Raw genomic sequence first — 70,794 nt, forward strand, 5'->3', positions numbered from 1 at the left:
GAGCTGCTCACAACAATCAGCTGTATTTATAATCTACAGACGCTCTGGTCAGCAGACGGATCATTACAGAGACAGTAATCTGCTCCGACGCTGCTTCTAATCAGGACACTGAAGGAAAACACAAACTGAAAATGAAACTGAATGAAGACCCTAAAGTCGTGTTTTTATTTAGTCGGTCTGAGTTACTGATGGACAGACTGAAGGACAAACATAGTTTTATTAATGTCAAAAATTAAAAGGAGAAGCTGAACGTCAAATCTGAGCAGCTGTTGTCGCTTTGTTGTTTTGTTTGTCATTTTGTGCCTCGATGTGAGAATTTTGCTTCCTTTTTGTCATTTTAATGATCTTTTGCGGTCATTTTGTGTCCCGTTGTGATAATTTTACATCCCTTTGTGCCATTTTGCATCCTTTTATATTGTTTTGTGCCTCCTTATTGTCATTTTGCCTCCCCTTTGTTGTCATTTTGCATCAAAGTGATAATTTTGCAGCCCCTTTTGGTGATTTTGCAACTATTTTCTGATCATTTTGTGGTCATTTGGTGTAAATTTGAGACAATTTCACGTCAATTTTTGGTTATTTTGTGACCATTTTACATCACTTTGTGATCATTTTGCTTCCCGTAGTTGTCATATTATTTTTAACCCCTTAGTTGTTATTTTGCATGTCTTTATGCGTCACCATTGCTGTTTTGTTTGTCCTTGTGTGCCCCAGTGTGATAATTTTGCTTCCTTTTAGGCCATTTTGTGTCACTTTGCATTCTGTCTGCATGCCTGGATATTTTTTCATGCCTCTTTAGTGTCATTGTGAATCTTTTTGTAGTCATTTTGCATCACTTTCTTGTCATTTTAATGTCCTTTTTTAGTTGTTTTGTGTCCCACTATGATAATTTTGCTTCCCTGTATGTCATTTTCCATCCTTTAATATCCTTTTGTGCCTTCCTATTGTCAATTTGCCTCCCTTTTGTCATCATTTGTGTCACTGTGGTCTTTCTGCATCCTTTTTCTTGTTATTTTAATGTCCCTCTTGTTCTCATTTTGGTTACTGTTGCTTTACATTTTGCATCCTTTTGTTTGTGGTCATTTGCAATAATTTTCTGGTCGTTTTGTGTTTTCTGTGGTCATCTGGAGTCAATTTGAGATAATTTTACATCCATTTTTGGCTATTTTGCATCAATGTGTTTCTTTTTTTGCGTCTTTTGGTTGCTATTTTGTGTCCCAAAGTGATCATTTTGCATCCCTGTTTGATGATTTTACTAACATTTTGTGTCACTTTGTTTCAGAGGAGCTTCAGTTTCCATCATCAGTATTGATAATAATATTGATCATCATCTATCTGACAGGTAGTTCGTTATGTCACATGTGATCAGCAGGACGAGACTCTGCTGAGCCGATAATCTGCTCTGAGGATGACTCAGCAGTCTGAGTGCTGACAGCAGCAGCTTAACACCTGAAGATACAATACACACCTGAACACACACATGAATACAAAACACACACCTGAATACAAAGCACACACCTGTAGCTGTACACTGGGGGCTAAACAGGTAAACTGGCCTCTGGTTTAGTTCTGATCAGAAACAGACTCACCTACATCACCTGTTCAGTTCTTCCAGGTGAGTCAGCTACAGCTTCAGGTGTCACTCTGAGGATCTTTGTCACATTAAAACACATTTTTCTAAAACTAAACTATATCTTATTGGTTTCAAAACATTCTCAGACTGTGTGAATTAATAAAAACTGGAACTGACCATCAGCCAATCAGTGCAGAGCTTCATTCATGAATCATCAGCAGCAGCTTAGCTCCGCCCCCTCTGGTCTCGGACTCTTGCTGTGAAAACCTCTGCAGAAAACCGAGGAACTAATTTATCAGTGTACAGCCTCCTTCCTTCCTTCATTCTCTACATCTTTGCAAAACTAAGGCACAAATTAACCTTTTTAAATCAAATTTTTTTGAACAACTTACCGTTGACAAGGGACCAGATTGCTGACGAGGTCTGACCTTACAACAACCGACTGGCAGATGTTTGAGGAAGCAGCTGAAGGTGAAATCAGTGAGTAAACAGCCTCAGTGATTGGTTATATCAGTAAGACCTCCATTTGTACTGACCCCAATCAAAAACCAAAAACTAGACCAGAGTGAACCTCTGCCTTCAACTCATTGGACGTTTAGGTTTACAAAGCAACCAAGTATGACTCTGAAAACCCATCAGAGGTACCAAGAGAGACTACAGGGAAAAGGTGGAGTCCACATCCCACAGTCACAGATTACACTGGTGAAGTGAAGCTGTGCACTTCATCACTTCCGGACGACTTGAACACTTTCTACGCCCAGTTTGATGCCAACAACAACAAACCGGCCACCAGACTATATGTGGACAAAGATGAACTCATACTCACCCTAGAGTGAGTCGTAGTCAGATAGGCCTTCAAGAAAGTAAACTCCGAAAAAGTACCAGGTCCTGATGGCGAATGCTGACCAACTACTCACCCTAGGGTGAGTATCCCACCTAGTAGTCAGACGGACCTTCAAGTAAACACCGACAAAGCACCAGGTCCTGAAGACATGTCTTAACAAACTTCCTGGGGTGTTTACCAACATCTTCAACATCTCTCTGAGCGGATCCACAGTCCATCTTTGAATCCTCCATCAGTGTTCCAGTCCCAAAGACAGCAGCAGTCTCCAGCCTTAATGACCTTCACCCTGTAGCACCGATATCAGTCATCATGAAGTCAGAACCGACATTTGTGCCTCCTTCCCTGATATTGAAGCTCAATAATCTGGGTCTGGAGAATTCAATCTGCTGCTGGATTTAAGGCTTCCTGACCAACCACTGCTCCTCTACGTTGTTCCTCGACACAAAGACGCCTCAAAGTTTATGTCCACAGGATCCGTCTATATCGTGCATCCCATTCAATGTCTATGTGAAACACACCACGTTGCATTCTGGTTGCGTTGCGGTGCAATGTAGACTTGACCTGGTATATTTGGTGCGGGGAGCGGAGGTCTAACGCATCGTGAAACTTTCAGAAGATGTCTAAATTAGCCGTCATTGAAGTAAAACGAAAACAGATTCAGCAGTTTATTTCTCGCCTCGAATGTTTTCAGAAATATTTTTTGTTGAACAGTGTTTGCAATAAAAGAGAAAGTTTGCGACTGAGGTGCCATGTCAGTCCGACTCCTCTACAAGATTTGAGGTCTGAAGGTCAGTCATTTGACCTCCTAGTGGCCGATTGGGGGCGATTTTCAGATGTGGTGGGTTTCCAGGCGAGCAAAAACACCCCGGTAGATACGTGTCTACCATGATGGTAAACACATACCATTATGGTACGTGCCTACCATCATGATATGTATCTACCAGGGTGTTTTTTCTCGTAGACCTTAAGTCCGTTCGCAAACTTTCTCTTTAATTACGAAAACAGTTCAGCAAAAAGTATTTCTGAAAGCATTCAGGGTGAGAAATAAGCTGCTGAATCTGTCCTCGTTTTAGTTCGACGGCTAGTTTAGACGTTTTCCGAAAGTTTCACGATGTGTCGGACCGCCACTCCCCACACCGAATTTAGTCAAGTCTACTTCATGCAAATGAGTTGCGGGGCGACGCAACCAGCATGCAAGACGGAGTGTATACCTGAATGAGAGAGTTCAGGTAGTTAGGAGCTGTTTTCATTCTGTTTTGAAGGGAAATGTCACTTTACCTCAATAAAACTTCTAATACAGCACAGTAAAACAACCCCATTATAAGCAAAAGTACTGCTTAAGTACAGAGCAGTAAAATGTAGCTCTACATGGTAATGTCAAGTACAACATAACTGTACCTGATCCTCTTCAGTCGTTCATCCATGGTCCACTGCAACATTAAAGACTTTTATTTTGGAAATATGATGTTCCTTGCGTCTTCCAGAAGGCTCTTATTGTGAAAATTATTATTATTTCAGTGGATCTTGTGCTGAAATAAAAGCTGCAGATTTTAGGTATTATTTTCAGTTCATGTTTACAGCAGCAGCACAAATACTCCATCTGCTGGAGGAATTGTGGTACTACCCAACAGACAACAAATACACAACAGATACACAACTCACCATCAGTCACAAACGCAATCAGCTCATATCCTCAACATGAACACACAGTGAAAATAAATGGTGTTTGTTTCATTTTTGAGTAATTTTGTGTCAACTTGTGATCAATTTATATCGATTTTTGGTCATTTTGCGTTTTTTGTAGTTATTTTTGTCTCACTGTTGTCATTTTGCATCAATTTTCTGGTTATTTTGTGGTCATTTTGCATCACTGTCACTTTGTATTTGTTTTTTGTAATTTTGCACCTTTCTGGGATCATTTTGTGATAATTGTACATCCAGTTTGGGTTGTTTTCTATGTGGTCATTGTGTGAATTGTCATTTTGCGTCACTTTGCGGTTTTTTTTGGTCATTTTGTGGGTGTTTTGATCATTTTGCACTAATTTTCTGGTCATTTGGTGTCAACTTGAGATTATTTTGCATCCAGTTGTGGTCATTTTGCATTTTTTGTGGTCATTTTGCATCACTGTTGTCACTTTGTGTTTGTGTTTTGCGATTCTATGTACCTTTGTGATAATTTTGTCTGTCATTGTGCATTTTTGTGGTCATTTTGTGTCAACTTATGATCAATTTACATCCGTTTGTTGTCATACTGCATCACTGTTGTCACTGTACATTTCTTTGTGGTCACTTTGTGGATTTTAATTTTGTGTCACTCTTGACAGTTTGTGTTTCTTTGTGATCATTCTGTGGGTCTTTGTGGTCATTTTGTGTCTATTTTGTGGTCATTTGTTGTAAATTTTAGATCATTTTACATCTATTTGTGGTCATTTTGTGTTTCTTTTTGGTGATTTTATTTTTTTTAATTTTGTGTACCTTTGTGGTCTTTTTGTGTCTCTATGTGGTCATTGTGTGAATTGTAATTTTGCATCTCTTTGTAGTCACTGTGTTTGTTTTTGGTCATTTTGGTTTTTTTTGTCATCATTTTGCATACTGTTGTCAATTTGTGTTTCTTTTAATTCTGTGTACCTTTGTGATAATTTTGTGTGTCACTGTTTTTTGCGGTCATTTTGTGTCAACTTGTGATCAATTTACATCCATTTGTCGTCATACTGCATCACTGCTGTCACTTTACATTTCTTTGTGGTCATGTTGTGTATTTTAATTTTGCATTGTGTCATTATTGACATCTGTGTATCTGTGTGATCATTCTGCGGGTCTTGATGGTTACTTTGCAGCATTTTTTGGATCATTTTGTGTTTTTTGTGGTCGATTGCCATCAACTTCAGATCATTTTACATCCATTTTTGGTTATTTTGTGTTTCTTTTTGGTCATCTTGTTTCTTTTTTGTACTTTGGTGTACCTTTGTGGTCTTGTTGTGTGTCTTTTTGGTCATCGTGTGTCAACTTTTATAAAATAATAATAATAATAATAATAATAATAATAATAATAATAATAAAAAATATAATTATTTTACTTTTGTCAAATTTTACATCCAGTTTTGATTGTTTTGTGTCTCTGGGTGGTCATTATGCGAATCGTAATTTTGCATTTTGAGTCACTGATGTCTTTCTTTTTGGTCATTTTGCATCATTTTCTCATCATTGTGTGTGTCTGTGTTCATTTGGTGTCATTTTTTGCTGTTTTGTGTCTCTGTATTGTCATATTAAGTCGTCATTTGTGTTGTTTTGCATCTTTTTGTCGTCTCTTTGTGGTCGTTTATCTCTCCAACAGCCATATTAACAATTTTTTTCAGCAGAGGTTTCTGTTCCCAGTCTTTCCCTCCAATAATCCAAACTATTAAGTCAAACTTCGTCCACATTCAGCCTGTAGTTTCACAGACGGACTCAGAATTAGTTTGTTTTTTGTTTTTTTTGGGTAACAGTCCATCTTTAATATTCACCAACAGAGTTACACAACAAACTGTCAACATTCAGACTTCGTCCTGCTGTAAGGCGTCCACATGTCCATCTGGAAGCACCACCGACGTCTGAGCTAATGTTAGCATGTTAGCATCCAGCAGGTCTGCTCAGATCACCGGTGGACGCTAACGATGCTAACGAGGCGCTCGGCAACGTCGACAGATTCATTTAATGTTTTTAAAAAGAAAAAAAAAAAAAAAATTAAATTATGTTCCTGCCACCATCAGCTGCGTCTCCGTGACGACAGCCGCTCACTTCACACCTGTGTGACCTTTCAGGTGGCACCGCCCACCCCGCAACACGTCGCACTGCAATTGGTGAAGTCTGAAACTCTAATGTCTCCTGAATGTTAGCAAGTTTTTCTACCAATTAGACAGCGAAGGCATCAGTTTTTAGATGAGATAATCGTTTTTAAAAACTTGAAATGCTGCTTTGACCTGCAGGGAGAACGAGACGACGTGTGAATCCGCTCACTTAGCGCTTGTTAACCGTTTAAAATGATCCAGTGAGCTGCTGGACCGTCCCTCGAGTTCGCATTTTTCACTGTAAGTATAAAATGGTTACCAAAAATACAAACGTGCTGTAGGAATGAGGAAAGCCTGGAGGGTAGAAGATGATTCTGACTGAGCCAAGAGAAAACATCGATAAGAACAGATAACTGGATGTTGTTACTTCTAAATTCTGCTTATTTTCCTGGTATTATGGAGTTTTGAAACGGTTTCTAACCTGCTGTAAAACTACGACGGACTTCCTTCCTTTCAGGCGGTTCGCTGGTTTCAGTTTGTCTCTTATTTATTTAAGAGGAGAGTCGGTTAATTCAAAGTTTTCTTCACCGCAGAGAATTCAGTCAACTTTTGTGTCCCAACGATTAACCATCAACAGCCGTTAATAATTCAACCGAGAAGAAGGCTGTGTATGTTGGTAAATGTAGATCAGCTGTAGCACCTGGTTGTTCCACCAGGCGGAACCTCTACCTGTTTAACAGGAAGTTCATGTTGATGAGCAGAGACTGTGGTGGGAGTTTATCTGGTAAAGGGGTACCACGACAAAGACTTCTGGGGTCGTTAATGGACACTAGACAAGGCAGAAGATGGCAAAACATGAGACTAAACTACACAAACAAAACAAAAACAACACAAGATAAAAACAAGACAACAAAAAAGAGACACAAAACATCGGAAAGGAGACGCAAATAAGACTTAAAATGAGACAAAAAAAAACAACAAAACGGACACAAAATCGAAAAATGTAAGGAAAAAGAAGGTTGTGCATGTCAGTAAATGTAGATCAGCTGTTGTTTCTGGTTGTTCCACCAGGTGGAGCCTCTCACTGTTTAATATTGTAGAGACCAGAGGAGGCATCACTGAGACTACAGTTCATGTTAAAGCAGAGATCACTGTGGGAGCTTAGCTAATAAAGGGGCACCATGACAAAGACTCATGATGATTTCTGACCTCCAACTGGAAATAATGTATTTAAGACAAACTGGAACTGATTAAAACTTTGCTTTCTGTTATCAGTCATGGATTATTTAGCCAACATTTAGTTTAGCTGTTAAAGGGGCACCATGACAAAGACTTCTGTGGTGTTTAATGAATTCAAGAAGGTTTGAAGTCTGTGATTGAAAACCGGCTGTGTCCGCCTCTGACGTGACTTAAATCCTGTCATTAGTTAATCTGTTCTTGACAATGCTGCCGATCATTTGTTGAGAAAGTTACTTAAAATTTGCCATGATTCTGATCTCACTTCCTGCGCCGCCCTGAAAAAAAAAAAGCAAACAAAAGGTTGTTTCTGACTGCAGGAATTTGCAGGCTCAACTTTTATTCATGTTCCCACTGCAAGAACTGTCCCAGCAGAAACTCAAAGAAAGTTCCTAGTCCAGAGTAGGAACTTCTGTGATTGGTTAAACTTTTCTCTTTGATGTCACCAACAACGTAAAATCCATCACATGATCCAACATAACAAACCTCCACTGTTGTACTGTTAGATCCTGGAAAGTCCTGAACCTGCAGTGGAAAAAACGCCTAATAAGGATTTAAAAAAAAAAAAAAAAAAGCTAAAACTCAAGACTTAAAGCTTTAGATCTGTCGGAAGCTGGAGGTCTTTAAAATATCAAAATGCTGAGAAAAAAAAACGATTAAGTGGCGACTTTGCTGGCAAAAGTTCCTGCAGTGGAAACAACTAAAACGACTAACAACCTTTATCTAACTGACCGTTTAAGGATCGAACTGAAACCAACGAACCGAGTGAAACTATGAACCCCACCAGTATCTGAACCAAACTGAGATGTCGTTGTGTGTCCAGAGAGTTATTTGGTTTTCTTGTCTGCTGCCAGAGTGTCGTGCAGTTTGGAAACCGACTTCTCAAACTGGTCCATGGACAGCGTCCCGTTCTCGTCGAAGAACGCCGACACTGACTTGGTGAACTCGGCCTCCCTCGAGTTCCTCGACTTCCCGTCGGTGAAAGACACTCTGAGAGTGTACTGGTCGTCGAACCTGGAGATCGGAAGAGTCACTGTTAGCACAACTATCATTATCCTCATTAGCATAAGCATTATCAAAAACAACCAACAGGTTACTGTTCTGTACAACGACTATCCCTTAATATGCATTGAGATTATTTTTAAAATACTTTAGAACATACAAGAAGTCCTCCGTTTACGACATCCTCGACCTACAGCGTTTCGTCGTTACGTGGAACTAGTTGGAGAATGGATGAATACGTCGTCACACAGCGCTATAAGACGGCTTTGTTTACATTCTCCGGTTGTACGCCACCTTGGACTGTGCTACATTCGCTAACTTTCTGCCCTTCATTATGGCTCCCAAGTGTGATCAAGTTGTAAAAACAGTGCAACAAATTCTGTTATCTTCTTGTAAGATGACTCACACATGCATGAAAGTTGTTGGTATTCATGACTTTTATGAAGAACTGATCGATATAGTTATGCACGTAATGGCTTTGTTTACATGTTCATTGGAGTTTCGACATGTGGCAAAAATCAACTTACGTCTGGTCGTAGAAACGAAACTCCGATGTTAGTCGAGGACCCCCTGTACTTTATAATATACAGGAGGTCCTCAGTTTACGACGTCCTCGACCTACGGTGTTTCATCGTTTTGTCAGAACTGGTTACGTGGAACTAGTTAACGAGCGAAGCGGATGAACACGTCGTCATGCGGCGCTAAAAGATGGATTTGTTTCCATTCTCCGATTGTACGCCACCTTGGATTGTGCTACATTCACTAAATTTTAACTTGTAAAATGACTCAAACATGCATGAAAGTCGTTGGTTTTCATGACTTTTATGAAGAACTGATCAATATCGTGATGCACGTAACGGCTTTGTTTATGCCGAACTTCCGACTTAAGGAAAAAAGCGACTAATGTCGATCCGTAGAAACAGAATTCCGACTTAAGTTTAGGACCAGCTGTATTTTTAAGATTTTATTATTAATTTTTCAATGATTTTGAATAGTTGTATAACATATTTTCTTTTTGATTTAAAAATATATATATATTTTTGGGTTAATTTACTTTTTTTATTTGGTAATTTACTTATTTTAAATATTTCCACAAACAAATATTTAATGAATATTTTTTAATAGATTTTATTGACATATTTTTTGTTATTTGATTATTTTTAGTTTAATTTTTGTCTCATATTTAGATTTTATTTTTGCAAGAGCTTAAAGATTTTTGGAGTTCGTTTACTATTTCTTGTTGAATATTTTTTTAAATAATATGTACAAATATTCTGCACATTAATTCAAAAGCATTTAGTCGGATATTTATTATGTTTTAGAGATTTTGCAATTAGGATTTTAGAAACATCCCCTTTTAGGTACATTAAATACAATTTTTTACATGTAAATATTTGTTAGGAATTAAAAAGCTACATTTCTGTTAATTTTAGATATTTTGTTGGTACTATTTAATTTTTTCTTTTATATTTAGGCAGATAATTTACAATTCCTTGGTCATAAAATCTCTAAAATATATCAGTAAAATGGCAAATATTTTGACAAGCTTCATAAATATTTGGTAAATTTTACTAAGATTATATTTTAGACATTTTATTTGATCATTTTTCCATTAGTACAAGTTTTGTTGGACATCTTGTTCATATATTTCTTGTGAGATTTTTTTTTTGGCCAAATTCTGAAAAAGTCAAAGATGAAGATATTTTCTATTTGCAGTCCTGATGTTTTGTTTTGTAAAATGTCAGAAATTAAAAAAAACGAGTCTCTTCAAACATCTCAAAACTCTGAAACCATCAAAATACAGATATTTTTAATAACTAATCAGTAATGTGTCTGTGACTGACCGTTTGAGGGAAGAGGACAGCTGCCAGATGTGGTCCGGATCCATCCCAGCTGGATCTTTCTGCAGCGCCACCAGGAAAATGTTCTTCTCCTTGTAGGACGTGTAGAGAGTCAGGATGCCCATCATGATGAAGTACGTGAGGAGGACGAGTCAAGGAGCACAAACAGACTCTAGGAAACTTTTACTGTCTTCAGGCTTCATATCTAGTTTAGGAACATTATTTATACTTTATTAGATTATTTATTTACATTTATTTGTTCAGGAAAACCGGTGAAGGAATGTAGAAGCTAAAGAAATGACGCTAAAACTGATTTTTCATATTTTTATCAGTAAACATTTAACATCAACTGGAGAAATTTATAATATAAATGAGATTTTATTGATGTTTTTCTTTTATTTCCTGTAAACTTGGATTGTACGAGAATTTATTTTAGAAATTTTAAATATCTTTCATATTCCTGTCTGACCATTATTATTATTATTATACAAATATTTTAGCTTTTTTTGTTGGACATTTTAATACTACTTTACATGTTGTTCAGGAGGCAACTTATTATTTTTGTTGCACATTTTAATTATATTTGTAGCAGAAAATAACAAAAATAGTAGGGCTGAAACGATTTCTCAAGTTATTGGAGTAATTCGATTACTAAAATTCCTCGAGGCAAATTTCTCTGAATCGAGGCTTCGTTGAATCAACTACATGCTCGACCTCAGATCACATAATGGCAGACCGCGGTCTGAGGCCAGACCCAGACTTCATTCGATACAAACCGGGTCCTTAAATGTGACGGGACGCTTCTATTTTAACCAGCGCAGCTTTTCTCTTGTTTATGGCAGGAGTGACCAACCAGTCCGTGGTCTAAACGTCGTCTAAACTAGCCGTCAGTGAACTAAAACCAGGACAGATTCAGCTGCTGCACAGATTATTTCTGGCCTCAAATGCTTTCAGAAATACTTTTCCCTGAAGTGTTTTTGAAATAAAAAGAAAGTTTGCAGCCGAGCTGCTGTGTTTGTCAACCTGACAGCTCGGTCACGTGACCACGTAGCGGTCCGCTGAAGCTCAGCGCTGTCATGTGACCATGTTGTGGTCCACTAGTGACCGCCCACCATGCGTGTGATTTTCAGATGCGGCGCATTTACATGTGGGAAAAACACATCTAGTGGACACGTACATTCACTGTATGTTTTCTGTAAGTATTCAGGCACCGTGCCGGAATTCCAGCGTGCGGCGCTGGTGTTTGGCTTGGAAAAAAAAATATAGGACTACACTGCCAATCGAGTTCGTCTACCAGTGGAATGAGGGGAACGCAGCTTTTGCTCTCAACCAAACTAATATCACGAGCCAATGAGAAGTAGAGTGGGGGCGGGGCTTAGAAAGACATTGAGATCTAGTTGCATTTGAGTTCATACCAGCAGCAGACAGCGCAGTATTCAGCCACTGCTCCTCAGTCCTTGTATAACTTCTAACTATATATATACAATACACCTGTACTATACTATATATGTACAATACACCTGTACTATACTATATATGTACAATACACCTGTACTATACTATATATGTACAATACACCTGTACTATACTATATATGTACAATACACCTATACTATACTATATATGTACAATACACCTGTACTATACTATATATGTACAATACACCTGTACTATACTATATATGTACAATACACCTATACTATACTATATATGTACAATACACCTGTACTATACTATATATGTACAATACACCTGTACTATACTATATATGTACAATACACCTGTACTATACTATATATGTACAATACACCTGTACTATACTATATATGTACAATACACCTGTACTATACTATATATGTACAATACACCTGTACTATACTATATATGTACAATACACCTGTACTATACTATATATGTACAATACACCTGTACTATACTATATATGTACAATACACCTATACTATACTATATATGTACAATACACCTGTACTATACTATATATGTACAATACACCTGTACTATACTATATATGTACAATACACCTGTACTATACTATATATGTACAATACACCTATACTACACTGTATATGTACAATACACCTGTACTATACTATATATGTGTCCAGGATGGTTATTTCTGTTGCACAGCGCGCTCACTTCCGCTTTTGATGCTGTAACGTGCATGCCTAATGCAGAATCCGATTACTCGATTAATCGCCAGAATAATCTATAGAATACTCGACTACTAAATTAATCGATAGCTGCAGCCTTGCAGATTTGCTTTCATAATTTATTCTGTTTGTTTTAGATTCATGAGAATTTACTGTAGTCATTTTAAACATTTTCAGAGATTTAAATATCTTCTAATATCTTTCTTACTCTCGTTATTATTATATAAATATTTATTAGAGTTAACTCTTTTGTTGGAAACAATATTTTACACATTGTTCAGGAGGTAAGTCACATTTTAATTATACTTTTAGGAGATAATGATAATATTTTAAATGCAAGTTATTTTAAAAACATCTTTCAGAGATTTTATAGTTTTTTTAAATAAAATATTCTAACAATGTCTAGATTTTATTTATCTATTTTCTGTATTGATATTGTTAGTATTTGAAAACATCCTTCAGATAGTTTTCATTTTTTTTACAATGTATTTTTTAATATTTAAATTTTTATTTTCATAATAAAATTATATAAATGTAAATTTTTTAAAGAAAGGTACATTTTTTGGAGATTATAATAATATTTTTTTGTTATCATCCGTAACCGTGTATTTTAGGAAAATTTTACAGGTATTTTCACAAATTGTTTTATATAATTTTTTAAAGCTCCTTTAAATATTTCCAGAAGCGTAAATATTTTAAATATTTTTAGAGATTTTACATTTTTCTTTAATATTTTGATATTTTTTGGATTTTATTTATCTATTTTTTTGTACTTACATTGTTAGGGTTTAAAAAATGTCTTTCAGATAGTTTTCAAATTTTTATTTTTTTTAAAAAAATATTTAAATTTTTATTTTTATAATAATAAAAATATCTCAAATTTTTTTTAAAGAAAGGGATTTTTTTGTAATATTTTCTTTTGTTAGCCTCATATTTTAGGGAAATTTGACTTTTTTTTTCTTAAACAAATGTTTTATTATTTTTTTAATATTTCCAGAAGTCTAAACATTTTAAATACTTTCAGAGATTTATTCTTCATACTAAACTGTTTTTGTTAGATATTATAATCCAGTAAAATATGAGTTGCGCTATTCTAAACAGGTGAGTTCAGACCAGGTGAGTCGTGCAGGTGGGAGGATATGAGATGACGCAGCAGGCCAGGACCGGTCTGGACTCAGGGAACGGGTGCAGATAATCCCAGACCAGAGCCAACATGGCGAACAGACAGGAGACGGTGCAGATCAGCAGACGGCCGTCGACCAGCTGGAAGTTCTCCACGTAGCCGTACTTCTCCAGCAGCACCTGGAGGGGGCAGAATGAGACAACAACACACCTGGAGGCTTCACCTGGGGTCCGTTTCACGAAGCAGGTTTAGTGAAAACTCTGAGTTTGTTAACCCTGAAATGAGGGAAACTCAGAGTTTTCCATTTCACAAAGGGAGGTAACTCAAACCAGAGACAGAGGGGTAACTCTACCCTGTTTCACAAAGAGGGGTAACTTAAACTCTCAGTCAGTTACCATAGTAACAGACTCTATGAATCTAACCTGGTCGGGACCAGGTTTTTCTCAGTAAACCTCGAGTTTCTCTCAGTCTCCGCCCTCTTTCAGTCACACACTATTTCATTTCCTCATTCATTCAGTCAGCTGGTGAGTTTTGGCGAAGTCTAATTCTGCCGTGTCTCAAAATGACGTCCTTTTATTAACGATCCAGTGGATGAAGGAGCAGAATTACTGCACAGAGATTTAAATATTCATCAGGAGATTGTTATCAGCGCATAGATGTTCTCGCATTTCTCGACAAGTATCTTTTAGAGCGGTACCGTTTCACGTCACAGTCCATAATCTACATCCAACCTAATCCATCCTTACATTTACAACATGACCAACCTCAGTCATGCTCTAACATCCCAGCAGATATTGTGTGTTGTGCTGTGGTTCTTTGCAAATGGAAGTTTTTTTTATATAATGTAGGAGATGCAGAGCACTTCAGTAAGACAACTGTATGCAGGACGGTCAGAAAAGTGTGTCTGGATCTGAAATGACTTTTACCATCTTTGTGGTTTTCCCTGGAAATAAACCTGTCAGAGCCATCAAGGCTCTGTGTGTGTGTGTACATATATATATATATATATATATATATATATATATATATATATATATATATATATATATATATATATATATATATATATATAGTTGGCTGAGTAGAAGTCTGTCAGTTTAAATAGGCTTAACTGTTTAACAGAACATGATATGGATGCAGACATTTAGGCTGTGTGGGATAAAACCACTGCACAGTCAAACAGCCACTTAATATTTAGGCTACTTTACAATGTAAAACATGATCAAAATGAGGAAGCTCCATGAGATTATGCCGACTTCTTACCAGTTTTAAAAATGTATTTATATTTCATCTTCAGCTTCTGCCACATGCTCTTCTCCCCTGCAGGATTGCACCTAAATGAAATAACTTAATAATCTACTATTCAAACAGTTTTCCTGTAATATTATTGTGATTTAAACTTACGCATTGACCCAGGCAGCAATGTTCTCCCACACCGTCTCCCTCTCTTTTGCAGCTGCAGGTGTTGCACTTCTTTCTAAAAACGTGCTCAAACTCGCTATATAAACGCATTAAGATTTCCAATTCAAACGGTGTAGTCCTCCGCTTCCCCGTTGCCATGGTGACTCTTCGAATCGGCGCTCCATTGATACTGGCTTTTCAGAGTTGTGGTGCACGCGCTTAACTCCGGGTGAAACTGCTCCGAGTTGATTAAACCAACTCAAATGAGCCGTTGTGAAACCAGAAACTCAGAGTTTTCTATCTCAGAGTAGATCAACTCAGAGTTCAGGGTTAAACTCAGAGTTTGTTGAACCTGCTTCGTGAAACGGACCCCAGGGATTCAAGTCGAGATTATACTGAAGAAAAAGGAGTTCGGGGTGATTTTTAAAATAATTTCTTCACATTTTATCAATGAAATGATTCACTGATTAAGTAAAAAACATCTTATATGTTGACTCAACAATTAAATAATTTCTGTTCTGAACAATGAAACTGTCAAAACTGAGATTGGAGATAATCAAAGAGAACAATTTAACTATTAAACTGATTATTTAGCTTCAGATATAAATAAAAATGTGAAAATATCTAAAAGAAAAACAGCTGCTTGCATTATAAATAAATCTCATTTACAGAATAGTTTTTTTTCCTAATGATTTTAATCAATACAGAGAATTAAAATAAACACAATCAAACATTTTTTAAATACATTTCATTAACAACATTAACAGTTTATTATTTTTCTCAGACATTTTACTGATGTTTTTTGAGAGTTGAAAGACTTTTGGGGTTATTTTAGAATTTTTTGTTGAATATTTAAACAACACAGTAATATTTTACACATTAATTGGTGAATATTTGGAGATTCTGCTATTACTGTTGTCTTTTTAGGAGCTTTAAATATTTGTAAAAATGGAAATATTTTTGCTTTATTTATATTTCTGTTAATTTTAAAAGGATTTAGTTGTTAATATTTTACTTATACATATTTTATATTAATAATAATAATTATTATCATTATTTACAGTGTTTTTTTTTTTAAAGATAATTTACTGATATTTTATATTCCTAATATTGATTATTTTTTATGAACATACAATATGACAATATTTTACTAATACATTTCTAAGATTTTTTTAAATTCTAAATTAGAATTTTTTTATTGGACAATTTACTTTTCAAATTTAATTATTTGGGAAATTTTAAACATTTACAGATATAATTATTTTCTAAATATTTTTGGAACTTTTTTTTATTTTTCTGGTTAATTTTACAGATTTGTTGGGGGGGATAATTTACAGACATTTGGGCTTATTTTAGAATTTTTTGTTGAATAATCTAACAATATTTATAATTATTGTACACATTAATTGGTGAATATTTGGAGATTCTGCTGTAATTCTACTGTTACACCTCTTTTTAGGAGTTTTAAATATTTATAAAAATGGAAATACTTTTGTTTTATTCATTTTTCTGTTAATTTTTTAAGGATTTAGTTAATATTTTACTGATACACATTTACATTTTTTGTAAAGATATTTGAGATTTTATTGATATTCTTGACAAGCATTAAAAAAAATTGTAAATTAAAATAAACAGGATAAACATTAAACCGACCTTCTTTGCGGCGTCATCCAGAGAATTCTTCACAGCGGCTCCATCCCATTTATCGATCTTCACCGGTTTCTCATCGATCCGCCACTGAAATACAAACAAACCGATCAGGATCATTCATTCAATCAATCAATCAATCAATCAATCAATCAATCAATCAATCAATCAATCAATCAATCAATCACCAATTGGCTCATGATGAAGATGAAATTGATTCATGGTGCATTCAAAGACAGCAGCTCACGGTGGGAATCTGAAGCTTCTTAACGTCTAAATTAAGTAAAGCTGGACTAACGACAGAGCTGCGATTATTGATTATTTCCTTTGCTAATTGATCTATTGATTGTTTTCTGGGTGAAACGATCAGTTGTTCGGATAATAAAATCTAAGAAAATAGTTTTTAAAAAATGTAGTTTTGTCCACAAACCAAAAAATATTCAATTTACTGATACAGAGGAGCAAAGAAAGCAGGAATATTCACATTTAAGAAGCTGCAGAAAACTGATTAATCGATTAAATAATTACTAAAATTAAAGTTAATTTAATCAAATGAAAAGAAAAGCAATAAAAGCTTTGCAGAATTGAAGTTAAAACATCAACTGACATCTATTTTGATAATAAATTTCCAAATATTCTTTACATTTCAGCATTTCAGAGGACAATATTTGCTGCTTTTCCTTTTAAAAACTAATTAAACTGAATATTTGTGAAGTTCAAAGATGATTTATTTGAATATTTAAAGATGTTAAAGACATTTTTAAGAATTTTTTCATGTTTCATGCTCAAAATGCAACACTGGAGATTAATTTAATTTACATTCGTAACAATTAATACTTGCATCACTGATATAAATAGACGGACGACACATGAATTAAAAATAAAGTGATTAAAAAATATATCAAAATACAAACTATAAAACACAGAATGAATTTTAAAAAAACTCTATTATAGTAATTATAGAAATTATGAAAACAAACTACCAAAATATAATAGATAAAAAAGATTAAAAATAAAGAACAGAAACAGAAAATTGTAATATCAAGAAACAAAGATAAAGAAAATTATAAATAAAAAAATTTCAAAAAGACAGTATCAAGATAAATAAAATTATAATTAAGAAAATATTTTAAAAATTAATTATAAATTAATGTGGATTTAAAACATAAACTTTTAATATCAAGAAATATAGATATACAAAAAAATCTAAAAAGAAAACTCTAAATTAAAAAAAATCCATAAAATACACTACAAAAAGATAATATCAAGAAAACTAAAATTATAATCAAGAAACTGTTTTAAAAATTAAGATATAAATCAGCTCCATAAACAGCTGAAAGCACATGCCTCTAATGTTGCTTTAGAAGCTGAATCAGTGTAAAAGTATTTTTCTACATTTATTAAAATCAGTATTTAAAGAAATTTAAATATGTTGAATCAATAATATTTAAAATCTTAAACTGAACCAGAGTTCTGACTGCCACGTTTCAGTAAAAAAACGAAACAAACTTCCTTCACTGACACGTCTGTTGGTTACCTCAGAGTCTGTAAATATAAAAATCACCTGATCCTCTGCATCAACTCTCATTTAACTCTAATATTAGAATAAAACTGAGAAGCTTCAAAACGTAAACAGTTTAAATTAGCTGCTTTTTAATGCAGATGTTTCAGTTTTAACAGCTGGAAGCAGAGAAACAAACAAATCGCTGCAATTTAAACTAAAACTGACTGATTCTCTCTGCAGGAAAGAAACTCTCAGCTCCACTGATCATTAATTGTTTCTATTTCCATTTTATTTCTAAATAATCTAAACTAGCCGTTAGCACTAGCTTAGCTTAGCCGCTAACTCCGGATGCGCGTTTTAAATCTCCGTCCACGCAGAGAACTAAAGCCTGTGAAGCTTCGGTCTGAGCTCAAAGACAAATTAAAACCTCACAGTTTGGTTTGAAGTCACCAGAAGATGTTTAAAAACGGATTCTTACTTTCTCCAGCAGTCCGCTCTTCCCGTTCCGAGAAGCGGCCATCTTCGCTACAAAATACGGCACCATGACCTGGAGGAAGCTGATTGGCTCGCTGCGAAAATTTAAACGAGCGACGTCACGGCGCCGGAGTGCCCGAAGCGGCGGCGTGCGCGTTCGCGTGTAAAGTAAAAATAAAGCTTGACAGGAAATAATGTTAATTTAAAAAAATATATGTAGAAGCTCAGATATAAAATTTTAAAAGATAAAGAAATAATTTTAAAAAAATGAAGTCAAGAATTACGGAAATTAACATATAAATATAGTAACAAAATCAAAATAACAAAATAAGAAAGACTAATTACAATGTAAATAAAATATTAAATATAGAAATATATTAGCAAAAATAAAGACCAAAATATATTTTTTGAAACAACTGATGCTATTAAAGCACAAAATAAAATTTAAGACATAAATTAAAAATAAGACATGTATAAATGTTTCAATCAAGTTATATGTATATATATATATATATATATATATATATATATATATATATATATATATATATATATAAATTAAAAAATATGATACAAATGTCATCACACACAAAAAACATGAAATAAAATTTTAAACATAAATTAAAAAGAAGATACATAAAAATGTTTCAAGTATTGAAAAGAAAATTTAAACACAAATAATAAAAAAACAGAATAAAAATACAAATGTCATCACACAAAAAAAATGAATAAAATAAAAAGAAAATAATTAAGTCTAAAATCAGGAAATATTGAAAGTATAAATAAAATATAAAATTAATATATAAAGATTTAAAATTCAGTGAAGAAATAAAATATGCAAATAAAATACATGTTTAAAAAAATCTAAATTACAAAAAAAGGCTTAAAAACACAAAAACAAACAATATACACAGAATAAAAACACTAATACATCAATATGGTAAAATAAATAAATTAAAACAATTAAAATGCAAAATATAGATAAAATAATTAAAATAGGTTTGAAAAATATTATGCTATCAATGTAGAATATGAAAAAAAACTAAATAGTAAGAGAAATGTAGCATAAAATTAAAAATTAAGTTTAAAATATAATAGAGGTATTTCAAATGTTAAACTGTTTGGTTGTTTTTTGCCCAGAGTCATGTCTCTCAGGATTGTCTGCAGTCTGTCAGGTGACACTCGGGGATTAGTTCACCTGGTTCTGCTTCGTCCAGGTGAGTCTCTTCGCTTCCTGTTGATGAATAAAAACAGAGAAGAGACGACAGAGAAGAGACGACAGGACACTGACTATTTGAACTCCTTTAGTTTCTCTTCCAGCAGCCTCACATAGAAAACTACAGAATTATAAACTACGAACAACCGTCCGTCATTTTGGCACTCGGAGAACAACTCAGCTGTCGGACCGGAGGACGAAAAGCTTTAGTTCAGAGAAAATGTGCATATCAGTGTCGGAGAGTAAAGCTCTGATAAAAAGGAAGCAGGCCGAGATTCACAAACACACAAACGATAAAAAACAAATCAAAGGAATCATTCAGGAAGCAGGAATGTAAAGGACAGGAGCCGTATTCACACCAGAGATTCATTTATAATCTGCAAAATAAAATGTTAATTAAACTGAGTGTCTTTGGGGTTTAATTTAAACATCTAAGGAACTTTATTCTGTTTTATTTTGCTGTTGAACCAAAAGAAAAACAGAAACTGGATCATTGTTTGATGATATAACATGAAAAGTTAGTTGTTATTTTATAAAGTTTTCAGGATAAAACAACAACAAACTCTTCTTAGAAAATATAATTATCTTGTGATAACGTGAAATCTTACAGGCTTTAACTTGATCATTTATGATGTGAAACTGATGTTTGAGTGAAGAAATAAGATTACAGCTCATTTTTTCATTTTCCAGAAGGATTTTAACCCTCTGAACCCCTAAATGTGCCAGAAATTTTTAAAAAATGACAGAAATGACACCATTTATGAGCCACAGAGAGAAGCCAGATTTTTAACTTTCATACGGTCCTTGAACGCATCATGTGTGACCTGCAGGAATATTAATCAAATCTCGGCTCCAAATTGTGATATTCCATTAAAATTAATCTTTTCTACATGTCTCATTTTAAAAAATACCTGAAAATAAACACTTTATACTGAAAAGAAAATGGAAAAACTAAAAATTTGTCGCATTCAGCAGAACTGCCGGCAGTGTTTCCACAGAGCAGACGAGGATGGAGAAAAACTAAAAATGTAAATCTATGTAGTGTGTAGTCAGTGGGACCATTTTTTCAACGATTCTTTGTTTGGGATTTCTGTCAGTCTAACTGTGTCAATGCTCAAAATTTGTCCAAAATGATTCAAAACTGACTCAGAATAACTTTAAGTCGGTACAGATTTACTCAATAATTGTCCAAAACAACAACATAATCTAAAAGGATTCGAAAACTGTCAAAAATGACTCAGATTTTGGCCAAAATTGTTCAAAACTGGTTCAAAAGTAACTCAGAAATGGTCCAAAATGACTTTAAACCTGTCTAGATTTACTAAAAACTGTCCAAAATGACAAAAAAAGTCTAACAGAACTCAAAAAATGCTTTAAATTGGTCTAAAATGACTTGAAACAGTCTGAAGTAACTAAAAATAAATCAGAAATGGTTCAGAATAGATTCAAACCTGTCCAGATCTACTCAATAATTCTCCAGAATAACAAAAAGTCTAAGAAATAACCCAGATTTTGGCCAAAATGACTCAAAACTGGTTCATAACGACTTGAAACTAGTCCAGATTTAGAGAAATGGTCCAAAAATAAATTGAAATCTGTGCAAATTTATTCAAAAATGACTCTGAATTTGGCCAGCATTATTCAAAACTGGTTCTAAAAATGACAAACTTACAAAAAAAAATGATCCAAAAAGCCATTTATTCATGACTTGTAGTTTCCACAGAGGTTCAGGACTTTATACTGCAGTGAAAAATGAACCACAGTGAAGAAAAATGAGTGAAAAACGCCCAGAAGCTCAGAGGTTTAAACAGTAAAAATCTGAGCTGCGTTCAACGACCAGCAGTGAAATGATGTGAATACGGCTCTGAAATTAAAACTTTAACGCCGACCGACTTGTCCTCCTTCGACTTTTACTAAAAAACTGCATTATTTTGTCACCAGTGAATCTCGTCCAATCACACAAGGTGAACCACAGCAGGTAGAAAACATCCCACCAATCAGCTTCAGTTCGTCGGTCTGTGGAAGGACTCTAATGACTGCATTACCCAGGATCCTCGGTTCCACAGCAGACTGGAAGACCATCAGCTACAGGAAAACGTGACGATCCGGCTGGTTCTGGTTCAGGTTTGGTGACGTTTAGATTCATTAAACTGATTTTAAATTTCAATCTTAAATAAAAACAGCAGATTGGGTGGAACGCTGCAGCCGGATGAACCTCCAGATGGGTGAAGATCTGTCGTTTCTGACGGCGAATCATCAATCGATTAATTGTTTAAGTCAAAAACTCCTTAAGATTCTTCGGTTCCAGCTCCTCATGTGTTGTTTTTCCAGTTTTATTTCTTTTTTTTTTTAACCCTCTGAACCCTAAAACCTGCCGGCAGGTTTCTATTGCAGAGAACACTGTTGGATTCTCAACTTTCCAACAGTTGTGAATGCATCGTGAGGTTTTATTGTGAAAATCAACCAAACCTAAACCTAAAATTATCATATTTCTAAGTGTCTCGTTTAACAATTTGATCCGATTCCATAATAAACTAAAAATGATCCACTTTTGGGTGTAACCGTGACGATATTATCGACTCAAAACTTCAGAAATGTTTGGGTTGAACTGCAGGCAGTGTTTTCACAGAGCAGAGAGGAGACATAATAAAAGTGTCAACAGTTAAACACAGGGGGTCCTCGGTTTACATCGGAGTTACGTCTGATATAAGTCGATTTTTGCCCTTTAGACGGAACTCCGGCAAAAATATAAATAAAGTCGTTACGTGCATCACGCTATCAATCAGTTCTTCGGAAAAGTCATGAATACCAACGACTTTGGTGACGTACAACCGGCGAATGTAAATATAGCGCCACGTGACAACTTATTTTTCTGCTCCGTTTGCCAACAAGTTCCATCAGTTCCAACGTAACGACGAAAAGCCGTACGTCGTAAACCAAGGACTCGCCCATAAACATAACGACGAAATGCCGTAGGACTTCCTGTATCTATAATATGTCGTGTCAAGAGTGTTTCCCCCTGATGTTGTCATCTTGTCGGACTTATTGGTTGTTTTTATTTCAATTTTTGAAAAATTAATCATCAAAAATTTTTGACTTTTTATGTTTTTTCTACTCTGTGCATCTTTTTGGTTGTTTTGTTTCCACGGAGGTTCCGGTTTTATAATGCGGTGAAAACTGACCCACAGTGAGTTTAATGTATCAGAAGTTCAGAGGGTTAAACTGATTCGTCCTCTCTGGTTCAAACTGATCAAACATCTCGTCTGTCTGGAAGCTGATGGATGTTTGGGTTTAGTTTGCTGCGACTCTGTCAGAGTTTAGTTTAAATCTGTTCGGATCGGCTGATGAGCGTTTCGATGTTCTGTGAGCGAGTTTTTGGTGATTTGCTGGTGTTTGGAACAAACGTCGTCTCCAGGAAGTCCTCAGCAGCGGCTGAACAACATTCATACGTTCGTTAAAACTTTCGGCACTTTGCATATTTAAACTCCCTCCTGTCGTTGTGCTGAGCCGGCGCTGGCTCCTCTCTAGTGCTTCTTGTTGATTCGCCGGGACCTCCTCAGGCCCCGCCTCCTGCGGTTCTGTGTGGACATCCAGGACCGCAGGAAGTACTTGTCGGGGCTCCGGCGGCGGCCGACGCTCTGGTTCTCCAGGTCAAACTGTCTCTGCAGCTTCAGGGCGAGCGCTCGGTCCTGCCGCTCCTGCTGCAGCTGCCGGATGTAGCGCTCATCGAAAGCCTCCTGACTGACGGGTCGGCTCCTCTTCAGGTCTGAGTCGCGGCCCGAGTCCAGGTGTTTGGTCTTCTGCTTCCTTTTCTGGCCCCTCCATGAGGTAGACTGGTTGTGGATGCTACTGTCGGACTCCTTCCTCGGACTCGGCGGGTCCTTTGACACTAATTTACACGACTGGAAACCAGAGTTCTTGGTGTACGGCGAGAACGACTGCTTGCGTCCAAACAGTGCCCCCCCGCTGCCGGACTCGGGAGTGCAGGACTCGGAGCTTCCTCTGAAAGTCGACTCGCTGTTGTAGCGGATCGCAGGAACTCGGATATTCACCGACTGTTTCTGGAAGTCTGCATCCGGCGGGTCGAACAGCAGCCTCCTCCGGTTCCCGGCCGGTGACGGTTGCGTCTTGGTGGTGTCGTCCCCGTTGGTCTTACTGTGCAGCTCGGAGACGGGACTCGTCAGCGTGGCCTTGGAGTTGACTTTGAGGCTCTGACGGTCGAGTTCGATCTGCCTCCACTTCTGCAGCACGGCCGGACTCGCCTCGTAGCTGGTGGCCTTCTGCAGGCCGCGGGTCAGGTTCCTGGGCGTGGACTTGACAATGGTGGGCTCCATGAGGCGTCCGTCCGGCAGGCGTTTGGGTGGCGTGCACGGCGAGCACACGATGGGCTTGAAATGGTTGAGCTCCTCGGAGATGCTGTCGTTGCTCTCGGGGCTGATGGAGCGTTCGGGTCGAGGTGGAGGGAGGCCCAGCGGGGTCGATGATGTCAGCACAGCTCGCCAGGTGAGGCGGCGGTCGGGGACGGTGATGGGAGCCGAGAGCGAGCGGCTGTTCTCCGAGGAAAGAAGGATTCCTGCCGCGAAGCTGTGACTGATACCGACCTGCAACACAAGACAAGAACCAGGTTAAAACAAGAGTCACATCTGGTTTTAAATACTCCAGATATTTGAGGCTGATCTTGTCAACATGAACTGTAGTCTGAGCGACGCCTCCTCTGGTCTCTACAGTATTAGACAGGAAGAGGCTCCACCTGGTGGAACAACCAGGTACTACAGCTGATTTATAATACATTTACAGACATCATGTAGAGAAAACAAGCTTTCTACATTTTTGGAGCTTTTTGAGCCACAGGAAACTCTACCCTCTAACACTTCATTTACCCTCTAACACTTCATTTACCCTCTAAAACTACATTTACCCTACAACACTACATCTGGTGATTTGACTGACTAACGTACCCGGTCCAACATGGCTGCCGGCTGAGCGACGACCTTCAGCTTCCCTCCTCGGTCCTCCACCGGGTCGGTGCAGCTGCGACTCCTCTGACAACCACTGAAGAAGAAACAGGGAGGTCAGAGGTCACGGTACTGTCTGTGGTTAGTTCACTGTCTGAATCAACGGTGGGACAGTCCAGCGCCGATCACTCACCTGGTGAAGGCTGAAGAGTTTTTGGTTTTCCTGATGAAGGCCGAGATGTTTCTGATCCTCCGGCTGATCGGCTCTTCGTTCTCAGAGTCGGACAGAACTCCCTGAAAATAAAAACAGAAAATTTAAGAAACATGTCAGCTGCTGCAGAATGAAAACATTCAGACTGTAACAGACAAAAGCATACAGAAGTCTGTATTTGTCTTTAAAGTGATTCTCTGGTGTCTGAACGTAAACATCTGGCACTTACAGGTTCTTCTTCACGACGGACTGATCCAGACTCGTCTTTACAGATCAGAGAGTTTTTCCTCTTCACGTCCTCTCTGTCCTCAGACACCAACAGCTGCAGTCACAAACCAACAATATCACATATTACTTTTAATTTAAGAGCATTAATCATCACAGAAATGGACCAAACATCACCAGAAACGTATCTGCTTCGTCCACAAAAAGAATCAGATTAAAATAATGCAGCATTTCACTTTATGAAGGTTCTAAAGAAGCAAATGAGATGTGAACCGATTAGCTTAGCTCCAATATTAAGAGATTATATGGAAACTCAAACTTAAAATATTCAACTTTGTTGTTTACTTAACATCAGCTTGTTTAATTAAACTTTTGTAGTTTTTAGACACTGCTAATTATCAGGAACAATTACACTGGAAGAGAGACAGATTATGATGTAACACCTGCAGAATAAACTGTAACAGAATAAACCGTAACACCTGCAGATTAAACTGTAACAGAACAAACTGTAACACCTGCAAAATAAACTGTAACAGAATAAACTGTAACACAAACAGAATAAACTGTAACACAAACAGAATAAACTGTAACAGAATAAACTGTAACACCTGCAGAATAAACTGTAACACCTGCAGAATAAACTGTAACAGAATAAACTGTAACACCTACAGAATAAACCACAACACCTGCAGAATAAACTGCAACAGAATAAACCGTAACACCTGCAGATTAAACTGTAACAGAATAAACTGTAACACCTGCAAAATAAACTGTAACAGAATAAACTGTAACACCAACAGAATAAACCACAACACCTGCAGAATAAACTGTAACAGGATAAACCGTAACACCTGCAGTTTAAACTGTAACAGAATAAACCGCAACACCTGCAGAATAAACTGTAACAGAATAAACTGTACCACCTGCAGAATAAACTGTAACAGAATAAACCGTAACACCTGCAGAATAAACCGTAACAGAATAAACTGTAACACCTGCAAAATAAACTGTAACAGAATAACCTGTAACAGAATAAACTGTAACACCTACAGAATAAACTGTAACACATGCAAAATAAACTGTAACAGAATAACCTGTAACAGAATAAACTGTAACACCTACAGAATAAACTGTAACACCTACAGAATAAACTGTAACAGTATAAACCGTAACACATACAGAATAAACTGTAACACCTGCATAATAAACCATAACATCTGCAGAATACACTATAACAGAATAAACTGTAACACCTGTAGAATAAACTGTAACAGAATAAACTGTAACACCTGTAGAATAAACTGTAACAGAATAAACAATAACATCTGCAGAATAAAATATAACAGAATAAACTGTAACACCTGCAGAATAAACTGTAACACCAACAGAAAAACTGTAACAGAATAAACTGTAACACCTGCAGAATAAACTGTAACACCTGCAGAATAAACTGTAACACCAACAGAAAAACTGTAACAGAATAAACTGTAACACCTGCAGAATAAACTGTAACACCTGCAGAATAAACTGTAACAGAATAAACTGTAACACCTGCAGAATAAACTGTAACCCCTGCAGAATAAACTGTAACAGAAAAACTGTAACAGAATAAACTGTAACACCAACAGAAAAACTGTAACAGAATAAACTGTAACACCTGCAGAATAAACTGTAACACCTGCAGAATAAACTGTAACAGAATAAACTGTAACACCTGCAGAATAAACTGTAACACCTGCAGAATAAACTGTAACAGAATAAACTGTAACACCTGTAGAACAAACTGTAACAGAAAAAACTGCAACACCTACAGAATACTGAAGAAACTAAAGACAAAAAATGACTTAAACATTCAATACTGAGTTTGTTTTCTCTAGAATAAAACACAGAAGCTACTGTCGCTGTTGTTTTGTTTTTTTGTGCGTTTTCTGTTCCTTTAATCAACCCGACAGCAGTCCGACTGACCTTGTATTTCCCAGTTGGGCTCGAAAAAACGTCTGCAGACTTTGGGATTAGCGCCGGAGGCAAAAAGAGCTCTGAGGAGACACAGAAACAGAGATGTAAGGCATTTAACGGAGAATATTTAAAGCAGATTTCATATAGAATCCTACACAGACGGCAGGTTTTTAGACTCTGAGCTAATCTAATAAAGATCCACTTAGGCTGATGATCATTTTTACCATCAATAAATCCCCTTATTATCAAAATGACTCATCGGTTGGACGATAAAACATCATAAATAAATCAAAAATCAACCATAGTTGTCTTTAAATGTATGATTTGGTAGAAACAACACCCAAATCTACACTATATTAAACCAGTAAATATGTGTAATGTTCTTTTCTATCAGCCTGTAACTATAACATGCAGAGATATTAAATGGTTCAACAGTACTTAGTTTCTATCACCTCAGCTTGTCTAAATTAAATACTCTGAACCTGACAGCCAGCAGCAGGATTTATAATGATTTAAAATGTTGTTTCAGAGTAAATCAATAATTAAAACTAATCAGTGGTCAGACATAAACACTAGAAGACCTACAGTAGTACTACTAGTAGTACTGCAGTAAATAACTCCACCTACAGCTGTACATGTCCAGACTAGTCCCCATCAGCAGACCTCAGCACCAAACTGATGGAAACCTCCTAATAATGGAGCTTTAGATCTGATCTAAACCCTCAGATCGATGGAGCTGATCAGATCAATCACTCTGGAGGGTCACGTGACTGATTTCAGGCTGTTTTCATTGATTAGTCTTAACGGTGATTCAGCAGCTTCACACTCAACTCCACCACACTCCTTTTTATTCTACATTTTAAACGTTATTTTAGTTTATTTGTGGTTAGAAGCGTCTAAATACTGAACCTCATCAGAGTTTTATTCATTTTAATGGGACCTCCAGCCGGGAGTCTCCAGACTAAGGCCGGTTTTTAAGCAGCTGTTGTCGGGTAAAGCTGCTGGTTTCTGGGTCCGGTTCGGTTCTACCAGTCAGCCGTTAATCAACTCCGGTTCCGGCCTCCAGCTGCGGAAACTAAACTTTATTAAAGTTTGTCAGAAACCAGCTAAAATCCGCTGCTGTCCGGTTCTCTGTTTTTCTGGCGGCAGCTCTGTGAACAAACACCCGGCGGCGGTGCTGATGCAGCGGAATGTGAGCTGGAGTTGACCCCGTAAACACACCGACCTCTCCGGCTATCGCAGTCCCTCCTGGCCGGCCTGCTGCTGCTCCTCTCGGGGTCACTTCTCCTCCGGAGCCGCTCGTCGCTGCCGGAGTGTCTCCGGGCCAGGCAGAGCGGAAAGGCCGGGTGTCCGCAGGCCGAGCCGCCGCCGGCTTGTGTCTCGGCGCACGCCGCGCACTTCTTGGGCTCGTCCTCCTCCGGCGGGTCGGACCCGGAGCGGCACCGGGAAAAGGGCCCCGCTCCGGACCGGGACGTGCCGGCGGCAGCTCTGGCCGGTGTCCCAGGCCGCTCGGCGGACCCTGCGGTCGCCATCTTCTTCTCTCTCTCCGGCTCTCAAAACAAACCTCGCCCTGCCGCCGCCGAGCAGCGCGAGGAGAAGGGTACTATTGGGCGCGAGCGCACAGAGGGGACGCGCGTGCAGCCCGCCAACCATAACGGCGTGAGCTTCCTCTGAGGAGATTTCAAAATAAAACCGGCTCATTCGGTTACTGCGTTTTATTATGGAGAGTCCGTTATTTTAAAAAAAAAAGAAAAAAGAAGTCACTAGTGGTAGAAAAAAATGAAAAAAGTTAAAATTATGAGATGAAAATGTCCCAAGTTGAAACAAAAATTCTAAGTTTAATATAAAAATCTAAAATATGTACAAAAAAAGGTAAAAATGTGAGATAAATAGTAAAACTTTAAAGATTAAATAAACCAAATTATATAAGATAAAGTATTGGATGAAATAAATCAAAATTACATTACAAAGTATCATAATAATGAGATTTTAAAAAGTTAAAGATTTAAAGATGAAGAATAGTTTAAAAATCTGTTGCAGAATATTAAAATCATTACATTAAAATAGATCTAAATTATGATATCAAAAATGTTTTTAAAAATATGAGCAAAAAATGTTGATATTATGAGATAAAAACGTCTGTTATTAGAAGAAATACATACTTAAAAAACTGAATCACATTAATGACACTGACCTGTAAAACTGCATTTTACTGTGGAGGGTCACTTCTTGTAAAGAAATGAAAATTCTGAGATAAATAATATTAACTTAAAACAGTCAAAATTATAAAAGAAAAAGCCTGATAACATAAAAATGGTAAAATTCTGAAGAAAAATATTAAAACTGTAAAATAAGACCAAATGTATGTATTTAAAATTCTAGCTGACAGTCACTGTGTTTCTCTGCTGGTTAAACAAATAAACAAAAACATACTTTAACACCAGCATTTTAGATTTTCAGTGAGATTAAATCTGATTAAACTACCAGAGACGAACTGACCAGTTAATAAGTATTTCCAGAGAACACATTTTATTGTGAAAGGGTTTCGCGCAAACTGCGACCTCTCCGACCGTAGAAGAAGAGCAGAACAACAAACATGGCGGCGGCCGCGGACAGCAGCAGGTTGAAGAGTCCATGAAGCTGAAGGTAAAAATTCAACATTTCTGATATTAAATCCGTTAAAACTGAAGCTGCGGCAGGTTTTATTACTATTATTACTATTTATATTATTATTGATTCAGAAGTTTGACGCAGTTTGTGCTGATTTTTGTCCGTGAGGTCAAACAGACTTTAAGATTTTATTCTTTATTAAATAAAGCAGCAGAACTCGGAGTTAACAGATTATCTTAAAAATATCACTGATTACTGTGAAACTGAAGGAAACTAGAAACAGCTAGCATTTATATACAGTTTAGAAATTAAACTAAGAACATAAAAATTGTCAGGGTTTAGAGAAAAAGCATCGCGGCGAAAAAAAAGTGAAACCGAGGGCATAAAAATGTCAAAATTATTTAGACATTTTAAAGTCATTGTAAAAGTAAAAATCTGAGCTAATATGTTTCAAATTGTGAGAGTAAAACAAGTAAAAAATTAGAGATTAGAAATCCCCAAATTTGTTCTATTACAACTGAGTTTAAAAAAAGAAACAAAAGTTAAAAAAATAATAATAAATGGAGAAAAAAAGCAAAATTTATAAATTAAATATCACATTTTTTTTTATTTAAAAAAGAAAAAATTTAAAAAATCAAATCTAAAATGTTAAAACTGTTGGATGATGAAAATGAAATTCAGCTTAAAAATATTTAAACTGTTAATTAAAGATGAATTATGATGTCAAAAAAGAGTTAAAAAGTTCAAATTGTTACGTCAAAACTCAAAATGTGAAAATATTAGTTTAAATTATGGTTGAAGAGTTATTCTGAGCAAAATGATTATTATTATTAAGAAGTTTAAAAAAGATCTAAAGTTTAGAGATAAGAAATACAAAATTCTGCTGTAAAATGTTGAAAATACAAAAAATATATATATATTAAAGGTGTGATTTTAAAAATAAAAAAATAAAAAACCTATTTCTCTGTTATAAATCTGACAGTGGGTTCTGGTTCTGATGGTGTTTTCTGATGGTTCTGATGGTTATAACTTTGTGTTCTGATTCTGATGGTTCTAACTTTGTGTTCTGGTTCTGACAGAGTGTTCTGGTTCTGATGGTTCTAACTTTGTGTTCTGGTTCTGACAGAGTGTTCTGGTTCTGATGGTTCTAACTTTGTGTTCTGATGGTTCTGATGGTTATAACTTTGTGCTCTGGTTCTGACAGAGTGTTCTGGTTCTCTGGTTCTGATGGCGGGCTGCAGGCCAGTGGTAGAGGTGGTCCATCTGGGTCTCCAGTCCTACCAGGAGGCTCTGCGGCTCCAGCAGGTTTTCGTGAACCGGCACCGGTCCGGTCCGGCTCACGCCCTGCTGCTGTGTCAGCACCCGCCGGTCTACACCACCGGGATCCGGAACAAACCGTACCCAGAACCGCTGCTGGACCGGCTCCGGCTGCTGGGGGCCGACGTGCACCGGACCAACCGGGGAGGACTCATCACCTTCCACGGACCGGGTCAGCTGGTCTGCTACCCGGTTCTGAACCTGGGCGGCTTCAAGAAGGTGAGACTGATGCGGGTCAGAGAGTTGTGAAGGAACCGGGTCAGTTTTAACCTGTTCTTGTTCTGGTCTCAGAGCGTCCGCTGGTACGTCGGTCAGCTGGAGGAAACCGTCATCGATCTCTGCAGGAGGTTCGGAATCGAAGCCTCAACGTCTCCTCACACCGGAGTCTGGGTCGGAGACAACAAGATCTGTGCCATCGGTACGACAACGTTCACCGTTTGATACATCAGTCTGACGGTCCTGGTCCTGAGGTCTTCTATGCTCATTTCATTTTCCTTTTTGGTTATTTTTAGTCTCTTTCTGGTAGTTTTTTTGTGTCTTTTTGGTTGTTTTGTCTATTTTGGGGTCACTTTGCCTTTCTTCAAGTCTCTTCGTGGTTATTTGAGATGTTTTAGATGTTTTTTGTGTCTCTGTTAGTTATTCTGTGTCTCTGTGGTTGTTTTGTGTGTCTTTGTGATTGTTTTGTGTCTTTTTGTGGGTGGTTTGGGTCTCTGTGGTTATTTTGTGTTTGTGGTAGTTTTGTGTCTCTTTGTGGTTGTTAAAATGTATTTGTGGTGATTTTGTGTCTGTTTTTGGTTATTTGTGTACATTTGTGGTCGTTGTTGAATTACTTTGTTGCCTTTGATTATTTTGCATCTGTTTGTGGTCATTTTGTCTACTTTTGGTCGTTTTGTGTCGTATTGTTTCTTAATTGTGCTTTCATACACACTCTGCCTCTTTAAAAACATTCAAACTACCCTGAAACCTGAACATGTTTGTGTTTCCAGGGATCCACTGCGGTCGCTACGTCACGTCTCACGGCTTAGCTCTGAACTGTAACACCGACCTGTCCTGGTTCCAACACATCGTTCCGTGCGGCATCGAAGGAAAAGGCGTGACGTCGCTGAGCGCCGAGCTGCAGAGAAACGTCACCGTGGAGGAAACCGTCCCTCACCTGCTGGACGCCTTCACACACCTGTTCCACTGTGAGCTGACCGCAGCTCCGGAGAGCCTCCAGGACGCTGCAGAGACTTGAAACGATTAAACACCATCGATTCACACGGAGGCTTCAGATTCGTGGTTTATTGGACCTTTGAATCCATATTTGGGTTTAATTAATGGTTAATTTGAGGTTTTAATTTAAGTTTTCTTCACATATTAACAGTTAAAACAAGCCGAGGTCACTGAGGGCATCTGGTCTTTGTATGAAAATGCCTAAATGATATTCATTGAAGAATGACTGGATTTTTAACGTTTTATCAATCTTTGTGTGACGAGTTGTTAGAAGATATTACCACATTTAAGCGTCTATAAATAAAACCAGTGTGTCGGAGAGAAACAAGCTTTTCTGGAAATTTCAGACAAAAACTATCTATCGACCTCTACTTGTAAACAATTTAGAGATTAAAAACTAAATTCTGTTCTAAAATATACAAAAACAAGATAAAAAATATGCAAAGTATGCTCTAAAACAATATTCAAGTTCTGAGGTAAAAACTAAATTTGAAGATTTAAAAAAATCCAAATTATAAATATGGGGAAAATGTTCCGATATATGAGATAAAGTAATTCAAATTATGTCCTCTGGTTTCTATGCACAGGATGCTGTCGTTAAGAAAAGAAAATGTTTTTAAAAACAGAATAAATCTCTGAATTTTCATCTTTGCAGCAGGCTTTGAACTACTCCTGTGTGACATGCCGTTTCATTTTAAAAATTAAACAAATCTCGGTTTACAATCAAGATATTTCATCAAAATCACTTTATTCTATGTGTTTCTCTTGAAAATGTGCCAAAAATAGTGTTCACTCTAACTAGACTGTAGGAAAAATAAAAAAATTAACTGTGAGGAGCCATGATGCTTTTGTTTTATTGATCCAGGAGGTTTGATGGTCACTTCACGTGGCCATCATTTTGGTTATTTTTCATCTTTTTCGGGTAATTTTTTGTCATTTTTCTTTGGTAAAGTTTCAAATAAATCTGTATGAAAGGATTTTATTTTCTACACGGACCGGAAGTTGTGCATGCTGCCTTCACGGACCTTGACGCGGTGTGAACTTTCAGGTTTCTGTTCCCTCAAACTTCCCTCGAGCGTTCAGGAGGAATATTACCGGCTAACGGGCAGTTAACGGGCTGCTGTCGGCCTCCGGTGGTCACTCGGTGTAAGCTCTCTGAGGCCGCGCTGCGTGGAGCGAAAGGCGGACATCCAGGCGGAGTTTACCCGCAGCGGCAGCCGTGCGATGGCCCTGCTGCTGCCGGCCTGAGGTCCGTCAGCATGGAGGACAACGACCGGGTCAACGGGGACCTGAACGCCAACATGAGGTGCCAGAGCACCGGCGACCCACAGCTGGACAAGGCGGTGCACCAGTGGCTAACCTGGGACCGAGTGAGTGTCCGTTAGTGGGGCAAACTTCAGCCCGGTCTGTGCGAGTTAAACGGAGGAACGTCGCCCCAGACTCCCTTTGGAAATAAACCATTTTAACGTGACGCTAAATCTGGACGATAAATTAATAAGAAATACGTTTCAGATGAAGATTTTATGGATAAATGTTGTTTTGTGAACAAATCGGCGCAAAAGCAGCGTTTTAACTCATTAAACATGAACTTGATGAGCCGCTTTACGAGGCCGGCTGGGAGAGAACCGCAGCTCTGGAGCTCAGGCCAACATCTGATATCTTAAAAAGTAAAATAATTACATTTAAACTCTTTACGCCGAATGAAACACAACATCCACCCAGTTTAGCCAATGTGCATACTTATGCATTTTAACTTGACAATTTCTGTCAAATACGCGGTTAAACCTTAAATCGGCGGATTTTGAATGGGAGTTCTGAGTGAGGGAGCCGGTCAGTGCTGAGTGGCACATGCCGGGGTCAGTGAGGTTGCATCGGCCGCAGTGCGGAGCTGCTGGCTGGCTGCTGTCTGGATCGTGATGGAGATTAGCTCTGGGGGTTATCAGGCGATTACAGGGCAGCGTGACTCAGCAGTTTTCCGCATAAAAGTCCCGTGATGCCGCCTGCAGCTTTATTCATGCATCAGATGATTAGTAGCTGTCAGTAAAAAAGGTGTGAAAACATCTGGAAGATGCTCAGATCATCACAGAACATGCTGGTCATGAAGGCATCTGTTAATCTGGAAACATTTCTCTGGTTTGTTTGCACAGTATCTAAAATGAGGTGTTTCTATGTTGTTTATTGAGCAGATTATTTAATAGCATGAAGATGACGAAGATATTCAGACTTTAGCCTGTAAATCTTTTCTTTTTGCACATATTCTTACTTACAGTGAACCAAAAGGCTCCATATTAGGTCCTCTGCTTGTTTGTTTATTATATTTACATACTTATTTACTATTTCTACCTGCTTATTTATTATTTGTATATGATAAAGGTAAATATCAGTTTCTATGCAGATGACACCCTCATTATTAGCTTGAACTGTTAAGCTCAGTGTTTGTAGATAAACAAAATAATAAAATAAATTAAGTTAATAGTATTATTTTTTAAAATTCAGATATTTAGCTGTGGTCCTAGATGAGAAAAAGGCAAATAAACAAGAAATAAATGCTAAAAAACGAGGACAAGTTTCCGTGTTGTTCGTTTAACAGCAGAACCAGAGCATGAAAATGACAAAAAAATATTCAGAAGAGATTTTATTTACATTGAGTTTGTGTCTTTTATCAATTTCCCTCCATAGATCAATCATATTTGCTTTATTATTTTGAAAATACTAGGGCTGGCCCAAACAGCAATTTCTGGGCTCCAGATATTTGGCCCCGATTAGTGACGAATATCTGAATATTTTGATCTCAAAAAAAACACCACCATCACGACCGAATATTCGGGTCCAGCCTTAGAAAATATGGATATTTAGCTGTAGTCTCGGGTATAAACACATGAAATAAATGCTAAAAAATGAGTTGTTTCTATTTTGCTTATCGAGCAGATTATTAAACTTCAGAAACAGAGCATTAAGATGATGATGATATTCAGATTTTAGCCTGTAAATCTATTTTTTTTGACACTTATTCTTACTTACAGTGAACCACAAGGCTCTGTATTAGGTGCTCTACTTGTTTATTTATGATTTTTACAGTTGAAGACAAAATTATTAGCCCCTCTATGATTTTTTTTTTTTTTTTTAATTCCCAAGTGCTGTTAAACAGATCCAGGAATTTTTAACACAGCTTTTCCAAACATCCTAGTTTTATTTTGGATGCTTCCATTATTTTACTTTGCACGCAGAAACAAGATTATTTAACAAAAAAGAAAAACTACCAGGGTCAACATGATTAGCCCCCTTGAAAACTGACCTGTTTATTGAACCAAAACACTAAAAACTGTTGTGCAATCATGTGCTTTAACTTTGTAATGCTCACAGCTTGTAATCAATCAATCAATCACTCAATCAATCACTCAATCAATCACTCAATCAATCACTCAATCAATCAATCAATCAATCAATCAATCAATCAATCAATCAATCAATCAATCAATCAAGTCAAAATTGAGGGTTGTCCTTCACTTTACACACAGTAGAAAAACTTCATGAAGGATTTGAGCTGTCACTGGAGAAAGCATCACAAAAAGAGAAAAAGAATCATTAATGCTTACAAATCAGGAAAAGGATCTACAAAGTTATCATAGTGTTTCCAGGTGTCAAGAAGTGGAGTGAAAAGTCTCATCAAGAAATTCAAACAGATTCACACAGTACAGAACAATAAATTAGATTTAAATGTTTTTACAGTTTTTAAAAGGATCAATAAAACTCATTCTGAGGACCTTAAACCTGAAACAAACCCTGATTCTAACCTGATTAAATGTCCTCTTCAGGTGTTTTTGTTTAACATTTTTCAAATATTTCTACTGAGGTTGTTTGGAAATTTTCAAAAAGATTTCACACATTTTCTTTTTTTTTAGGACTTTTCTCAGACAGTTTGATGAAATTATTTTTGCTTTTTTGGGCATTTTATTAACATTGTTTGGATTTTTTATTAAAAATCTTTAGATATTTTATTAAGATGGGTTTACTTTTTTTATATTTACAGTTTTCGGACATTTAATTAACATTTTGAGACATTTTATTAGTAGTTTTCTGACAATTTATTATTGTATAAGATCAGTTAGAATTTATGAAAATGTTTAAATTGATTCGGCAAGATTGTTCTAAACTTTGCATTAACATTTTATTCTATTCTTCTGAATTTTTCCCAAATATTTTATGAATTATGTTTTTATTTGATAAAAATTTCTATTAAATGTACACATTTTTAGAATTTTCTGTTAGCATTTTCCACATTTTTTCCTCATATTTTTTTTAAGATTATATAGATTTTTTAAAAATATTTTATTAACAGCTGTTGGACATTTCCTAAAGATCGATTTGATTTTTAATAAACATTTCTCAAGATTTTAGGACTTTTAAAAAGCATTTAATAAAAATAGTTTTGAATTTTTCATTCTCATTTTTAGACATTTTATTAAGATTGGTTGGAATTCCTTCTCCAAAAAAATCTAGTGATTCGGCAGGATTGTTCTAAACTTTGGATCAACATTTTATTAAAGTCTTTGACTTTTTCCAAACATTTTATGAATATTGTTTTAATAAATTATTAAACAAACATGTTTATTAACATTTTTTCCACCCATAAAGTGACAAAAAATGAGGAATAATTTAAACTTTTTGTTTAGTTTTTACTTGACAGAAAACTGAGAACTGTCGAGTTGTAGAATAAAATATTTCCAGACTTAAATCAGGATTTCTTACCTTCAGGTTGTTTCAGGTGTGAGCTAACCTGTGGCTGATTTTCTCTCCTTGGGTCCAGAACCGCTGGACTCGGGCTCAGCTGGACTCTCTGATTGCTGCAGGTCACCTGGATGAGCTCAGGTCCAGACTCTGCAGCAGGATGAGCTTCGGTACCGCCGGACTCAGAGCGCCGATGGGAGCCGGATTCAACCGGATCAATGACCTCACCGTCATCCAGTCCACACAGGTGAGTTCACACCAGTCAGGTCTAGTTACATCACCTGTAACGTCCAGAATAGTTACCTCACCTGTGCAGGTAAACTGATGTCCTACCTGTTCTGTCTGTCTGCAGGGTTTATATTCTCACCTGTGCAGGTATTTTCCAGACTTGAGCAGCAGAGGTCTGGTTGTTGGTTTCGACACCAGAGGACAGGAGGAGAGCGGCTGCAGCAGTGAGCGGTAAATAAAACTCAAATACCGTTAACTAACACCTGTCAGACAGTTTATAAAAGACCGATGCAGCTGGAAATTTAAATTGATTTAAAAAAAAAAAAGATTTCATTTTATTAAAGGTATTCCTAACTTTTTAATTTTTTTTAACATTCCTTGCAAATTTTTGCATATTTTTTGGTCATCTTTCCCACATTTTATTAATTTTGATTTTTTAAAATACATTTTTGATTCTTTATTAACATTTTTCACGCATAATAATTTCAACATAATTGAAAATATTTCCTAAAGATCTTGATCTTTTATGATCATTATTTAGATACGTAAATTTCAGACATTTTAATAGCATTATTTTGAATTGATCGTTAACATTTTATTAGCATTGTTTTTAATAATTAATGCTATTCAAACATTTAGTGAACATTGTTTTTGATTTTTTTGTGAACATTTTATTAGTATTATTTTGAAATCATTAACATAAATATGAACATTTCAGACATTTTGATTTTTATATTTTTTTAAGAAGAAAAAAAAAGAAATTTTACTAAAATTATTAAAATTTAAGTTTTGGGGATTTTACAAACATTTTATTTATTTAGACAGATAATTTTTCAGTTCAAAGTCAAAGAATGTGGATTAATTGAGGCTTTCTGTAGTTTTTTATAGAAACTTGGAAGTACACTAACGTCACTGAATAATTTCTCGCTTACCTAATTCATCATTTACTATTTTTTTTAATTAAAAATTCAAATATAGCAAAGAGATACTTCACTATGTCAACTTCATATCAAACTTTAGGATGGTTATTTACAGCTAAACACTGGATATTTTCCAGGAAATGATCAGAATAAAACAGCTGTTATATAAATAATAAAGTGTTTCTGTAAAAATGTCCTTGGAAGGATCCGGTTTAACTGTGAATGTCGTCTCCTCCTAATAGAAAGTTTTTTGTTTCTGTTTCAGTTTGGCGAAGCTAACGGCGGCTGTGATGCTCAGCAGAGAAGTTTCCGTTCATCTTTTCTCCTCGTTCGTCCCGACGCCGTACGTGGTGAGGAAACGACTCTCAGCTGTTTTTATTAAACTGTTCATCTGACTCACTGATGTATTACTTTTACATTTAATGGACTTGAACTAGTTACCTGTTAATAATTTAGATGATAGTTGTATTTATTTTATACCTATCTGATTGTTTTTGCCATGTTTGTAACTGTGCTGTTCCCTATTTATTGTTTATTCCACACTCTTCTGTTTTAAACTTCAATGAGAATTTCTCATGTAAACATTTAAGCTTGTATATATTTTTCCTGAAAGATCAAAATGTTTTATTGAGATTCAGAATTTAAAAAAAAAAATATTCAGAAATCTTATAAACATATTTCAGAAATGTCATATATATATTATTTAAAATTTTCAACCATTTTATCATGATTGCTTTAATTCTTTTCCTTAATACATTTCACATTTTTGGACATTTTATTAAGACTGTTTTGGTATTTTAATCAACATTTTATCAATATTTTTGGACATTTTTTAAACAGCGTAGTTGGGTTTTCTTCGGGCATTTTATTGACTAAGCAGAATTTATATTTTTATGGCCACTTTTTTGTTTACAGCAGCCTAAAAACTTCAAATTTTGCATATTTATGGCTTAATGGCTGCTAAGAACTCTGAAGCTGCATTTATCTGGTACAAACCTTAGTTTGTGTTAACCCTCCTGCACCAAAAAATATTGTTTCCTTGTCTGTAAAAAATCCAAAAATTCTGCAAAAAAATCCCCAAATTTCTGAAAATTTGCAAAACCTTCAGGAGGAAAATTCCAATAATTCCTTAAAAGTTTCCCTCAAAAGTTTAATTTTTTTTTAAATTCCCCAAATTTGGCAAGAAAATTCTTGTAAATATTTTTTAAAAATGAGTAAAAATCTTCGAAAAAATCCCCAAAATATTTGAAGTGATTCCATATATATCAGTAAAGCTTCTAATATTTTCTTTAAGAACATTCACAATAAAAATCAACCAAAATCCAGCAAAATTTTTGGATTTTGGTTGATTTTTTTTGTGAATGTTCTTAAGAAACATTTTTAACATTTCTTTTTTCCACCAAAAATTGTTCAAAGATTTCCCACAAATGTTGAAAATGTGGACATCAGGAGATTCGCTGTGAAAATATATATTTTTTCCACATTTTCAAACTTTAAAACAGGTCAATTTTGACTCGCAGGACGACACGAGGGTTAATGAGCAGCCTGTTTAACAAACTGCAGATGTCTGCGTCCACACAGCAGGGGGCGCTGCTGCACTGAGAGGTTCATCAGTGTCCGGTCATACAGAGCATGCACTGGTTATTTTCCTGTTTCCAGCCTTACGCTGTGAAGAAACTGGGAGCAGCAGCCGGAGTGATGATCACTGCTTCACATAATCCTAAAGAAGACAACGGATACAAGGTTAGTCTGAATCAATGCAGAACTTAAAATGCTGAGTTTCCTGTTAATAACCAGAACACAGCCGAACCGCTCCTCCCTCTGCAGGTGTACTGGTCTAATGGCGCTCAGATCGCCTCGCCTCATGACAAGGAGATCCTTCGCAGCATTGAGGAGGAGCTGGAGCCCTGGAGCGCCTCCTGCTGGGACGAGGATCTGGTGGACCACAGCTCCCTGAGGACCGACCCCCTGACCCAGATCAACAGCTGCTACATGGACGAACTCGCCTCCCTCTGCTTCCACAGGTATTCACAGATACTCTCCCTGCTCCCTCTAACCTGATTACCTTGGAAGTCAAGGTTCCATCTAGAGCTGAACCTGGACAAGACCAAGTCCCCTCAGGAAGAAGTTGCCTCTACTGACGGCAGCTCAGGACAGCGAGGAACATGGCAGCAGTAGGTTCTGTAGATTCAACCTGGACAACGTCAGAGGGAGGAGGTCTTTTCTCTTTCAGGTGCTCATCCGGGTGTTTTTTATCCAAGTTCTCAACAACTGGAACTTGCTCCTGGCTGGAGTTCATGCAAATATGACCAGACATCTACTTCTGAAGCTTGTCCAGGGACATCTGGAGATAGTCCTGTTACCTCTGCAATAGTTCATGGAAATTCTAGACAAGTTCCTCTGCTTATTAAGGTTGTCCCTTTACCCCTGGAGCCAGTTCCTTTACCTCTGAGTCTAATCTGGCATCTGTAGTTGGTCTAGGGACCTATGAAACTAGTCCCTCTACCCCTGGTGCCAGTTGCTTTACCTCTGAATCTAGACACCCGCCTCCAAGGCTGGTCAAACAACATCTGCAACCAGTTCCCTACCTCTGGATGTAGTCCTGCTACCAGTAGATCTGGTCCAGGGACCGCTGGAGCCAGTTTCTCTATCTTTGTATCTAGTTCCCCTACAGCTGGAGCTGGTCCGGGGACCTATGAAGATGGTCCCGTTACCTCTGTAGCTTGATCCTGGACTTTAGGAGCAAGTTCCTCTACCTATGAAGCTGATCAGGAGACCTCTACAGCTGGTCCCACTACATTTGGAGCTGGTCCAGGGACCTATGAATCTACTCCCTTTAACACTGCTGCTAGTTCCTGGATCTATGAAGCCAGCTACTCTAACTTTAAATCTATAGATCTAACTTTGGATTTGTCCCAGTGACCTGTGCAGTCAGTTCCTCCATTTGTGAATCTAGTTAACAAACCCCCGAAAGCCCAGGGTCAACTACAGCCAGAGAAGTTCCTCTACCCCTGAAATTCGACCCTACCTCTGGAAATGGTCCAAGAACCCATGGAGCTAGTCCCTACACCACTGCAACTGTTCCTATATCTTTGGATCCAGTTCCTCTACCTCTAAATATAGTTCCTGCACCTACAGGGCCCATTCAGGGGCATCTGCAGCCAGTTCCTATAACTGGGAATCTAGTACCCTACCTCTGAAGCTGGTCTAGGGACAAATGGAGCTAGTCCCTTTTCCTCTGGAGTTAGTTCCTCTACTTCTGCAATGGGTTCCTGAACTACTGGAGCTAGTCTACCTAGTCTAGTCTATGTTTTAGAGCAGATCCAGGGCTGTCAAGGGTTTGTCCCTTTACTCTTGGAACTGCTGCTGCCTGCCATGTCTTCGATGTTGTCTTCTGAATGTCATCATTGTACGTAACTGAACTGAAGAACCTCATAAATAATTGAACATTGATGATATCTGATGTGTCTCCAGGGAACTGAACAGCAGTTGTCCGCTGAAGTTTGTCCACTCGTCCTTCCATGGCGTCGGACACGTCTTCATCCAGCAGGCCTTCCAGGTATTCGGCTTCGCTCCTCCCATCCCTGTTCCCGAGCAGAAAGACCCTGACCCCAACTTCTCCTCCGTACGCTGCCCAAACCCAGAGGAGGGAGAGTCCGTCCTGGTAGGACAGATGCTGAATTTACTTCAGAAACTAAGTATTTAATTTTCTCTCTAAATAATCACAGGTATTTCGTTCTCCTACCTTCTAGAAGCTTTCTCTTCTTCTGGCAGAGAAGGAGAATGCTCGGATCGTTCTGGCAACGGATCCTGATGCCGACCGTCTGGCCGTGGCAGAGAATTCTGACGGGTACCGGCTGTTTGCTCAAAGGCACTTCAGAGTAGATACAGCTAAAAAGTAAACTACAACACTACAGGTGTGGTTTACCTGTAGACGCACTGAAGATGTCATTTACTGGTGATGTAGTTCACCTGTATTTACTTGTGATTCAGGCAGATCTAATGGTGTTGATGAGGCAGTTTACTTGTATCTGTTTCTGCTGCAGGTGTAGTTTACCTGTAACTACCTGTATTATAGGCGTTTTTATGTGCCTACTTTTGATTGAACCTGAATCTTTCTCTGTTAAATATGTAGTTTACCTATTTCAAATATGTCACAGGTGTATCTACCTGTGCTGCAGGTGTAGTTTACCTGTATTTACTTGTGTTAAAGGCGTAGTTTACCTGTATCTACTTGTGTTAAAGGTGTTGTTCACCTGTATCTACTTGTGCTAAAGGTGTAGTTTACCTGTATTTACTTGTGTTTAAGGTGTTGTTTACCTGTATTTACTTGTGTTTAAGGTGTAGTTTAATTAATTAATTAATAGTTTACCTGCATTTACTTTTGTTTAAGGTGTTGTTTACCTGTATTTACTTGTGTTTAAGGTGTAGTTTACCTGTATTTATTTGTGTCACAGGTCTATCTACCCACAGCTGCAGGTGTAGTTTACCTGGATGTGTACTGCAAGTATAGTTTTCTTGTATCTACCTGCATTCCAGGTGTAGTTTACCCTCATCTACCTGTGTAGCAGACCTATTTACCTGTTTCTGTGTTGTAGGTGTAGTTTACCTGTATCTATTCCACTTCTGTCTACAGTACATGTGCACTGCAGATGTAGTTTACCCTCATCTACCTGTATGGAAGATGTATTTACCTGTTTCTGACTGTGCTGTAGGTCTGGTGTACCTGTATTTACCTTTACTGCAGGAGTTTTTACCTGTATTCCAGGTGTAGCTAACATGTACCCGTGTTGCAGGTGTATTTACCTGTGTCTACCTGTGTTGCAGGTGTGGTTGGAAGGTGTTCACAGGAAACGAGCTGGCAGCACTGCTAGGTTGGTGGATGTTCTTTAACTGGAAGGAGAGTCATCCCGATCCGGCAGACACTCAAAACGTTCACATGTTGGCGACCACCGTCTCCTCCAAGATCCTTCAGGCCTTCGCTCGTATCGAGGGCTTCCACTTCGAGGTGCGACAGTCACATCTAGGAACAACACCTGCAGATATTAGCGAACAAGACGACTAACCTGACTACATTTTCTGTAGTTTTCTGTCAAAGTGTAAGTGGTGACGATGGTCTGTTATCTATTTCTGTCCAACAGGAAACCCTTCCTGGGTTTAAATGGATCGGGAACAAAATCCACGAACTCTCCAAAACAGGACAGAGAGTCATATTTGCATTTGAGGAGTCAATTGGTAACAAAGTTCATGATTTTGCTGCTCAGATTTAGTGCAAACATGTAAGACACCCTTAACCACTTCAGCCGAGCTAAGTCAACCTCTCTTTGTGCTTTTTTTTCCAGGTTTCCTTTGTGGCAGCATGGTTCCAGAGAAAGACGGCGTGAGCTCAGCGGTGGTCGTGGCTGAAATGGCTGCTTACCTCCACAACAAGAACCTGATGCTGAACCAACAGCTGGACAACATCTACCAGACGTAAGTTTATTTTACTGCTCCACGTCTTCAAAGGTCCTGATGGGTGACGCCTTTAAAGTCATGTTTACAATATTCATCAGACAGGAGCTCAAAAATAAAATTATTCAGATATAAGTTTACATAAACAGAGGAGTCGGCTCACTTTACTGTGTAGTGGAACTAATTAATTCCAGTTTAGATGGAAAAAACTGCATTTTGACCATCCTTGTACAGGGGATCCTCGGTTTACGACGTACGCCGTTTCATCGTTACGTCGGAACTGGCTATTTGGAACTAGTTGGCGAGCGGAGCGGATGAATACGTCATCACATGGCACAATAAGATGGCTTTGTTTACATTCTCCGGCTATACGCCACCTTGGATTGTACTACATTTGCTAACTTTCTGCCCTTCATTATGGCTCACAAGCGTTAGTGAGACTCTTCTGATGGAGTTTAGACTTAGGGTGAAAATCGTCTTTCGTCGGGTCGTAGTAACAGAACTCCGATATAAGGCGAGGACACCCTGTACACTAAAATGACCCACACTGACAAAGTGAAAACGTTATTAGAAATTTTTGCAAATGTATTACAATCCAAATTCATCTGTCACAAAATATCAATGTTATTAAATCTATAACTCAAGAATGTTAAGTGTTCTCCGTGTTTTCTGTACCTCAGTAAACTGTTTTGAAAACAAGTGATTGTGAATGATTTTGTGAAATTATAGTTATATCTTCAGCTACATTTAATTTTGATTTATTATATGAAATCTTGTGTGTCCTGTTGAGCTTAATCAAAATTAAGACATTGAATTGAATTAAAATCAAAGAGTATTGTTTTGGAAGTTTACAAGGCTTCTACCAGCAGAGGGCAGCAAACACTAAGAGTTTTGATATCTGTCACCGACTTCACACAGTTATTGTTTTAGTATATTAGATTTGAACAACAGTTTCTGTTTAATTCTAGTTCTTGAAAAATAGATATTCCAACATAAGAATCAAATGTTGTGTTTCCTCATTTGGAAAAAGGCCTCAGATGGAATTTATCTGTAATTTAATAAACAATACAACTAAAGACAATCAACTCAACTTTATTAACACTAGTCAGTCTTTCTACTGGAAACATTCTGGAAACTAAAGCATAAAAGTAAAACTGAACTTAAAATTCCATCTTTGTGTGTCTCTAATAAATTCTTCATCAGGACTTTATTATTATTAAAATAATTATTAACATAATTTACAAAGTGAAATATTTTGTCATTTCGGAGGTTTAGGAAGTGGGTTTTTGAGATTTTACTTATTTTATATCGGTGGTTTGACATAAATTAGTTTACTGGAGTTAATCCATGTCATTTCAGAGTCTGTTTATTTATTTTGGTCCCAAAACTAAGTTCAGTAAAAATATTCTTGGCAGAATTTTGAGAGTGTCTCTATTTTCACCCTCTGTTTTTAACTTCCTGTCTCCAGGTACGGCTACCACGTCTCTAAAACCTCCTACGTCATCTGTAACGACCCTCCAACCATCCAGAAAATCTTCAGTCGCATCAGAAACTTTGACGGCGACGGTTCCTACCCGAAGACGTGCGGCGGCATCCAGATCGTCCACGTTAGAGACGTTACTACGGGATACGACAGCAGCCGACCCGACCTCAGATCTGTAGGAGCAGAAAATGGCATCAGCGAACCAAACACACATTTACTCTACACTGATTCAACAACAGAGAAAATTCTAACATCATCAAACTGTAAATGTGAAAAAGTGAATTCTGTTTAAGCGCAATGAAGACAAAAGTCTGAATCAGATCAATGTTGGCTGAAACCTTCAGTGTTGTTGGTAGGTCTCCTGTTCCAAACTCTCACAGAACTCTCCTTTGGACTGGTTTTATAATGGTTTAGAGTTGCTATCGGCTTGTTTAAGGACAGGTTTTAGAGATAATTCTGGACATTGTTTCCAACTGGTCTTAGGATAGTTTTGGTTTCAATATGGCCTATGTTTTTGGACATGTTTTAGAGGTCGTTCTGGAGATTTTAGACAGGTTTTTAGGCTGGTTTTGCACTGGTTCTGGACTTGGTTTTAGGCACGTTGTGGGATAGTTTGAGATTAGTTCTGGACTTCCAAAGTTAGACATGTTTCAGAATGTTTTTAGACTGGTTTCAGAGTTCGTTTTGGACCAGTTTTAGACCTGTTTCGTGCTGGTTTTGGACTGACTTGGACTTGGTTTGGTATGATTTAGGATTGTCTTTGAACGTAGTATTTGGACATGTTTTGGGGTGGCTTTGGACTGTGTTTTAGTCCAGTTTTTTACTTGTCACATGCTGGTTTGGACTGGTTTTGAATCTGGTTTAAACTGGATTTGCAAATTGCTTCGGGATGATTATATGTTCTGGACGCTGTATGTTGACATGTTTTAGGTTGGTTTTGGACTAGTTTTTATGTGGTTTTAAGCAGTTTAAGGCAAAGTTTGCTTTAGACCGTTGTGGGCTTTTAGACTGGTTTTGGTCTGGAACTGGACTAGGTTTTAGGCATGTTTTAGGATAGTTTGAGATTAGTTCTGGATCTCCAAAGTTAGATGTGTTTTGGATTGTTTTCAGACTGGTTTCAGAGTTTGTTTTGGACCTTCTATTTATAGTTTGTTTCAGACTGGTTTTAGACCTATTATAGGCTGGTTCTTAACTTTAGGACTGGTTTTGGACCAGTTTTAGACATCTTTCGTTCTGGTTTTGGACTGTCTTGGACTTGATTTTGGTTTGCTTTTGAATGTAGTATTTGGACATGTTATGGACTGGTTTGGGTCTGGTTTGGACTGGATTTGCAACTTGCTTAAGGATGATTTTCGATGGGTTCTGGACATTGTATGTTGATGTTTCAGGTTGGTTTTGGACTTGGTTATTTTACTTGGTTTTCAGCAGTTTGAAGCAAAGTTTTCTTTAAGCTGTGCTGGGCTTTGTTTTAGACTGGTTTTGGTCTGGTTTTGGACTAGGTTTTAGGCTGGTTTTAGCATAGTTTTGGTTTGGATCCGGACTATATTTTTGGATATATTCTAGAGATAGTTCTGGAGATTTTAGACTGGTTTTTAGGCTGGTTTTGCACTGATTCTGTGCTTGGTTTTAGGCATGTTTTAGGATAGTTTGAGATTAGTTCTAGACCTCAGAAGTTAGACTTGTTTTGGAATGTTTTAAACTAGTTTCATAGTTTGTTTTGGACAAGTTTTAGGCTGGTTTTGGACCTATTATAGGCTCATTCTGGTTTTGGATCAGTTTTAGAATTGTTTCATGCTGATTTTGGACTGTCTTGGACTTGGTTTTGGATCATTTTGGATAGTCTTTTAATGTAGTATTTGGACATGTTTTAGGGTGGGTTCTGGGGTGGCTCTAGACTGTGTTTTAGACCAGTTTTTTACTTGGTTTTTGGTTTTAAGGCTGGTTTTGCACTGATTCTGGACTTGGTTTGAGATCTATTATAGGCTGGCTCTTAACTTGGACTGGTTTTGGACCAGTTTTAGACATGCTTCATGCTGGTTTTAGACGTCATTGGACTTAATTTTGAATGGTATTGGATTGTTGTTTAATATAGTATTTGGACATGTTTTGGACTGTCTTGGACTTGGTTGTAGATCATTTTGGATTGTTTTTTAATATAGTAGTTGGGCATGTTTTGGGCTGGTTTTTGGGGCTGCTTTGGACTATTTTAGACCATTTTTTTACTTGTCACATGGTGGTTTAGACTGCAGGTTTAAACAAAGTTTGTATTAGACTGTTCTGGACTTTGTTTTAGACTGGTTTCCGTCTGGTTCTGGACTAGGTTTTCTATTGGTTTTTAAGCCATCTGGACTGTTTTTTGACTGGTTTCGGAGTGTGTTTTGGAGTTAGTTTTAGACAGGTATTAGGGCTGCTTCTGGACTAGTTTCTTCACTTGGTTTTAAGTTGGTTTTGGATTATTTTTCGGCTGGTATCTGTGGTTTGAGACCTTCTGAACCAGGTGTGTTTTCCCGTGCAGGTTCTTCCCGTGTCGAGGAGCAGTCAGATGATCACCTTCACTCTGCAGAACGGCGTCGTGGCGACACTGAGGACGAGCGGCACCGAACCAAAGATTAAATACTACACCGAGTTCTGCGCCGCGCCGGGGAAAAGGTCAGCTGACCCGCTTGTTTTATAAACATATTATAACCTCGTATGTATGTGACATCATGGCGTGTGGGCGTGGCCTCGCTGACATCATCTCCGTCTCTGCTGCAGTGAGGTCTGTCGGCTGGAGGAGGAGCTTCAGAAGGTCACGGCTGCTCTGTTGGACAAGTTCCTGGAACCCGAGAAGAACAACCTGATTCGCCGCCTCGTCTAAGCCCCGCCTCCTTGTACCTGCTTCCTGTCAGTGACATCACATCCTGTCGTGTCTGTAGACGAATTAGAGCAACTGTTTCACTCCGCGGAGTCAGACTGAAGAATTGGTCCATTTAAAGATAATCAGTAGATCAGTGGTTAGTTTCAGTCTGAGCTACCTGAATATTCGCCACCGTGCAGCAGAGCATGCTGGGAAAACTGTGACGTCCAACCAGAGAGTGAATCCTCAGTTTCAGGGAACGTTCAAGAAGAAATAAACTGAATGAATGGCTGAAATTACAAAGACTTTAGGTAAAGTAGTTTATATGGAAGTCCACCAACGACAAAAAAAAACAGGCATAAAACAAAGTGTTTCTGTACGGCAGCCTGTTGGTGCCAAGATAACACCCAAAAAAAAAGAAAGAAAAAAGCTTTTAATTTTCCTTTTAGAACTGCAAATCAAATTATTCTATTTCCTTTCTTTATCGTATGTTTTTTTAAAAAGAAACCACAAACAAATAGCAGCAACAGTCAGCTAATTATCGATTAGCTGGTTGACAGAAAAATTAATCTGCAACCGTTTTAATAATTTAATTATTTTTAAAGAATAACATGCAGGTTTGAGGTGGTTTCTTTTGTTGCAAACTGCTGTAAATTTAATCGACAGCACCTCAGATTTGATGTTGTGACGACTTTTTCTGATGCTAAGTTCCCAAATAATAACAAAACTAAGGATAACCGATATTAAAATTAATAATTAGTTGCAGCACTAAAGAAAGAAACAAAAGAAGTATCAGAAATAAGAAGAAATTATTCTGTTTCTACAGACTTTTACCACAAAATCGAAAACAAAACATCAAAACAGGTAGTGAAGAAAAACATTTTGCTGCAACGACGTCGATTGTTTTGCGACAACACAGTAAATAATTTGGTTTGAAGTTGCAGAAATAAACTAAAAAAGGATCTTATTAGAATCAGAGGCTGTGTCTCCAGACTAACGCTAAATAAAGGTTTAAAAAAAGAAATTCTGGACCGTGTTAAAGTGAACGTTGGCTCGTAAAAAGCTTTTTCAGTTCCTCAGGAATCCTCAGAAGCAAAAGAAGAAGTTGATTTAAAATATTCACGTTTTTTTCTTTCATTAAACACTAAAGAATTAAACAAGGGAAGACGCATCAGTGAAACGCGTTTTATCCGGTTTGAAATCACTAAAACGTTAAGCGTTCTGTTTTCACGTTAAACCGAGAATTAAGGGGATTGTCTGAACGGAGCTCTCTGATTGGATGATTCTTACAGCAGTGCACTCTGGGACTTGTAGTTCTCCTGAAGGTATTAATAGACTGGTTAAACAGTTTGTGTTGATCTTCTCAGGTTTGAATATTTTCTGGTTAAATACGTAAAAATGATCAAATTAGAGCTGAAAACACAAAATAAATAATGATAAATATTGGTTTCAAGTTTTTTTTTCCAAGCAAGAATCATGAATAATTTGTTTATCGCTTCTGATATGATGGTGAAGCGAATCTCTGTGGATTTTGGTCATTTTTTTGACCAAATATTTGATTAATTCGAACCAGAATAGATTAATTGGTAAACAAAAACAGCCCTGAGTTGCAGCTAGAAGTCGTATAATCTTGTCCTCACTTGCTGTTTCAATAATTGGAACAAAAATCTGCTTTTGCAGTTCTCAAATGTGAGTTTTCTTTTGTTCCATTAATCTAAATTTAACATTTTAGGTTTTTGAGTGCTGTTTGGACTAATTGAAAACACCTTCTGACGTTTATGGACCAGATAATCATTGAGAAATCTTTTTCAGAGATTTGCTTTAATGCAGAAATGCTAAATTTCTTTTTACAGCTTTTTATGCAACATGTTGAGTTTTTTTGGCCCTTTGCCATAGAAAAATGTTTTTTTGTGGACAAACAGTTGTCAAAATAAAAAACAACAGGTTAACTTTCAAGTTTACGAGTTAGTTGCTGCTATAAATCGCTTCTTTCAGGCCTCAGTTGTTTACAGATTTAACCGTCTGAACCACAAACCCGCTGGCGGGTTTGAAAGACAACTTATCTTTAAAAAAAAAAAAAAATCAGTAAAATTACACGATTTAACAAAGAGTTGTTATTTTTGATGGTCCCTGAACTATATATTTGAGACGTGTCATTTTGTTGGAGGAAATGGTCCAAATCTAAGCTTTAAAATGCAACATTTCATCAAGTTCTCGTTTAAAAATTAATCAAAAGTAGACCGTTTATTTAGATCAGATTCTATAAAATACAAATAATTCTGCAGTCCTCAGAGAAATGGTGAAGCTATCAGTGACTCAGCTGTGACCGACAGTCATGTGACAAAAATTCAGGGATGTTTCAACTGAACTGCAGGCTGTGTAGTTTTCATGAATATCTATCGTATGTAGAAGCACCAACACCGGTGGGCTAAATATTATAGATGAATGTTCTTCCTGTTGACTCTAGTTTTGTTTCAGTTTCTGTAAAATAGATATTCAAATAAATGCCTGATGTTTCCATGGAGGTGCAGGAAAATGTCCCAGACTTGCTGGGAGTCAATCAGATTCTGTCACTTTTGTCATTGCTGGACTTCCGTACATGGAGGAAAACATCCCTTTAACCAAACAGACCGTTTTCTTTCTTTGTGTTTTGATGTTCAGCCGAATGTTGCGTGAAAGTTATTTATTTTTCTACTCGGAGAGCTGAGAGAAGTTTGTGGAGGAGGAGCTGCTGTTTCTGGTGTCTCATGTTGTTGTTGTTAAAGACTCACCCGACTCCATGCGTTTCCTTGAAGAAGCAGGTTTTTTTGCCTTCGGTTTGGTTTTGTAAGCAGACGACATAGTGAGACCTCCATTTGTGAAGCTTCAGTGTTAAAAATACAAACTGCTGTTGATGTGGTTCTTCAAAGATCTGAAATAAAACAGAAGAAAACTTGAGAACATCTCATTCTGTTTCATTTTCAGCTGAATAAATCTACAAACATGAATAAACACAGCACCAGTTAAAAGGTTTGTTGGGTTAGGTTTGTTATTTTAATTGTTGTCACCTGGACAACACCATCCTTACAGTGAAATATGGTGGTGGCAGCATCATGCTGTGGGGATGTTTGTTAGCGGCAGGAACTTGGAGACTAGTCAGGATGGAGGGAAAGATGAATGCAGCATAGTGCAGAGAGATCTTTGATGGAAACCTGCTCCAGAGAGCTCTGGACCTCAGACTGCAAGGTTCACCTTCCAACAGGACAACGACCCGAAGCACAAAGCCAGGACGACAAAGGAGTGGCTTCAGGACGAGTCTCTGAATGTCCTGGAGTGGAACCAGTCAGAGGCCACACTTGAACCTGATGGAACATCTCTGGACAGACCTGAAAATATCCATGCACCGACGTTCTCCATCCAACCTCAGTGAGCTTCAGAGGATGTGAAAAATAGAATGGGAGGAACTCCCCAAATCCAGGTGAGCCAAGTTGATAGGGTTAGCCTCCAGTCTTCTTGGGTCAAACCAAGAAGACTGGAGGCTGAAATCACTGTCAAAGGTGCTTCAAAGAACTGAGTAATTTGCAAAATTGTCTAAAATATTTTTCCCTTTGTCATTATGGGATGTTGTGTGTAGAATATTGAGGGGAAAAAAAGAGTGAAATCAATTTTGGAATAAGGCTGGAATATAACAAAATGTGTAAAAACTAGGGCTGGGACATTAACGCGTTAATTGCTATTAATTAATTACCGCGAAATAACACGTTAAAATGATAACGTGATTAGTTGCACCCTCCTCAGTTCCCTCATTTCTGACACACCGGTAACTCTGATGAACACTCCAGCCCAGTAGGTGGCGGTAATGAACCTAAAGTCTGTTTGTAGCCATGAAGAAGAAGCACAGGAAGCACTGAGTGAAGTCAGGCTCTGGTGAACAGTGAAGGAAGATGAGATTGAGCTTGTTGGACAGAAGGTTTTCTTTTAAAAATCTTCCTGATGGCAGCTTGGATAAAAGCCTGGTTGTGTGTAAATTGTACAACAAAGAGTTTTCTGATCACTGCGTCACTTCAAGCCGACGGTATCACCTCAATGTAAAACATGTTGCTGTTAGCACCAGAGCTAACGTTAGCTACGAGTCATGCTAACGGTGTAGCCATCCCATAATAGACCACTTTTCTAGACAGTGCTTGAGTTTACAGAAAGTCTTAAAATGTTGAATAAAATCGCTATAATCGCACTTAGATTTGCAGTAATCTGTGAATGTAGCAGACAGATGAAAAATGCAGATAAATAGAAATGAAACATTTTTGTGGTTTAAGTTTTTACTCCATCGAGGCTCTGCCTCCTTGTAGGAGGAATAACCTAAACAACAAAAATGTCTCTTTTAATAACTTAATTATAAACTTTTTGTTTATAAAAAAATACGTAAATAAAAATTGATATTCCTCTAAAAAGAAACATCAAAATCACACCATTTATCAGACCCAGAAAAGATGAAAACAGAATGAATCTCTGGATTTTCAACTTTCTGAAGCTCCTTGAACTACTTATGCTGATTTTATGTGCCATACAGTGGAAAAAAACAACTAAATTCGGCCTTGAAGTCATCAAAATCACTTTTTCTATGTCCCATTTTCCTTTTTTAAAATAAAATTTAAATTATAAACACGTATATGTCTATTCATTGATTCAACTGTCAACCACAATTTTATTTGAATTGAAAAACTTCACTTATTGTGTCAAATATTGCTATTTGACAAAACTGCAATTAATTGCGATTAATTAATTACAAAGCCTGTAATTATTATTGTCTCATTTTTTAGTCTCTTAGTCTCTCCTATGTTGTTTGTTTTGCATTTTTTGTTGTTTTGAGTCTAGTTTTTGTCCTTTTCTCTCCAATTTTGTGTCTTTTTTGTCTCCCTTCTGTCATTTGTCTCATCTTTTGTCATTTTGTGTTGCTTTGGTTGTTTGGTGTCACTTGTGACTCATTTTTTCGTGTCTTTTTAGTTTCGCTTTTACTGTTTGTTAATTTAGTTTTATGTCGTTTTGTGATTAATTTTTGTAAATTTTCCTCTCATTTTGTCTTTTTTTGTCTTGCTTGTATCATGTCTCATTTTTTAGTCTCGCTTGTGTTGTTTGTCCATTTGTTTTGCTTTCTTTCATAGTTGTGTCTCGTTTTTGTTGTTTTGTCTCATTTTGGATCAAAAAAACAGATTTCTCCCTGCTGACGTCTGACGTTACGGTGAGCGTATTGCGTCACTTCCTGTTGTAGCGCTGTGTTGTGTTCTGTGACTGTTGTAGCTTATCCACTCCATCTAATTTGATATTCATTAAATCTGTGTGTAGCGGTAATATTTGAATCGTAACATACACTCGTTTTCTTCACGCACCCTCTCAGTACTTAATTCTAAGTTAATCTGTTATCTCTGTCCGCTAGCCTAGCACTTAGCAGTTAGCATGGCTTCTCCCTCTTCCTCTCCTTCTCTTTCCTGCTCAGTGTGTCACATGTTTAGTTACTCCTCTGCCTCCTTTAGTGATAATGATACCTGTAATAAATGCAGTCTGTTTGTAGCTTTGGAGGCGAGGCTCTCTGAATTGGAAGCGCGGCTCCGCACCATGGAAAACACCCCGCTAGCTGTTAGCCAGGCTCCCTTAGCCGGTGCGAACCGCAATAATATAGCTGCTAGTGTAGCTTCTGCTAGCCGTACCCTAGCAGCTCCCGAGCAGCCGGGAAGTCAGGGTAGCTGGGTGACAGTTCGTAGGAAACGTAGTCCTAAGCTCAAGCCCGCTGTCCCGGCACACCACAAACCGCTTCACGTTTCTAATCGTTTTTCCCCACTCAATGACACACCCGCTGAGAAACCAACTCTGATCATTGGCAGCTCCGTAGTCAGAAACGTGAAGCTAGCGACACCAGCGACCATAGTAAAATGCCTCCCAGGAGCCAGAGCGGGCGACATAGAAGCAAATTTGAAACTGCTGGCTAAAGATAATCGTAAATACAGTAAGATTGTTATTCATGTCGGCGGTAATGACACCCGGTTACGCCAATCGGAGGTCACCAAAGTTAGTGTGGCATTAGTGTGTAACTTTGCCAAAACCATGTCGGACTCCGTAGTTTTCTCTGGACCCCTGCCTGATCTGACAAGCGATGATATGTTTAGCCGTATGGCATCGTTTCGCCGCTGGTCGTCTACGTGGTGTACTGCAAACGACGTTGGCTTTATAGACAATTGGAGCTCTTTCTGGGGAAAACCTGGTCTGATTAGGAGAGACGGCATCCATCCCACTTTGACTGGTGCAGCTCTCATTTCTAGAAATATGGCTGATTTTATTAGAACTCCTAAAGCATGACAACCCAGAGTTCAGACCAGGATGCAGAGTTGTAGTCTTCCACACCTCTCTGCAGTTTCCTCTCAGCTGTCACCCTCCAGTAAATCACTTAGCTTTATTGAGACTGTGTCTGTCCCCCGACCACCAAAATTCAATATATTAAACAATTCAAAAATAAACAAAAGACATAGTAACCATAAAAATCTAATTAAAATTAATACCACTATTTCAACTGAGCGAAGAAACAGGACAATTAAATGTGGTCTGTTAAATATTAGATCTCTCTCGTCTAAATCTCTGTTAGTAAATGATTTGATAACTGATAACCAGATTGATTTGTTCTGTTTGACTGAAACCTGGTTGCAGCAGGAAGAATATGTTAGTCTAAATGAATCAACTCCTACTAGTCATACTAACTGTCATGTTCCTCGAATCACGGGCCGAGGAGGAGGAGTGGCAGCAATTTACCTCTCTAGCTTAAAAATGAACCAGAGACCTAAACCTAGTTACAGTTCATTTGAAAATCTTACTCTCAGTCTCTCTCATCCAGATTTAAAAGCTCAGAAACCAGTTTTATTTGTTGTTGTATATCGTCCTCCTGCTCCTTACTCTGAGTTTTTATCTCAATTCTCAGACTTTTTATCTGATTTAGTGCTCAGCTCAGATAAAGTCATTATTGTGGGTGACTTCAACATTCATGTTGACGTGGACAGTGACAGCCTTACGACTGCTTTTAATTCAATATTAGAATCAACTGGGTTTTCTCAACATGTAAATAAACCAACTCATAGTTTTAATCACACCCTTGACCTCGTTCTGACTTATGGCATAGAAATCAAACAGTTAACAGTATTTCCCCGGAACCCTCTTCTTTCTGACCATTTTATGATAACAGTTCAATTTACAACAATAGATTGTATAGGAGTTAAGAATAAATATCATTACAGTAGATGTCTGTCTCACAATTCGGTGACTAAATTTAAGGAAATAATACCCTCTCTATTTAGTCCAGCACCACTTACTGATATAATGGAAGGGAAATATTATAATTTTACCCCCACAGAAGTGGATTATATTGTTAATAATGCTGCAGCCTCACTGCGTACAACACTTGATAGTGTTGCACCTGTAAAAAAGAAAGTTCTATCTCAGAGAGGACCTGCTCCTTGGTATAATTCCCAGCTGCGGACTTTAAAGCAGGCGTCCCGAAAGCTGGAAAGGAAGTGGTATTCCACTAATTTAGAGGAAGTTTATGTAGCTTGGAAAAAAAGTCTAGTAATTTATAAAAAAGCTCTTGGTAATGCCAGGACAACATATTATTCATCTTTAATAGAGGAAAACAAGAACAACCCCAGGTTTCTCTTCAGCACTGTAGCCAGGCTGACAAAGAGTCAGAGCTCTGTTGAACCTTGTATTCCTTTAGCTTTGAGCAGTAACAACTTCATGAGCTTCTTTACAAATAAAATTATTACGATTAGAGAAAAAATTAATCTGGCCCTTCCTGCAAATGTCACAGATGTATCATCGAGTACAGATACTTTAGAATTGGCTGTAAGACCAGATGGATATTTAGAATTTTTCACTCCCATACATCTCTCTGAACTAATTTCAATAGTTTCTACATCCAAACCATCAACATGTCTTTTAGATCCTATCCCAACTAGACTGTTCAAGGAGGTTTTACCTTTAATTAATTCCTCAATGTTAGATCTGATTAATCTCTCTCTAGTAACAGGCTATGTACCACAGGCTTTTAAGGTTGCTGTAATCAAACCTTTACTTAAAAAGCCCACTCTAGATCCAGATGTTTTAGCCAACTATAGACCAATTTCCAACCTCCCATTTCTCTCTAAAATTCTGGAAAGAACAGTTGCAAATCAATTATATGAACATTTACAAAGGAATAGCCTGTTTGAAGAGTTTCAGTCAGGCTTCAGAGTGCATCATAGCACAGAAACAGCTCTGGTGAAAGTTACTAATGACCTTCTCATAGCGTCAGATAATGGACTGGTCTCTATACTTATTTTATTGGACCTTAGTGCAGCATTCGATACAATCGACCACACACTTTTATTACAGCGACTAGAACATTCTATTGGCATTAAAGGGACAGCACTGGACTGGTTTAAATCCTACTTATCAGACAGGTTCCAGTTTGTGCATGTCAACAATGACTCTTCTGAGCATACTAGGGTTAATCATGGAGTTCCTCAGGGTTCTGTCTTAGGACCAATACTGTTCACATTATACATGCTTCCCTTAGGCAACATTATTAGGAAGCACTGTATTAATTTCCATTGTTATGCTGACGACACTCAATTGTATTTATCTATGAAGCCAAATGAAACTAATCAGCTAGCTAGACTGCAAGATTGTCTTAAGGACATAAAGACCTGGATGACCTATAATTTCTTACTACTAAATTCAGACAAGACTGAAGTCATTGTATTTGGCCCCAAACATCTTAGAGAATTGCTTTCAAAGCATATAGTTACTCCGGATGGCATTACATTGGCCTCCAGTACTACTGTGAGGAACCTCGGTGTTATCTTTGACCAGGACATGTCCTTTAACTCGCACATAAAACAAATCTGTAGGACTTCCTTTTTCCACCTGAGAAATATTGTGAAAATCAGGAACATCCTGTCTCAGAGTGATGCAGAAAAACTAGTCCATGCATTTGTTACTTCTAGGCTTGACTACTGTAATTCCTTATTATCAGGTTGTCCCAATAGCTCTCTGAAACATCTACAGCTGATCCAAAACGCTGCAGCCAGAGTACTGACGGGAGTTAGCAAGAGAGATCATATTTCTCCTATATTGGTTTCTCTTCATTGGCTCCCTGTTAAATCTAGAATAGAATTCAAAATCCTTCTTCTGACATATAAAGCTCTTAACAACCAATCTCCATCATATCTTAAAGACCTGATAGTACCATATTATCCTAGCAGAACTCTTCGCTCTCAGACTGCAGGCTTACTTGTTGTTCCTAGAATCTCTAAAAGTAGAATGGGAGGCAGAGCCTTCAGTTATCAGGCACCTCTCCTGTGGAACCAGCTCCCAGTTTGGGTTCGGGAGGCGGACACCCTCTCTACTTTTAAGACCAGGCTTAAAACCTTCCTTTTCGACAAAGCTTATAGTTAGGGCTGACTGGGTGACCCTGACGGGGTGAGCTGGTGTTTTCATTTGCACAACTGATTTCCCCTCTTGACGTCCCTTTAGTTTGCCCCTAGTTATGCTGCTATAGGCCTAGACTGCTGGGGAACCTCTCTTGATGCACTGAGCCCTTCTCTAACTACCTATGTATTTACTATATATACCATTATTGCATTACATTCACTCTGTTTCTTTCTGTGTCCTTTCTCCGAGTGTCCCTGGTCCCAGAGCTGGATGCTGGATGCTTCAGATGTGTGGCTGTGTTTTATGGTCCTTGTGTCCCACCCCCCCACCTCTCTATCTCTACCCCTCTATCTGTATCCCTCTATCTCTATCTCTACCCCTCTATCTCTACCTCTCTACCTCTTCTGTCCCTCTCAACCCGTCCAGCCAGCAGCAGATGGGTCCCCCCACATTAGAGCCGGGTTCTGCTCGAGGTTTTTTTCCCTGTTAAAAGGGTGTTTTCCTTGCCACTGTCGCCTTTTGGCTTGCTCTGGGGGTCAGGCATATGGGTTCTGTAAAGCGTCTCGAGACAATTTGACTGTAATTGGCGCTATATAAATAAAATTGAATTGAATTGAATTGAATTGAATTGAATTTATTCTTTAGAACGTGACACCTAGATAGATGTAAAACTGATTTTTGAGTTTTTGTTGTTTTATGTCGTTTTTCGCCTTGTGTCTTTTTTTGTCTTGCTTGTCAAATTTTTTTGTCACTTTGTGTCTGTTTTTGTCGTTTTGTGTCATTTATGTCTCATTTTTTAGTCTCCTTTTTGTCTCGCTTGTGTTGTTTTGCTTTTTTTTGCGCTTTACAACAATAACAAGATCAAAATGATAAAGGTAATAAAGTGTTAGGACAGAACAGTTGAAGTACAGTGCATCAAACACAATAAATAAATAAAATAAAGCGGCTCCAGGTAAGTGTTTCTGAATAGAAACGCTTCCAGCTGCCTCAGAAGAGCGTTTGACAGGAAGCTCAGTCACCACAGGTTCTAGACCTGGTTAGAGGGACAACAGCTGGTTTGTGTTGGTCTGACCTGAGCTCTGGTTAGGACTTCAACACTCAACACCTTCATTCATCACAAACACTATTATACAGAATAGAAGGAGCAGAGAAATGCAGTGAGTATTGTAATATGAAAACAGTTGTGTTGAACTACATCAGGTGTATAGAGATTCTACAATCACACTGGATCAATCCTGATCCAGACTGAGACCCTCGACCACTCAGTGATGAGATGAACAATCTGATGGAGGACAAGAGTTCCTGAGGAGCAGGTCAGAGAAAGCAACCTGGAGCTGAACACACTCCTACCTACCTACCTACCTACCTACCTACCTATCTATAGTCTACCTATCCATCCATCCAGCCATCCATCCATCCATCCATCCATCCAGCCATCCATCCATCCATCCATCCATCCAGCCAGCCAGCCAGCCAGCCAGCCAGCCAGCCAGCCAGCCAGCCAGCCAGCCAGCCAGCCAGCCAGCCAGCCAGCCAGCCAGCCAGCCAGCCAGCCAGCCAGCCAGCCAGCCAGCATTTAGTAAAATCTCTGAAAATAAGTCATAATTTACAGATTAACTCTGGAAAAAAAAACAGGTGAAAACTAAATAACGTCCACGTCTGACAGTAAAACGACATTGTTTTTATTGTACATAAAGCCACAAAAAAATTGCATTTTACAGACATTTGCTGCCATTTAGAAGAAAAATAAGGACTGAATATCATTTTTTCAGTCCTTAATATTAATTAAGCATGAATTATAAAAGGATGAAATCTGCAAATAATGTTTATATTTGACTGTAAAATTAGACTAATTTTATTGTATTTAAATTCATAAAAAATTACATTATTTTACAGACATTTGTTGCCATTTATAAGGAAAACTATGAATATTAAAGACTGAAAAAGTTTTTTATAAAGTTTTTTAACTGTTGTTCAATTACAGATATCATTTAAAATCACTTAAAAATGTTCATAATTTACATGCTAATTGTAAACAAAAACAATTTTAAAAGTGAATGAAAACTGTACATAATGTTCATATCTGACTGTAAAATTAGACTAATTTTATTTTTGAGAAAAAATACCAATGAAAGAATAAATTTTTTTTAACTGTTATTTTACAGATTTTCTACGTTTTGCTAAATTACAGATATCTTTTAAAATAACTGAAAAATAGAAGTAATTTATATGTTACAGTAAAAAAACTGCCAAAATTGTAAATAACGTCCACATTAAAAATCAGTATTTTTACAACCTGACTGTATTTTTTCCTGTATTTAAATCAGCTGAAATGTTGTTTTCTGTAGAAGTTGTTGCTGTTTCACTTCTGGATGAAAGTTTATTTTATGTACAAAACCAGACAGATAACTTTCTGGATTTTTCTTGGTAAATCGTGGATCACTGGAGGTCAGTGAGGACGTTTGTTTCTTCATTTCTGCTTCTGGTTTCTACAGAGCTGGAAAGATAAGACAGAAAACAAGTCTGATAAAGACTAAAATAGCTTTTCTTTTATATTAAACATATAATATACGTACAGTGTTTTCTTTTTAAATTAAACATTTATTATACATACAGTGTTTTCTTTTTAAAGTAGAAGCAGGTGACGGTGATGAGAAGAACCATCACCAGCAGGTGGACGACAAGTCTGATGATCAAATCCATTAGAGGAGCTGAAAAACAGAAGAAAACACATTATTACCGACATTATTTTATTATTAAACACATTATTACCGACATTATTTTATTATTAAACACATTATTACTGACATTATTTTATTATTAAACACATTATTATTGACATTATTTTATTATTAAACACATTATTGTTGCAGTTAAACATGATAAGTTGCTTCAGTTTTGGTTCCTGTCTTTGTGAAATAAATAGGATTCAGAAAGTTCACAAACTTCAATGTTAGCAGCCTCCTTGTGCAGCGATAAACTGCTCCCAGAGCTCCTGCTACACTTGAAACGTAACCGTGACACACTCACACAAGTTAGCTTGTTTAGTCCACGTTTGCTCCTTTCAAACAACTTGTTTTCAGCAGTTTTTTTTTAATAGCTTTTAATACTAAATGAATCCATAAATGAATCCCCTTTCACCAACAAGCCTGTTTCTTTATAACACTGAAACAAAGAATAAAATAACAGAAAACCTGTTAAATCTCTGCTCCTGACACTCGGCAGACAGTTTAGTCATGAAGTTTAATTTCAAAGTTCTGGTAAGAATTTTCAAAAATCTACACTTGGTCTCCTTTCACCAGCAATTTGTGAAATAAATATGATTCAAACCGTAACTGTGAACATCAAAAACTGACTGAATTCAATTAGCTCTAGAATTAGCCTCCTTGTGCAACAATAAACTGCTCCCAGCGCTCCTGCTACACTTCAAACGTAGCCATGATACACTCACACAAGTTAGCTTGATTTAGTCCAAAACAGACAGTTTTCAATACAAAATAAATCCTCAAATGAATCTACTTTAGCTGTCTAAGTAGCCTCCTGGTGCAGCGATAAACTGCTCCCAGCGCTCCTGCTACACTTTGAATGTGACCGTGACACACTCAGTTAGCTTGATCTTGGCTTGATTTAGTCCACCTTTTCTACCTTTATTGCTGCACTAGGAAGTTACTTAGAACAGAAAAGATTTTTCTTTTCTCTTTTATGTTTTTTGTCTTTTTATGTTAAAAGCTGCAAAAATTGCTAAAAAAAAAAAAAAAAAAGTTGTTTAAAGGGAGAAAACATGGACTGAACAAGCTAACTTGTGCGAGTGTGTCACAGTTACATTTCAAAGTGTAGTAAGAGTGCTGGGAGCAGTTTGTTGTTGCACAGGGAAGCTACTTCGACAGCTAGAATTTATTCATTTATAGATGTATTTTGTATTCAAAACCATTAAAATCTGCCAAAAGACAAGTTATTTGAAGGGAGTAAAGGTGGACTAAAGCTGGATGTATGGAGTGTGTCATGGTCACATTCAAAGTGCAGCAGGAGCACTGGGAGCAGTTTGTTGTTGCACAATGAGTCTACTTCGACAGCTAAAGTCGATTCATTTCCGGATGTATTTTGTACTGAAAGCTATTTAAAAAAAAAAATGCTAAAACAAGTTGCTTAAAGATAGAAACGTGGACCAAACAAGCTAACTTGTGCGAGTGTGTCACGGTTATGTTTCAAGTGTAGCAGGAGCATTTAGAGCAGTTTATTGCTGCAAATGGAAGCTACTTCAGTAGCTACAGTAGACTCATTTATAGATATATTTTGTTTTGAAAACCAATAAAAATTGCTAAAACAAAAAAACAAGTTGTTTGGAGGGAGTAAAGGTGGACTCAATAAAGCTAACCAGTGTGTCATGGTTACATTTCAAGTGTAGCAGGAGCGCTGGGAGCAGTTAATCGCTGCACAAGGAGGCTACTTCCGACAGCTAACGTTGCTAAAATTGAACTTTCTGAATCAGACTTAAATCAACAAACTGCCGTTTAAAGAAGATCAAGTGTAGATTTTGAGAACATGCAGTCCAGGTTTGGCCTTTGCATGAATAAAATCACCACAGTGCCTGCTTTCGAACTGGAATAAAGACACCAATAAGCTTATATTTCCCTCCTGGACTCTGAAGCTACCTGAGGGGATGAGATAGATGGACTGGCTGGTGGAGGAGAAGTTATAGGAGAAAACGTTGAGGTGGTAAATACAGGTGTACGTCCCTCTGTGGAGGTCTTCTGCAGCAGGAAACAGGAAAACGGCCCAATGTGTGACAGTTGGAAGGACGTAGTTGAACGTTGTGCTGGAGGAGGTGAAGACGAGCTGGAAGGAACCTCCTGGATACTGAGGCCTGGTGGAGCAGATGATGCTGAAGTTGGAGCCCATGACGACCTTAACCTTCTGCTGCTGGACTTCATCATGGGACGGAGACACGGAGATGTTTGGTTGAACCAGCAGATCTGGAAACACAGAGGTTACTTAATCTACACTGTAAAAAATCAGCTGTTTTTAACTGTTATTTGTTGAAGAATGACATTTCAATTACAGATGATATCCCACTGGAAAAGTAGATTTTTATAAACATTAATTCATTCTTTTACAGACATTTGCTGCAATTTTTAGAAAAATTCTATTTACTAAGATTTTTTAGAATGTAATAAAATGCAACTCTTTAAAGTTTTGCTAAATTACAGAAAAATAACTAGAAAAAAACTGTCCAAATTAAAAATCTGTATTTTTATGAACAGCTTTTGACCATAAACCTGCAAAAAAAAATCTGTATTTTACAGATATTTGGCATCATTTGAAAGCCAGAGATCTGAGGGGGACACAAAGCTTTGTCTGCTCTGAGGCTGTGAGGTTATAAAAAATAGATTTTTACATTCTGGATAAAATCAGAGTAACAGACTCACTGTGTCATCACAAGTCTGCCTATAAAACATTTTAAAAACACATTTATTTGGTCTTTCTTCAAAAATCCTTTGCTGCTTCGATGGCCACACCTCCTTGACCTTTCAACTTCTCTCCACGCTTCCTTTAGGTTGGCTCTAGTTCATCCCCATTCATTAGTTTGTGTTACAGTTAGAAAATTACTGACGGAAACAGTGTCTGAAAAACGCAAAAACGGGTGAAGATTCATCAGTACCTAAAAACTCCGGCTATACCTCGAGAGTTACCTTAAATTTGGTTTTATTAAAGGACAAGACAGAATTATGTCATTTGTGGTGAAATGCTCGTAAATGACAGCATGAAACCAGCGAATTACGGCGACGTCAGGAAATAAAACAGTTCGGTAAAGTCGGAAAGATATTCACAAATTCTGACTTCCGGCATCAATAACTCATTAAATATATGTTGTCTAAACATAAACGATGCCTCTTTTCCATCGTTGTAAGGTAGACAATGTGCTACAAGCCCAGTTTAATCAAAAGTAGCTGCAGAAATAACACTGATGTCTATGAGCAGCAGGCTGTGCGACGAGTGAACAAGGACCGTCTGCAAAATGCAAAACCGCTGCAAACAGCGAAGAGACACAAATATTCAACAAATTTAGTGCAGCCAGCAACTGACTCCTGCTGCTCATACTACAACTCTTGGTTTGATATCAGTTTTTTTTTTTCATAATTTTAAGGATTTTTTAGTAAAAAATAAAAAAAAAATAAATCAATAACTTAACTCTTATGCATTGTATTGTCACCAAATTTACTGCAGCCATAAACTCTCTCCTCCTCGTCATAGTACAACTCTTGGTTTGATATAATTTTTTTTTTTTTTTAAATAATTTTAGGGAATTTTCTATTAGTGATATAATCCAACAACTTCCCTCTTATGTTTTGCAGTGTACTTATGGGGTGGTTGGGGGGGCAGGCGCTGGGGCTGGGGTGCAGCTTATAGGGGGGGCTCCAAGCCAAACAGGTGGGGAACCATTGAGTTAGAGGATACATCAGCATGAACAAATCAACAGAGTCTGTTTGTTTCATGCAGTCTGCTGCAGTTCCTCGATAGGTCATAAAATCTGGTTTATTGGATGGACTATGTATTGACTATGTATGTATGTATTGGACTATGTATTATGCTAGCAGCAACAAATGTTGCCATGCTTACGTTTACTCTTTTTATGATCAAAAGATGCATGCAGGCATAAAATTCTCATTATATATCAGTAGAAGACCCTTTTAAAAATGTATGTACAAAATATCTCAGTTATATCTGTTAAGGTATTTAAATAAATTCTTCTTGTACAAGTTTGAGGCAGACATCTCCTTCCACTGGCGCAGGCAGGAAGTAAAGAGGCCTAGTCATGTGACCATTCACACTAGTTACATGACACTGATGCAATTTAGAGGACACAACCTATTCTTTGATTTTAAAACTTGCATGAGCTGTCCAAAGCCAAAACAACACTTTTAGAGAATAAAAATTAAAAGAAAAATGAGCGGCAACAATTGTTGCCAGTGGGATTAAATGGGTTAATAACCTAACAGCGTTTTGTTACAGATATTTATTGTTAGTGGACAAAAAATTCTGTTACTTTACAGATTTTCACAGTTTTGTTAAAGATAATGTCTAGTAAAACACTAAAAAATAACTCATGATGGTCTCTGAATAAATACTGTCTACATGGTGGATCTTTCTGGCTACTGCAGCTGCAAACTGAGGTAAAGAAGGAACCAAGAAGCAGAATTTGTGCTCCTTAGTTCATGTTTCAGAGGAAACACCTGAAGCTGTTGTTACCTGAGCAGATCACCTGCAGGCTGTAGATGGTTTGATACACATCGGTCAGACCCAGACAGTTCTGGAGGGAAGCAGCCGACTGGAAGCAGGAGGACTCGATCCACCACACGGGTCTCTTTGATCCAAAGTCCTCTACATCTGAAGCCACGACAGAACCACATTTGAGCTGAGAACACACTACTGCTGCTACTACTGATGTCCAGTTCTGGTCCCGGTTCTGGTACCAGTCCTCGTCCACCACGGGCCTCCACTCTGCATGGACCTTCATCTGCAGCTCACCTGCACAGGTGCTGTTGGTTCCCACCAGCCTCATGGCGCCTATAGTTGAGAGGAGGCAGGAGGCAGCTCTGAGAAGGTTCTACTGATGTGTTCTGCAGAACGTTTTCTCTTGGTTCCCAGAACGTTCTTTTTAAAAGTAGAAGAACTAAAGATGTCTTGGTGAGAACATTGTTAGACTGAATGTTCTTCACACTGAAGGCTGCACCAAGAACCTTTGTTTTCATGGAAAGTTGTGGAAACGTTTTACAGATTCTAGAATATGTTCCTCAACATTTTCAGAACGTCTTCAGAAAACGTTACTGTATCCTGATATCAACACCTCAGACAACAGACAGTCTTTGCAGACAGAATGTTCCACCTTTGTGGAAACATCTTTTAAAGAAAGTTCTGTCATCTGAGGTGGTAACACCTAAAAAACATTTTCTGAATGTTTCATTGAAAACATCCATTTCTTATCATCAGCGTTTTAAAGAAGAACGTTCCCTCAACATACAAGCTAAATCTTCCTCCTTTAATAATATCACATTACGGGAACATTTTATGAACATCATCTAAGGCCTGGAGAACATCTGTAAAACGTTCTAAATATCGGTTTGAGAACCTGATCTGAGTTTCTGACAACATACTCTGAATGTTGCATGAAGACTTTTTGTTCGTTTACAGGAACATCACTGTAAATTTTCTGAGAACATTCTCTGAACATTTGATGAAATTTTTCTAAATAAAATCATGAGCACTTGTGGATAATGTTCTCCAACGCTGTGGGAACGTTGCCTGCTAGCTGAGAGTGATTCCAGCTGCAGCTTTACCTGAGCAGGTGAGTGTGACGGTGGTGCCAGGTGAGCAGGTGTCTCTATCTGAGTGGTCACAGTGCAGCAAACCAGACTCATGGCCTCCACACAGGAACTCTGTGTTCCACTCTGGAGCTTCTCCATAGAGTTTCCCCTTAAACCCTGAAGGAGAACCACAGCCGAGCTCCCTGCAGACCACCTCAGCATCCTGCAGGTCAAATCCATCTGAACACACTGAGGACCACACCTGGTTCCACTTCACCTGCAGTCTACCTGAACACAGGTGACTCCCACCCATCAGCCTCACAGAGTCTGCAGGAGGAGATAGAAGATCAGAAGGTTCAATAGTTGGACAAATTGCATCCAAACTACTGATTCCACCAAGACACCTATGATGGCCTCATAATGTGAAGCATGGTGGTGGCAGCATCATGATGTGAAGCACGGTGGTGGCAGCATCATGATGTTCCTCAGCAGCAGCTCCTGGAAGGCTTGTAAAGGTAGAGAGTAAATGAATGCAGCAAAGTCAGAGAAATCCTGGAGGATCCTGATGCAGTCTGAACAGAACTGAGACTTGGAGAAGATTAGTTTTCCATCCAGACGATGAGTCGAAGCAAACAGTCAAAGATACTCAGAAATTATTTAAAGACAACAAGGAGGAAGTTCTGGAGGCCGAGTCAGAGTCCAGACCTCAATCCAACTGAGGATTAGAGTCTGGACCTGAAAGTTCTGTTCACTCAGGATCCCTGTGGAACCTGACATTTATGTCTAATGTAATCTACTGCTGGTGTGATTATTGGTGTTACCTGAGCAGGTGACGTCCAAGCTGTCAGAGATCTGTTGATGATTCACTGTCACACATTGCTTCAGTGTAGAATGACGGCAGGAGGAACCAATCCACCAGGCGTCTTCCTGTGGATATTTAGGTCTATTTACTGCTGAGACTGCAGGACCACAGTTCAGCCGTCTACAGGTCATAGTTGCCACCTTCAGGTTCCAGTCAGGGTTTTGGACTTTAATCGCTCTCCAGACTCCATCATGTTTCATCTCCAGTCTACCAGCACAACGGCTAGCTCCTCCCACCAACCGAACATCATCAGGGTCTGGACAGAAAGGGACTGATTACAGAAAGTGACTTGAAAAAGAAGAAAATACTGAAATCAAGGCTGCAGCTTTACCTGAGCAGGTGAGTGTGATGGTGGTGCCAGGTGAGCAGGTGTCTCTATCTGAGTGGTCACAGTGCAGCAGACCAGACTCATGGCCTCCACACAGGAACTCTGTGTTCCACTCTGGAGCTTCTCCATAGAGTTCCCCCTTAAACCGCCAAGGAGAGCCACAGCCGAGCTCCCTGCAGACCACCTCAGCATCCTGCAGGTCAAATCCATCTGAACACACTGAGGACCACACCTGGTTCCATTTCACCTGCAGTCTACCTGAACACAGGTGAAACCTGTTCTCCAGCCTCACAGAGTCTGCAGGAGGAGATAGAAGATCAGAAGGTTCAATATTTGGACAAATTGCATCCAAACTGGCTGATTCTGCTCCATAACATCAGTGCTCAGTGCTGATTCACATGATACAAATTACAGCATTTTAACACTTTTTATCTGTGATATCTATTTTTTTGAATTATATTATTTTCCCTGTTTGTTAAAAAAACAAATAAAAGCTCATAAAGTCACAAAATAAAAGTATTCATCTACATGTTGATTGTTTAGGTGTTTAGTGAAAATGCAGGAAGAAGAGTTTTCTAGACATTTAGAAAGTTGGGTCACTGGATGTTAAAAAAAAAAAAAAAAAAAGGTTTTACAGATACTTGAAGTCCTTCACTTGGGGCAGCACCTCCCCCCAACCTGGAGGAAACAATCCACCAGTTTCCAGCTGAGAACCATGATGTAAGACTTGGAGGAGCTGAATCACATCTCAGTTGCTTCACGTTCAGCTGCAAACTGCTCCAGTGCTGCTGAAGGTCTGATGAAGCCAACAGAACCACATCATCTGCATAAAGCAGAGACGTGATCCTGAGGTCCCCAAACCGGACACCCTCCTCACCCCAGCTGGGCCTTGAGATCCAGTTCATGAACACCACAAACAGGATCCGAGACAAGGGACAGCCCTGGTGGAGTCCAACATCCAGGTACCTGTCTGCTGTTTTTCATGAGACCCCTAAGACATTCAGGCTCAAAAATCCTCCTCCTTCAGCCTGGTGGCCTCCTTCACCGTTGGTGTCCACCAGCAGGTTTTTAGGTTGGAACCACAACAGGCACCAGTGGCCTTCTGGCCACAGCTCCTAACAGCTGTTTCTACAATGGAGGCTTTGAACATGGACTACTCAGACTCCTTGTCCTAAACTTGACCCAGGATGCAGGAGAAACTCTTCTGGAGGTGGGAGTTGAAAACCCCCTGGACCAGGGCCTCCACCAGACATTCCCAGTTCACTACAGGTTTGGGTTTACCAGGTCTGTCTGGACGTCTTCCCCACCATCACTGACAGCTCTGCTCCTCTCTTCATCCAAGTGTCTGAGACATTCGGCTGCAGTTCTGATGACACGACTACAGAGTCGATCATCACCCTTTGTTCTCAGGTGCTCTGGTACAAGGTACACTTATGAGTCATCTTATGCTCAAACATGGTGTGTTTTGGCCAATCCATAACTAGCACAGAAGTCCAATAGCAGAACCCCACTGAGGTCAAGATCAGGAAGTTCCTCCCATCACCCTCCTCAAAATGTCTCCATCACTATCAACATGAGAGGTTGAAGTCCTCCAGGAAAACTTTGGAGTCCCCAGGTGGAACCCCTTCCAGGTACCACCCAGAGACTCCAAGAAAGTCGCGTATTCTTTTTTAGAACTTAATCCTTATTCTCATTTCTTGAAATTCGTACAGTGTACATAATACAAGTTTCTGCTGTTTTTTTTCCAGTTGCCAGACAAAACAGCAACGTCAAATTAAGCAAGACAAAACAGTCTACGGGAGAAAACAAAACAAACAAAAAAAGTAAATAATAATAAAATAAATAATAGTTAATTTTAAAAAAATAAACACATTCACTCCAGATTATCCACTCCCAGGTATAATTAGTAAACCAACACTGTCTTTATACAATGACTGTATATGGGATGTAGACACGAAAATAGATAGTGGAGTTTCTTATGAGGTAAGTGTCACTGAATCAACAGGGACAAGGCAGGCCTCCATCGTTCAGTGAATATAGATTTTTGGAGTCTTAGTGTATAGGTAATCTGCTCCATTTGATATATGTCCCACACTTTTTGAATCCAGATGTTATATGTAGGGGGATCAGGTTTCATGAATTCCCGCCATGTGTTTGAATCAGTGGCTAAATGTGCCTCAGTGCAAGCCTCCATCCAAGTATCCTGTGAAATGTCCTTATTTGCCTCCGCCCCCCATCTCTGTTTGATCTGAAGGGTGTTGTGTGGGTTCATTGATAAAAGTATGTCATATAGTTTGCCAAATATTTTTTTAACTTGCTCCCCCAGTTGTATTTCAATGAGGAACTTTTCTATGGGATTGTGATGTATAATTTTTTTCTACTCCTTGTGCGTTGTTAGGAAGGTTCTTAGTTGTAAATATCTAAAGAAGTCCACCCTCTCAAGGTTGAAGTCATTTTTTAATTGCTCGAAAGTTGTCGCCCTCGAGTAACTGGTGCAAATAAATAAGTTTATGATTTGACCATTTTCTAAAGCCAGAATCTAAGTTGTTGGGTATGAAGGTCTTTAGAAATCCAATGTTCGCTAACGATGAGAGTTTTGCTAAGTCAAAAGCTGACTTTATTTTCCTACATACATTGAGAGTGTTCATAGTCCATTGTGCTAGCCCCTTAACAAAGCCATCCAAAAACGGGAGGGTTTCCAGAGGCCCAGGAGACATATTCTTTTCAATATTAAGCCAGCGTGTGTGTGTATCGTTCTGGATCCATGACATCAGAGGCTTCATTTGCGAGGCCCAGAAATAATATTTCAGGTTTGGGAGCTTAAGACCTCCAGCTGATTTTGGGAGTTGCAAGGTTTTAAGTTTAATTCTTCGTCTCTTATTTTGCCAGATGAATTTTGAGATCATTTTGTCCAAGTTTTCAAAAGTTGATTTTGGGATTTCAATAGGTAACAATTGAAATAAATATAGTAATCTGGGCAGTACATTCATGCGAATACATTCGATGCGGCCAAGGAGAGAGGGAGGAAGTGAGGTCCATCGTTCTAAATCACTGCTGATGTGCCGGATAATTTTAACGTAGTTTGCATCATACAACTTTTGTAAAGAAGGGGTGATATGTATGCCTAGGTATTTAATGCCATCTTTAGGCCATCTGAATCCCCAAGGTGATTTAATGCTTTGTGGAATATTTTCATTGACATCCATTGCCTGGGTTTTATCCACGTTTACCTTGTATCCTGAGGAATATCCATACTCTGAGATCAGGTTCATTAGATGCGTTATGGTTGATACGGGTTCTGACAAGTATAATAATACATCGTCCGCATACAATGATAGCTTATGCTCCTCTCTGTCCAATACAATTCCTTTGATGTGGTTATTGTCTCTAATAAGCGGGGCCAATGGTTCGATACTGATAGCGAACAATAGTGGTGAGAGAGGGCAACCTTGCCTACATCCTCTTTCTAATGAGAATTTCTCTGATCCATAGCCCTTGACTCGAACCAAAGCCTGGGGGGATGAGTAGATGGTCTGAATCCAACTGACAATATTTTGACCGAATTTGTACCATTCTACAGTTTGAATTAGGTACTGCCATGACACTCGATCAAACGCCTTTTGTGCATCTAAGGATATAATCACTGTTTTTGATTTATCTTTTAGATGTGACATTTTGTTCAATAAGCATCTTAGATTGTCTCCATAGTGTCTCCCCTTTATAAAACCAGTTTTGTCAGGATGGATGATTTGTGTGATTATCTGATTAACCCTCCTCGCTAAGATTGCAGTTAGTATGCGTAGGTTGCTATTCAACATTGATATTGGTCTATAGGACTGACACTCAGTTGGATCTTTACTCTCTTTATGTATTACTACGATTGTTGCTTCTGTCCAAGATGGGGCCATAGTTTTCGATTCTAATGCATAATGATACGCTTTTAG

The 70,794-nt window shown here is 38.0% G+C and overlaps 6 protein-coding genes across 9 annotated transcripts in view; 2 read left to right on the forward strand and 4 right to left on the reverse strand.

Moving 5' to 3' along the window:
• LOC111583321 (S-arrestin-like) overlaps positions 1-1,888 on the reverse strand; it is an 18,666-nt gene extending 16,778 nt beyond the window's left edge. The window contains exons 1-2 of one of the 3 annotated variants that reach the window (XM_035958195.2): positions 1,748-1,888; positions 1-108 (exon numbers count right to left, since the gene is read on the reverse strand). The exon at positions 1-108 is cut by the window's left edge and continues 55 nt beyond it. The gene's annotated coding sequence lies outside the window, so the exon portion shown is untranslated. The remainder of the gene's footprint in view (positions 109-1,747) is intronic. The other 2 variants (XM_035958194.2, XM_035958193.2) reach the window with 2 other exon arrangements.
• A 3,983-nt stretch (positions 1,889-5,871) lies between these two features.
• spcs2 (signal peptidase complex subunit 2) lies at positions 5,872-18,659 on the reverse strand. Its single transcript, XM_055012208.1, has 5 exons — positions 18,585-18,659; positions 16,609-16,692; positions 13,573-13,733; positions 10,264-10,398; positions 5,872-8,431 (listed from the first exon to the last, which is right to left on the reverse strand). The coding sequence occupies exons 1-5, from the start codon at positions 18,648-18,650 to the stop codon at positions 8,245-8,247; spliced, it is 633 nt and encodes a 210-aa protein (XP_054868183.1). The 5' UTR covers positions 18,651-18,659; the 3' UTR covers positions 5,872-8,244.
• Positions 18,660-19,867: 1,208 nt separating this feature from the next.
• rnf169 (ring finger protein 169) lies at positions 19,868-28,774 on the reverse strand. Its single transcript, XM_023296334.3, has 6 exons — positions 28,369-28,774; positions 27,153-27,223; positions 25,192-25,284; positions 24,945-25,045; positions 24,755-24,848; positions 19,868-24,397 (listed from the first exon to the last, which is right to left on the reverse strand). The coding sequence occupies exons 1-6, from the start codon at positions 28,673-28,675 to the stop codon at positions 23,321-23,323; spliced, it is 1,743 nt and encodes a 580-aa protein (XP_023152102.1). The 5' UTR covers positions 28,676-28,774; the 3' UTR covers positions 19,868-23,320.
• Positions 28,775-29,643: 869 nt separating this feature from the next.
• Positions 29,644-33,115, forward strand: lipt2 (lipoyl(octanoyl) transferase 2). Its single transcript, XM_023296332.3, has 4 exons — positions 29,644-29,789; positions 30,958-31,289; positions 31,362-31,488; positions 32,057-33,115. The coding sequence occupies exons 2-4, from the start codon at positions 30,981-30,983 to the stop codon at positions 32,302-32,304; spliced, it is 684 nt and encodes a 227-aa protein (XP_023152100.2). The 5' UTR covers positions 29,644-29,789; positions 30,958-30,980; the 3' UTR covers positions 32,305-33,115.
• A 182-nt stretch (positions 33,116-33,297) lies between these two features.
• pgm2l1 (phosphoglucomutase 2-like 1) lies at positions 33,298-50,868 on the forward strand. The gene is made up of 14 exons (XM_023296333.3): positions 33,298-33,652; positions 37,090-37,257; positions 37,363-37,469; positions 38,424-38,508; positions 39,818-39,901; positions 39,986-40,182; positions 41,633-41,822; positions 41,911-42,008; positions 42,986-43,166; positions 43,300-43,393; positions 43,501-43,630; positions 45,078-45,267; positions 47,608-47,741; positions 47,847-50,868. Exons 1-14 carry the CDS (start codon positions 33,542-33,544, stop codon positions 47,947-47,949), a joined length of 1,872 nt encoding a protein of 623 aa, XP_023152101.1. The 5' UTR covers positions 33,298-33,541; the 3' UTR covers positions 47,950-50,868.
• An 8,477-nt stretch (positions 50,869-59,345) lies between these two features.
• Positions 59,346-70,794, reverse strand: part of LOC111586583 (scavenger receptor cysteine-rich type 1 protein M130-like) — a 22,265-nt gene continuing 10,816 nt past the window's right edge. The window contains exons 5-11 of one of the 2 annotated variants that reach the window (XM_055012196.1): positions 66,854-67,147; positions 66,482-66,778; positions 65,694-65,987; positions 64,606-64,923; positions 62,010-62,330; positions 59,972-60,068; positions 59,349-59,854 (exon numbers count right to left, since the gene is read on the reverse strand). In XM_055012196.1, the coding sequence (XP_054868171.1) occupies positions 59,797-59,854; positions 59,972-60,068; positions 62,010-62,330; positions 64,606-64,923; positions 65,694-65,987; positions 66,482-66,778; positions 66,854-67,147 (1,679 nt within the window). In that variant the 3' untranslated portion in view covers positions 59,349-59,796. Of the gene's footprint in view, positions 59,855-59,971; positions 60,069-62,009; positions 62,331-64,605; positions 64,924-65,693; positions 65,988-66,481; positions 66,779-66,853; positions 67,148-70,794 lie in introns of both variants that reach the window. The other variant, XM_055012197.1, reaches the window with a different exon arrangement.

The sequence above is a fragment of the Amphiprion ocellaris genome, chromosome 7 (genome assembly GCF_022539595.1).
Source record: "Amphiprion ocellaris isolate individual 3 ecotype Okinawa chromosome 7, ASM2253959v1, whole genome shotgun sequence".
NCBI lineage: Eukaryota > Metazoa > Chordata > Actinopteri > Pomacentridae > Amphiprion > Amphiprion ocellaris.

Excerpts from the sequence above, each read along its gene's own strand:
- spcs2 (XM_055012208.1), bottom strand. The coding sequence starts at position 18,650 with ATGGTGCCGTATTTTGTAGCGAAGATGGCCGCTTCTCGGAACGGGAAG. Across the intron at positions 13,734-16,608 it reads TGGATGACGCCGCAAAGAAG|GTGCTGCTGGAGAAGTACGG; the intron begins GTCGGTTTAATG and ends TGCCCCCTCCAG. Across the intron at positions 10,399-13,572 it reads CTGGCCTGCTGCGTCATCTC|GTACTTCATCATGATGGGCA; the intron begins ATATCCTCCCAC and ends CGTCCTCCTCAC.
- rnf169 (XM_023296334.3), bottom strand. The coding sequence starts at position 28,675 with ATGGCGACCGCAGGGTCCGCCGAGCGGCCTGGGACACCGGCCAGAGCT. Across the intron at positions 25,285-27,152 it reads GCCCAACTGGGAAATACAAG|CTGTTGGTGTCTGAGGACAG; the intron begins GTCAGTCGGACT and ends TTGTGACTGCAG. Across the intron at positions 24,398-24,754 it reads CGGCAGCCATGTTGGACCGG|GTCGGTATCAGTCACAGCTT; the intron begins GTACGTTAGTCA and ends CTTGTGTTGCAG.
- lipt2 (XM_023296332.3), top strand. The coding sequence starts at position 30,981 with ATGGCGGGCTGCAGGCCAGTGGTAGAGGTGGTCCATCTGGGTCTCCAG. Across the intron at positions 31,290-31,361 it reads ACCTGGGCGGCTTCAAGAAG|AGCGTCCGCTGGTACGTCGG; the intron begins GTGAGACTGATG and ends TTCTGGTCTCAG. Across the intron at positions 31,489-32,056 it reads CAACAAGATCTGTGCCATCG|GGATCCACTGCGGTCGCTAC; the intron begins GTACGACAACGT and ends TTGTGTTTCCAG.
- pgm2l1 (XM_023296333.3), top strand. The coding sequence starts at position 33,542 with ATGGAGGACAACGACCGGGTCAACGGGGACCTGAACGCCAACATGAGG. Across the intron at positions 45,268-47,607 it reads GCCGACCCGACCTCAGATCT|GTTCTTCCCGTGTCGAGGAG; the intron begins GTAGGAGCAGAA and ends TTTCCCGTGCAG. Across the intron at positions 47,742-47,846 it reads TGCGCCGCGCCGGGGAAAAG|TGAGGTCTGTCGGCTGGAGG; the intron begins GTCAGCTGACCC and ends TCTCTGCTGCAG.